We start from the raw sequence: 72,089 nt of genomic DNA on the forward strand, positions 1-72,089 counted from the left end.
GCTCAGCACTTGTAAAAGCAGACTCTTTATCTAGGTGTTTTGTTTAGGAATGTACACAGGACAATTTTGGCCTTAAGCTTTCCCCATGTTATTAAATATATGTGATGTAGCTTCTACCATTTGTCATCCATCCATTGGTCTGTCCGTCTAGCCAAATAAAATATTTTGGGGGGGGATGAGAAAAAATTCTAGCTCTCTCTTTGACCATATGCAATTTCCTTATTTTATATCCAGAACTCCTTTCAGTAATACTTCCAAAGATTTTTGAAGGGCATTTTCATGTTTACTTTCTTGTCTCATTCTCTGTTGTTTATGGCTCTAGGTCTATTGGTGTCTCTGAACCAAGTGATTCTGCCTGTCAGCTCTGTTCAAACCTAATGAGAATGCCTGAGAACATGATCTTCTGTGATCTTTGTTTTGTTTTATTCAAGACCTTGCTTATATCTATATATCTGTGACTTCTTTGTTCGTTGTGCAGTGCAGTGTTTTGGTCAACACGTTTCTTTCAACTCATCCAGGTAAATAGAGCCCTGTATTTTCACTATTAGTATGTAAATAATAGTACAGTGCTGTTCTTTATAGAGATGATTGTCCATAGACATTTTTAGCACTAGATGGCAATATTGGGTTAAATCACAATTTTGTTTCTTAAAGAACCCCAAACATACATATATGCCAAGATTGCAGTAGGTTTAAATGTAAATTGTTTTATTTACATGTAGCATGCATTGCTAAAGGGCTGTAATCATAAATCTGATGAGAAAGAAATTAATCAGGAGATATTTCACATTTCTTCAGGTTGGAGGAATGGCAGCAGATTTAAAACAAACAAAAGGAAGTATTTTTTCACATAACAGATAGACAACCTGTGGAACTCCTTGCCAGAGGATGTTGTGAAGGTCAAGACTATAACAGGGTTAAAAAAAGAACTAGATAAGTTCATGGAGGATAGGTCCATCAATGGCTATTAGCCAGGATGGGCAGGGACGGTGTCCCTACCCTCTGTTTGCCAGAAGCTGGGAATGGGTGACAGGAGATAGATCACTTGACGATTACCCGTTCCGTTCATTCCCTCTGGGACACCTGGTATTGGCCACTGTCGGAAGATAGGATACTGGGCTAGATGGACCTTTGGTCTGACGCAGTAAGGCCATTCTTATGTTCTTATGTTAACACATCATGATATGACTTTATTAGGTACAGATGATCCCTGTGCATCCCAGTTTCTTCAGTGGCACATACCAATTATATCCCCCATGTAAATTTGAGTTAATCTACTCTACATCTTATTCAGAAGTTCAATTAATTCAAAATATGGGGTTATCACTTTCCATTTATTCCACTTTTTGGTGACCTGCACCTGTTCTATGCATAAACTGAAATACTGGAGAGGAAAGTAGTTACTACATAGGTGAGTTGAACAGCAAGGGCCAGATCATCAGTGTGGCTGGGTGGATGCTCAAGTTTTAGTTAAAATGTTTTATTTTCTACTGAAACAATACAATTTTTCTGAAAATGTTTTTTTGAAAACGGAAATGTTTTGAATGTTCATTTTCAGTTTTTCTATGAAATACTGAAAGTTTTTTGTGAGAAATTTCAAATATTTAACAAAATATTTTCTTCACAAAATAATGGGCATATTTTCAGCCAGTTCTACCTTATTTCCCTCTACATTGGCTATAGGGGAGCTGGTCTGATGAGGTGGGGGAGAACTGGCTGTACCATTTCAAAGCCTCCCACTCCAGCATGTGCTCACACCAGAGCCCTGGGAAGAATGCTGGCCCACTCAGCTAGCATTCTTCCAGGGACTCTCACTTCTGCATGGCCCCCTCCTTTTCTGTGTGCACACAGACAGTGCAAGTTATGGTTTAAAACCACAATCTGGATCCAGATGTTCACATGAAAATCTCCTTCAAATATGCAAATTTGAAATCGGTTTAGTATCTTCTTGTTTTTTAGTGGGGGGGGGAGATGAAGAAGAGTGGGGGAGAGAGAGAAAATGAGTGAGCACGTGAGGTGGCAATAGTCAGAGGGTCATTAAAATGGGCCAAAGGACCATCAAAAATAATAAGGCCCAAAGATGAATCTCAGAATGTTAGCAGCCCTCAGGGGAGTATTAGAGAGGCCCACAAAGAACTGAGGGAATATCAAAGAGTATCATAAAGGCATGAGAAGAAACAGAAATGCAGGGGAGCAACAGAGAAAGCATGTGTTAGCTGGATAGGCAGTGACAAAAACTATCCACAACCCTAGACGTCTGCTGGGGAACAGCATAACTTGCAGTCTGTAGTAGCCTAAGCATCCGTACAGGGGTCGTCAAATGTCCGGGAGGGGTATGGCCAGTGGATCTGCAAACTGAGGACCCATGAACATTGGATCACAACATCAATGGGAGGGAGAAAGGGGGTTGTGAACAGGATATCTTTCCATGACCTTTCTCTGGGTTGGGAGTAGGCCTTCATCGCCCAGAATCAGTTTACCTGACCCTTTTCAGAGTAACAGCCATGTTAGTCTGTATCCGCAAAAAGAAAAGGAGTACTTGTGGCACCCACCTTAGAGACTAACAAATTTATTTGAGCATAAGCTTCCGTGAGCTATAGCTCACTTCACAAAAGCTTATACTCAAATAAATTCGTTAGTCTCTAAGGTGCCACAAGTACTCCTTTCCTTTTTACCTGACCCTGTTAGGCAGGCTTTTGTGGAGGACTGGTTTCAGGGCATAAGTTAATTAGCCAGCTCCTAAATTGTGGAAATTGATGTAGTTTCACTCAGATCAATGGAAATATGCCAGTTTATACTAGTTGAGGATTTGGACCAATAACTGTGTACCTCTGCTTTAGCAGTTCTCTCTTTAAACACAGTCCTTCAAGCTATGATAATAACTTGGAATCAGCCTTGCAGACATATACAGCTTTGTCAGTAGTTTCAACATGCTGTATTAGGGAGTTAATGAAAATCACATAAAACTGATCCAATGAACATATTAATAATGCATCTGGCAGGTATTCTAATGTGTGAACTAATTCAGAGTATTTCACTGTTGTTGTTTTTTAACTTGAGGCTGGTTATATTGGTGGTAATATTATGCTAGCTCCCCAGTAGTCACCTCTTCACAGATACAGGCAGTGAATTTTTCTGTCTCCATCAAGAATTTCTACTTTATAGCTCTATGGTCCAAGTGCTTTCTAGAGAGAGACAATACAATGGCAGCCCATGGAAGTCAATGATCTTATTACAGCAAGGATAGATCTAACTTGCTGGGCCAAATTCTGACTCAGTTACAGCACAAAAGTAAATAAAGTATAGGAAAGAGGCTTTCTTCAGCTGGGGGCACTATGTGTGTGTTGGAGAATGAAATCCTGACACTCCCCGCACACACACACCAACAGCATGGATGTAGTTCATGTTGCATCTTCACAGCTTGGCCACAGAACCCAGATATGGGGTTGTGATCAAGTCAGCTCACCCAGCTTGTGGACCACTGGCCATACCTTCATCTACTTATCTGTGTCCATGCCACACTCCCCTCTTTTTACCCTCTCATTAGGCTCCTGTGGAAGGGGCCACCATAGATGAAACACTGCGGTTTAGAGACCCTCTGAGTGGCTTCTCCATGGTCTGAATAACTTCCTATGCAATGGAAACAAAGGTTTCTGTTAGATTTTTGGGCCTTTCACACCTACAGTGAGATTTGATCTTTAGTATCCAGAGGTAACAGGTGTTATATTACTTAGCTAGTATCTCAGTACATTACCCTTGCTGATTCTGTGATATGCTGTATTTCCTAAGGGTCAGTTTCTGCTACCCTAAGTAGTGCCTTATTGCTTGTGTAGTTAGGGATTATTCAAGATGAGTAAGGGTAGTAGAATTAGGCCCTTAACTGTTAGTTTGCTCCTCCACAATCTTTACATAATTACTTCCAGTTCTTTAATGGGAAAAACAATACTTTTCAGTGAGCATGTCTAAAGCAAGATGGCAAGTAATGTTATATCCCATTGCATTATTCCTAAAAAATCTGACACCTTGATTGTTGGTGTCATAAGCAGTCTACAAAACTTACCTTGGTCAATGGCACAGAAATATAAAAATCTCCAAAAACATGTTTGTAGTTTTTGTGAAAGCATCAGCATAAACCCAACGGCAGTTTCACATGGAACGGAATGTTATTTCCATAGTAGAACAACCGTCACCTAATCTCATTATCAGGAAACCCGAGGAATGAAATAATTTCCTCTGTCCACCAGCTTGTCCAAGGACTCCCTCCGCATCAACACTGTGCAGTTTTGAACAGCTATTTATGGAAAGGGGAGCGGGAGTCTCAGCGGTGGCACAGTGTTTTATTACTGCTGTTCCATGGCCACATAATGTTCTGACTGCAAGTAACTCATTAACATCCGAGATTGATGCACTTAAAATAAATACACATAATATACTTTTGGCATGAAACACATCATACAGTCTCTGGGCGAGTACAAATACTCCTTTTTAATCAACCCGAGGCACAGTGGGGTGCTGCTTCACCTTTCCAATGGAGAAGGGAGCACAGTTAGCAAGCGTCTGCCTTCAAAGATGTGTTCAGTCTAGTTTGAGTCTCTTCACAGGATTTTGGCATTGGAGGATTTTTGGATTTTTTACTTAACAGGTGGTCTTAATTCACATTAGTATCTCCACTGAGCTGAAGCTGGTTAGCACTGCATGGAGCATACTTGTCTAGATTTCTGGAGGAGAGAAACCTCAGGAACTATACTTCAGTTTTTTGGATAGCTCTCTTATGGGAGGTCTGTGGTCCCCTACCTCAAAACTGGCACAGAGTAGAAATATCTGCAACCTAGTGAAGGCTGTGTATTAGTAAGGCCCATAATTTAAAAGCAAGCAAAGGCTCTGTATGAAATTAATCACTAGATGGCAGAATTGATTAAGCAATAAAGTTCTTTTAGTACCGGAAAGCGTATGCACAAAACCAGATGGTTTAAAGGACAGATATCAAGGAGCAGCTGGTGCTTGCTGATATGCCCCAAATACGGTACTTGGCCTACCTGCAGCACTTTGAACTAACAGAGGCCACTGTGTTGGTATATCATTTCCAGAAGCAGCCTTTCAGGGACTGAGCCCAGAGCATTAGTTAATGAGTATTGTTCGATGTTTTCTAGAAATGTGGCTTTGAAGGATTGTACTTCTGGAAATGCTGACCATTGTGCTGCTACCTGAATATAAGTTTTGAAGATAGATTAGATATATTCTATTAGTGTTTTTTCCCAAACACCACTGTGTTGAGAGATATCTGTTCTGAAGTGAACCCGTCCAGCCCATCTTTATTTGCAGAGATTCTGCTTTCATGATCAGTTTCTTAGGACATCAGAATATCTCTTATGGGCTGTGGTTTTTCAAATTATCCACCAGTTACAGTAAATACCAGGTCACTAGCAGTTTAGCATTTAATAGGCAAAGGAGATCTCTTTTATCTACCATCTCAGCTAACCTCAGTATCCTGAGGCAACAATCTTCCAATGTGGACAACAAATACTACTGGAAGTGCAATCTCATACTAACATGGTTCATTGACTATTCAGCCTTTTGTAGCAATAGCTGTTTCGGTTCAACATAACTTCTTACCGTAGTAATATTTTAATGCTTCCCAGTCAGATCTCCAGTACTCTAATCTGTGCTCAGTCTGCATATAGTTTTACTGCTTTTGTGTGCATAAATCACACTAAAAGTTACATAGCTAACTGTTTTACACATGCACTTACACGTGTAGTAAATGCATGTGCACAATAGATTCTCAAGACTGCCTAAGGAATTTGGATGCCCAGTTCTCATTATCCAGTTGCACATCCAAATCCCTGGCCTAGATGACTTTCAAAACCTCAGCCCAGATGTGTAAATATATGTAAACTTTTGCATATAGAAGTGCACACAGAGACTAGTGAAAATCTGACCGATGTTGTACAATTGACTTGACTTGATTTCAGCTGGACGCATAGGTGCCGACTCCTTGGGTGCTCCAGGGCTGGAGCACCCATCGAAAAAAATTAGTGGGTGCTTAGCAGCCACCAGCAGCCAAGCTCCCCCCTACCCCCAGAGCCTCCCCAACACCGGCAGCCCTGCTGATCAACTTCTCCCCCTCCCTCCTAGTGCCTCCCGGCTGCCGTAGATCAGCTGTTCCATGGTGTGCAGGAGGTGTAGGGAGGGAAGGGGAGGGGCGGGGATGGGGCACGCTTGGGGGAGGGGGTGGAAAGAGGTGGGGTGGGAAGAGATGTGGGGGTGGGGCCAGGGCCAGAGTGAGGGTGGGAAGAGGTAGGGTGGGGGTGGGGGTTTAGGGGAAGGCGTGGAGTGGGGAGGAGGGGGGATAGAGCACCCCCTAGGTAGAGAGGAAGTCAGTGCCTATGGCTGGACTGTGATAAGAATCCAAGTCTACTGCAACAGGATTCCGAGGTCCAGATCCACAAAGGTACTTAGGTGCCTATGTCTCAGGTGCCTAAATCACAGTTTGGTCCCCACTGAACGCTGTAGGTGCCTAGACTCACACAGCACCTAAGTTTTCAGGTTAAAAGTTACCTCAGTGCCTAAGTTTCTGTCTCTGAGCATGAGCAGGGCTGCCCCACTCTAGGCGCCCAGATGCCTCGCTTGCATCTAAGCCCCAGAGTGATTCATGCACTGAGAGAAGATGGTCATTCAGCTGCCTAAGACGCATACAGAGCCCTATCTGGCAAGTGGCCTCTGAGCATGCCTCCTGGAGCAGGTCCCATTCAAAATCTGGCCACAAGAGGTGGAGGTGCTGGTGGTGGTTGTGTCCGCCTCACAACTTTTAGCCCAGTGGTGAGAACACTTGCCTGGGATGTGCTAGGTTCAATTCTTCTCTCTCTGCCAGAGGGGGAGAAAGGAGTTGGATGGGGGTTTCCCACCTCTCAGGAGATTGTTTTAACTACTGGGCTAAAAGATATAAGGTGGGCACCATCTCCTCCACTTCCTCCAGCTGCTTTGTGTGGAGTGAAGCAGGCACCTCACTCATTCCTGCAAAAAACACCTGAGGTGCTTAAGCCACGTGACTGGTTCCTGTCCATGGATTGCTGAGCAGAGATAAGGTCCTCCCTGCAGCCTGAATTTAGGGGCCTATCTCTGTGACAGGGATGGGGCTTCGCACATACCCTTCTCATTGGCTTCTCCCATTGGCTAGCTTAGGTGGTTCCTTGCCTAGCATTCTGGCTTTTGTGGATGCACTTACCTCTGCCCATTCATTGTATAGGGAGCCTAGGCACCTAACTCAGGCTTTGATTTTCTAGGTGCCCAAAAGGTAGGTGCCACAACACTCAGTGTTGTGATGCCTTAAGTCCCTTCTTGGATCCCACCCTAAGACAATCAAGAGGTGATTTATTTATTTTTAAGATGACTAAAACAGCTGTATTTTGTGTAGATGTACTGATCAGAAAGAACTAATGTATGTTTATGTAAACAAACAGTAACTGAAAATTATGTTGGCTAACAAAAGCAGCATATGAGAAACATACTTTCAACAGAAAAATGCATCATCAGCATTTTCATTATTTTGTAACCACTGAAAATATATGGAATCATTCCAATGATTACAATTACATGATTATTTTCAATGTATATTTCTGGTGATTCCATTTTTCTGAACAACATTCCCCCTGAAGAATGGGGGGCTGAATAACTTTGATGCTTCATTTTGATTAGTCTTATTTAATATTTTTAGACACCATTCCTCCTTTCTATCTTTAGCCTACTGTTTGCTTTGATGTGGACTACTTTAATATCTGTTAACCGTAGGAGTGACAGTCTCATCAGCCTTACTAGCACAGACCAGGGATAGTTCAAATCGTATTAGTTCCTTCAGCTCTTTCCCAGCATCTCTTCTCCCCCATGGTGCTGTAAAAACTTGGAAAGAGACCTTTTTATCCTTTCTGGTTTGGAAAGTCTCAAAGCAGTACTTTACTAGAAAGAAGATACAAATTGATTTTTTTACAGCTTACTTTGACACTGTTTCTTTCTGTTATTTGTTGGTGTACACAGTGAGCTAGTACCTGATTCACCAGGAGGACTTCCAATGACACAATCGAAACTGTCAACACTTCTTTGGTCTATGAAGCCCAGTTTTTCTCTCTTTAATTATATTTCTGCTAGTTGTCTAGAGTTATCGATCACCAGCTGGTAGCTACATGTGCTCATGAGGTGCCTTGCTTGTCATATGAAATAATTGTTAGCTTGGTTAGTAAATAGAAAAAATTACAGTATGCAGGTGTCTTACAATCAGTTTCCAAAGGGGTAACTCAAGGTAGTGTTTTTTTATTCTAAATCTAAGGCAGTGAACCACAGCCTGTGTTCTAAAAGGAATTGAAGGCCTGTTTTTAATAATGTACATTCAATATAGATATATAAGCAGTTTTTTAAGATTTACACAGTATACATGCTAATGAGAGCTCATATTAATGGCTTGCTTTTGAAAAGTTTCTTTGCAATTTCTTCTTATTGTGTGATCCAGAACTTAAATTTAGCCAGAGCTGTCTGGAGCAGAGCTCCTGTAAATATTTTCAACTCCCTGGAGTTTTTATAGCACGTTGGGGAGTGGGAAGGGTATGGTGGGTTCTTGCAAATACTCTGTAAGAATTTAAGCCTTCTGTGATCTCTTTCTCTATAGATAAATCTAAAGCAAGTTAAGGTAATGATAACCTTGAATGAAAGAAGTTTGCGCACTAAAACAGAACTGGAGTGTGGTTGTAGTGGAAATCATCTTATATCACTTTCTATTAATGAGCTAACAAACCCTAAATATAAATCACCATCTAAATCTCAAATCATTTCAGATGTGAAATAATCAGAAAGTGAAACCTTCAAGACAAAAACAAGTAACAGTCTATTAAATACTTCTTTCTTACTACACTGTGAATAAAAATAGTAGACAATGTGACTACTTGGTAAGCATACTACAATGATGCCTCCAATTGGTTCAGATTTCTCTGAATCTGAAGATACCTGTTTATTGTCCAGTTATTGTCAAAGAATAGTGGAAATGTTAGGTCTGGAGGGGACACACAGAAAGTCAACTAGCCCACACTGCAGCAATGGGCCCCCATAAGTGTCTAAATTGTTGTGCTTGCTTTTGGCAGAATTTCAATATTTCTATACCATCTTCAGTAGGTGTTCTTGAAGAATTCAAGTGATTTTTATTACATATCTGGAACTGATTGAACTATTCTCAGCAAATTCTCTATTAGTTGAATTTACCTTCTGTTTCTGTTTGCAAGTTCTCCAAAGCAAGTTCTCGGTGTCAGTAATTTGTTGTTCCAATAATTTGACAAATGTCTTAAGCCTAAGGATTGATGAAGAACAGTTAATGACAGCATTGCTTCAAATGTGAAGTTTGAAATCTCAGCTGTTTTGATTGGACCCACATGAATGTTCCTTTTTTGAGCTGATAAACTCAACTCTGAGAATCAGCTTTGGGGTGAATACTCAAGATTACAAATTCAAAATCTCCTTTCAGAGAGTATTTTGCAATACTTCCTAAAAATTCCCTGTTTCAATGAATATCCCTGACAACTAACATAAAAGGGTTAGGTGAAGCAAATGTATTAAAAATGTGAACCCATGTTTACATATAACTGTAGTGTTCTCCCCTCCCATTCAGACGCTGTGTATGTTTTCTGGTTACCTTACCATTAAAAGGGTTTTACTCTTTAAATTGAATTTTTCTTGTAAGTATTAACCAAGTATTTTTGACATGCTTTGTATATCTGAATCTAATTATGGCAAACAACTGCATGGAGGGGATAGGAAAAAGAGGCAGAGAATGAGAAAGAGAGGTGTTTTGACCTTCAACAAGAAATACATTCAGATAAAAATGCACAGACTGTAAGAAAAAACTTCTAGCTAATCTTGAGATGTTTAGTATTCCCGTGAGTATTATAGTACATCTCAGTCTAGAGACACTAAACTACCAAACCATGCAGGTGGAAATTGAATGTGAGAATTACCCAAAGAATTCATTGCACTTAGTATCTCACAATCACGGGGGTTTCTGAGCTTAAACACCTTGAAATCAGTTACAGGATCCCAGTTGCCACAACTTACTGAATGGAGTTTATTTTCCACAAAGGCATAGACATAGTTTGCCTTCTATATTTGGGGAGTCAGCTCCAGTCAGGCCGATCGGGCTGCGCTTGAAGGAAGGGCAAATTCTGTGCCTGCCTGAGACTTGCAGTTTCATGCTTGCCCCCCAAACTATGCCCATGCACAAAGGGTGCAAGTTATATTCAATCCTCTCAAATTAATTTACAAAGTTACACAAAAGAAGATCCTTCTCAATGCTTCCATTATCATAAGCAAGAGGGATGTGGGATTTATAAAGCATTTGTTCACATTTCCGGCTATGTGCAGGGAAAGTAGGTGTGGACTTCCATGAAGGAGGTGTGGTCAAGGTCCAATCCCTTACCTAACCTGTTCCCTTCCAAAAAAAGAAAAACAAACCAACAACAGAGACAACAAAAAGAGAGCTACTTTCAGCTTGAATCTCCACTTTGTGGACTATGCATCTTTCACTACAGCATATATTAGCGCCACTATGGCATGATTCCTCCCTGGAGGACTCTGGATACCTGCAAGATGGACCACTGCCAAATCTGAGCCGTTTCTGATATGGATGTTCTACTCATGTCACAATGGTAATATGCATATATTGGATCATGAATGCTTTGTTTGATATTCAGGTGGATCACTGGGTTTTGAAACACTTTGTCCAGGATGAGTCATCTCTAAAGGGATCAAATGTTTATTACAGATATGAGTCCAATTTATTTTACTGTGTATCCATGCTCTGCATTTCCAGCCAAGTTCTGCTAATACCATCAGCTGCTGCTATCACTGCCGATCATTGAGACCTCTTACACCTGAGCCAATTGCTATAGTTACACACAACTTGCTGAGTAATGGATTATCAAAGCCTAAATGAGGGATTTTTACAGCATTTCCACAAACATTGATACTTTCACCAACACTCATGCACTGATTGCTGCTCACATTGCAAATCTGTGTGGAATTTTTGGTCTCATATGGGGTCAGTTTACACTTCCATGTTTGGAATACGTTTTGAACACTTTCTTTTCTGTGTTCTCTTTTTTATTTCAAGCAAGACTCTGAAGACATGAACCAGCTCTTCTTGAATGTCTGGAAAGTGACTAGCATATTATGGGTGTTTCCATTAGCAAATAATGAATGATAAGAAGAATAAGCCCATAGAGTCCAGTAGCTATATGGATATTTGTATAATAACAATAAAAGGACAAAAAACATGTAGGACAGAAGAGAGAAAAATAAAAGACCCTGATACTAGAGAATAAAATACATCAGTAGACTCGTGTATTTATATATTCTAACAATATAACTGCTTTACAAGCATATCATAGAATCATAGACTCATAGAATATCAGGGTTGGAAGGGACCTCAGGAGGTCATCTAGTCCAACCCCCTGCTCAAAAGCAGGACCCATACCCAATTAAATCATCCCAGCCACGGCTTTGTCAAGCCTGACCTTAAAAACATCTAAGGAAGGAGATTCCACCACCTCCCTAGGCAACGCATTCCAGTGTTTAGTGTATATCATTATATGTTTGTGATAAAAGATCATTGGCGCATTGCAGTGGGAGACCTGACTCGTTAGGTAGAGTGGGATTTGAACCTGGGTCTTGCATGTTGTGGATAAGTGTGCTAACCACTGGGCTATTAGGTAAATGGGGGAGATGGAAGAAAAGATTCCTCCTCCTGTCTTTTGTTTGGGACCTGATTGACATCTCTAAGGATATGTACTTTATCTGGTTCCACAGGTGAGGTAGGGTGGTGGAAAGGCTAATTTAAGAATCCTGCTAGGACTCAGGTATGAGCGAGGAGGTCAGGACTGAGTCTGCTTTGAGCATGCCCATTGTGTGAAATGTACACATCTATAGAATTAGCGAGCAGCTGAGCAGGGATTTTGAGGAGCTAAGGTACCTAAAGTCACAGTGAGATGCTCAAATCCCCTCCATGCACTGACATTTGGTACTGAAAGTTGCCATCCTTTTTTGATAGTAGGACTGTCAAGCAGAAAACAGCTGCAAAGTGTGTAAAGGGAAGAAAGAAAGAGTAAGGACTTATCTTCACTACTGAGAGATTGGCGAGTGTTGATTTAGCGGGTCTAATAAAGACCCACAGAATCGACAGCAGAGCGCTCTCCAGTCAACTCCGGTCCTCCAGCTCCCTGAGAAGAGTAAGGTAAGTCGACTGGAGAGCGTCTCCCATTGACGCAGAGCAGTGAAGACACGGTTGTAAGTCGACCTAAGCTACGTTGACTCCAGCTATGTTATTCACAAGACCTGGATAACACAGTCCCCTTCTACATATTGTGAATATTCCTCTTGACCTTGGATGTATTTCTGGAAGAATGTTACAGCCAATTTGCCAAGTAACAGCTGCTTTCATCTTAAGTATTCTAAAAAAAACTATAAAAAAGTAGGTCCTGACCAGCACACTGTAACAGAGATAATGGTGAGATACAAGATTTCCTGAATCTGTTAAACAGATACTTGTTTCATAAACTAAAACAGAGAGGAAAAAAGAGATGAAATATGGCAGCTTTACTAAATGTAATGAATATTGCCACTGGATAGCGTTAGAAAAGAATTCAGTATCTTCACAGGCGCTTTCAGTGTCATGGTCAAGTTTCAAAATAGGTACCTCAGCAACACTGGCAAAAACTGCAGATATCTATTAGTCATGTACACAGAATGATTGCATGCACAAAAAGGTACTTATCTTTGCATTGTGATTTGAGCACATAAATGTTGCGCTTGTGCATCCAATTAACTTATTTGTTGGAGAACCGCTTAACTAGCCACATTTATGAATTCTCAAAGTTTTAAGAGCTGCTGTCAGAAGGCTACAGGTAGGGCAACAACAACAACAATTTTTTTTTGAACTATGAACTCATGAATAAAAATCTATACATGTACTAACCCCAAATTTTCAAACCTGCATCGATATGTAGATACTTAAAAATGGCCTGATTTTCAGAGGTTGTGGCTAACCACAGGTCTTGAACATTTGAAAACCAGGCCTCTTACTCAGAAGGTTATATGTGGATGTAGATGCTTAACTTTAGGCACCCAAGATACAAAATGTGGGCCTAATTGTGTACACAAACTCACCCACAGCTCACCACAGTTTTAAAGATAAAAATCAGAAGCCCCCCCCCTTTTTAATGAAAGTGGGATAGCTAGATAGGATACCAGGATTATCTCTTATTCTTTTCGAAAAGAAGATCTTTAACCTGAGTAAGTATATAGTCAGAATTCAGAGTAACAGCCGTGTTAGTCTGTATTCGCAAAAAGAAAAGGAGTACTTGTGGCACCTTAGAGACTAACACATTTATTTGAGCATAAGCTTTCATGAGCTACAGCTCACTCATTGGATGCATATAGTCAGAAGGGGATTTACTTGTAATGTCTAACCTGGAGAACAGATGAAATAATAAATGGGTAACTTAGAATCTGATGACAGCCATACTAATATAACAAGAGAGACTGAAATGATGGGTCTGCTCTTTTAATTTATTAGCTATAGTTACTTAGGGCAAAATTCGCCTTTGAAAGAGTAAGGACAAATTTTGCCCTAAAACTGGATGTCTAGGTTGCTAGACAACAATGAGACTCTGCAAGAGGAGACTTTGCAACAACCTGAAGAAAACATAATAAATGTAAAGAACTTGGCTGAATGCTATGAAGTCTTGACTCCTTGAGGAGAATTGCATGATGAGAATACAAATCAGAGTGTGCGGTCTGACTGAAGCATAGTCTTCTGGGAGATCATAGGGTATCTTTACGTACCGCTTCTTCATCAATAACAGATGAGCTACTATTTCTGCTTACTTGTGATTTCCCTTTCCCCCAAAACGCAAGAAGGAGAAGTGGACTGTCTGAGAGAGGAGATAATTGGAAAAGTTTTTAGACTACACTAGAGCTACAACATGTGGTGAATTAGACGAGTTTGGTTTCATGTTTTTAGACAAGTATGCTGATATGTGTTGGTGCGTTTTATCTGACTATGGTATATATAAAAGGTTTCTAAAACATGAATGTTAACTATAAGGTAAACCTAATAATTTGGGGGCAAGATTGAATTGGACTGCTATTTAGATGAATAAATGAATGATCCCCTTTCTACTTAGGTTAACATGAACTAAAACCATCATCTCTGATAGTGATATTGAACACATCTGAGTTCTGACAGTCATCAGAGTAGGAGATATAATTTTTTGTGCCCACAAAGAGTGAATTTCATTCAGGTGTTTGAGTCATTCAGACTTTCAATAGCAATTATGACACCAGTTCTAAAACTATGTTTGCTGGGGGAAACAGACAATCCATTTTAGTTTTGACAATGGAATAAATATGCATGAAGCATTTGACCTAGCTAGTTCTGTGGCTTGATTTTCCAACAGCCCTAAAGCAAATCATTTAAACACTCAGATCTACTTAACTATAAATTTGTGAAGTAGAATAGGTGTTAAACAAAAATTCCCCAACATCCACTTCTTTTCGGACAGGTTTATATTTAAGGATCTTGGAAGCTTAGAGCCTATTGAAATAGGTGTTGAGGATGCGGTGTATATAGTTATATAAATGAAAGGAGCTTTGTCACTACGTCTTCTGTGGACTGCGCCTTCAACAGTTTTGGAGTTTTCCTGTGTTGTGCAGGGGCAGCTGTGAGAAAGCTGCCATTTTGTGAATCAGTTCAAACTCAGGATGTTATAAAGTGAATTCCTATGGTTCCTCTCTCCCAGGGAGATGATGATGACTACTACTAATTCAGTATTAGATTTTAGATTTGTTCTCTCTTCTCTGTTTTCTTTCATTTTAAATAAGTCACCTGGACTGAGAATAGGGCACAGATTTCCAAAACTTCAGGACTAGAACAGCTTCCTTTTGATAAATTTATCAACATAATCTACTCCAATTGGCCACTTTATACCACTATAAGTGCATCCACATTAGGATGCTGCAGCAATTTATCTGCTTTGGTTTCTGAATTGAGAAAGTAACATTAGTACAAAGACGGTGTATGTAGACCAGCTCTTAGGGGCCAGATTTGAAAAAGTGCTCAGCACTCAGCACCGGACAATGTTCTCCTTCCTTCTTAAATTCTTTGATTCTCAGTAGGAGCTCATGGGTGTGGAACACTCTCTTTAAAGGACAAGATAATCAGAATCATTTGCTTTCCCCACAGTAAGGAGACACAACTATGTAACAAGCAGGTGAAGGTCTTCAGAAGAAAGTGAGATTTTGCTACATGGGTAGACATGGGATAAGAAAACATAGCCCACCTTTTGATTTATAATAGGAGATCTTACCAGAGTGTATGTGTGTGCCTGGGAGGGAAGGAAGGGGCATGAAATAGCATTTAGGAACTTTGGTTCTAGGTAGGAGGACTCTGAATAATTTTAAAACAGAAGCAGAGTTTATATAGAAACCATGACAGCTTTTGAATTCAATGGGCTTTGACTCAGACTCTGTGTCCCTGTTATCCTAAATAACAAATGCTCAGGTTCATCCATGCGGAAAGTACTTGCCATGCTGTTGAATGCCCTGGGGATAGCTTAACATTCCGTTGAATTCAGCAGGTGTGGTGGACAGCCAAATGTTTAATGGCTAATGTAGATTTTAAATGCTTGGGGGCAGGGGGAGGGAGTCAATTATTTATTTATTTACTTGAGGGAATTTGAGGACTTGATGTTACTCAGAAATGGACTGAAAAAAATATGATTAAAACCACTAACAGAGGTTTTAAAAGCGAAAGATTAAGGCTGTTTTCCAATGCTTTTATTCCTCTGATGCTACTCCTTTCTTGACCAGCTCTATATCAACACAGTATAGAAGTACAAACATTTGAAATGTGACGGTACATATTTTCATGTGTTGTGTAGTGGTGACTGCATCAGCAGAAATACTTCAACCAGCTCCCTGTGTGTTAGCTCAGTGAACTGAAATACTTTATATTACAGAACTGAGACCTAGGTTCAGCTGTTGGTGTCTCAAGCTGAATCACGTGAATTGAAATTGGCTAATCCCATAGCAAGTTATCAAATTGCTGCAATGTTATTCTCTGGTTGCAGCAGATGGTGATTTTGTTCAGGGATGAGTAGAAAAGAGTAGAAACACGAGACTTCAGGCGGAAGTTAGACATGGTGATTCAATGGATTGTGCCGAACAAAAGTGAGGAAGTTCACAGCTGACATCACTAATATCTAGCCAGCTGTATACCTTTTAACTTTTTAATAGTAGCATCTACAATGTGAGAAGGAAAGAACACGAAATCATAATCCCATAGAGGCAGAGATTTAGAGAACTTTTGAGATAAGTGTTTTTATGTACTTCAGACTAACTCTGCATGATATTTATTCTTTTCACAGGGATGTCTATACTTCTAAATGCCATTGACTCTCAATTAGCTATTGATGCTGGATAACGGGAACATGTTAAGCACAAGATTGGTCCACTTTTTGATGATCACGGAAAGGTATAGACAAGGGAAAGTATATGGATGAATGAAAAAGCCAACAACATTAGAAAGCTAAGGGCCAGATCCTGAAATTCAGGGCAAACAGTCATTGTCTGGTCTGCTTGATAAGCAGACAGCAATTGATTAAGATTTGTTAGCCTTTCCAGTCTCATAGGCAGGGCTAATAGTCCTAGTCCTGAGGCTTATGCTCACAGACCAGAACATAGTGGTCTTGGTCTCACAGCCCCTCCTCTCAGTTGAAAGGGGAATGAAAAAGCCCCCCCCCCCCAAATATTTCACCACAAACAGAGCAGAAGGGCCTCCTTCAACTGCCTGGTGGGGAAGATGGTGAAGCAATATACTCTCCCAAAATCCACCCTGATACCCTAGGGGAAGAAGGGATTGAGCAGACGTACTGTAGTTCTCCCAAATCCCTTCCTCTCTGCTGCAGGATGGGGCTTGTAGTTTCCCCCAGACTTACGCTCGCATCCTAAGGGGCAGGACTGAAGAAACCTACCATCGAGGGATGGGTCAGGCTACCTGTTTTCTTCCCACTTCCTATGAGACCAAGGAAAGGGGACTCACCACTGCCTCATCTTTGCTGACATTCTGAAGGCCAGTTGAGGGAATTGGTTCACCAATCTTCTGTTCTTTGTCTATGCAGGCCCAGGGAGGGCTAGGGAATTTTTCTCCATCTCTGCATGTGTTTTGCCACATATTCTCTGAATTATATATTGAGTTATATAGTGAACTGGGTATGTGGCTGGTCCTTTGGGATCAGAAGAACCCTGAAATTGGTTTTAAATAACCACTCATCATTAAGTCTAGTGTCTGGGTGTTGAATCCAGAACTGGAGTACCTAGAAGGCTGCATTTCTTCTTGTTAGCCAGTGTGGTGAGACAAAAGTTTACTTTTTTTTTTTGGTTAGGTATATCTCGTGGAAAAATAATGCTCAGTGCTGGGGTGTGTCTGCCCTATTTCTTAGCAGTTTGTCCTGAATTTGGTATTCTCAGTTGTGACCCACTGAGGCACGGTGACACCCGGTGAAAAGTGAATGCATAGCCTGTGGCAGTGCCTGAAATGCCAAACTGGTGGAAGAACACCAGTGAGCCACACACAGCTGGGAGTACATAAATCTGGACTAGGTCAAGCTAGTAAAGTGCTGATCCTTGCTCACGTCAGCTGATGGGTGGCTAACTATTGAGAATACCAAATATCAGCTCATATTGGGCCTGATTTTCAAGCCTACCTGCCTACAGCTACAGACCTGAATTTGTGTTTTGATACCTAAATACCTTTTAGGCATTTAAGGGAGGATACTGCCACAGTTACGATTACTGGAGGTTCTGAAGCACAGAGTCTCCTGGATTAAACAAGAGAGAAGGCTGATACCATGGCACATTTTCGATGAGGGGTCTTTAACCTTGGCAATCATTGCAATCCCAGTTCTGTCGCATCTCAAATCAGTTGACTTTCAGGGCACTGCAGCGGGTTGCATGATGTCATGGTCAGATCAGGGTGATAGTTTGTAGGCTGGGATGGGATGATTTGGCAGCTACTAGTAGTTTGTATTTTTATCCTTTGGCAGTGTGTGTTTACAATTTTTGTAAGAGAAACTATATGGCTCTCAAACTATAAAAGGAATAAATAAATAAAAATGGTATTTAGGGGGCTAACTTTGGATTTAGATGCCTAATTTTAGGCAATTGGGTTCTTATTTGGCTATATTTGGATGATCAGCTATGGCCAATATTTGGCATATTCAGCAAATGTACTTTCTGGTGTGCCCCTCCCTAGATGGGTACACATGTCAGCTCCTTATTAGATTATTTAACAAAGGATTACCGGGCATCCATGAAAAGCAGCATGCATTTGGTTACCTATCAGCAGTTTGCATTAAAGAAGTATAATTTAATTTACCATCAGTTACCACACTTTAGAGTCTACCATACTGTAGAACTGGAATAGGAACTAGAGGCAATATCTCTGATATGGCTGTGTAGTAAATGCCAGTAGATGCAGAGTGCTTAACGGCAACCAGCATACCAGAGTTATTAGGACTACATTGTCTAAGAATGTTAGAGACCGCAATTTTAAAAAAAGTGACTAGTGATTTGGGGGACCTCAAATTTTGCATACCCAACTTGACAATTTAAAGGGCCCTGATTTTCAGAGGGTGAGTTGTCAGCATTTTCTGAAAATGAGGCCTCTTTAAGGTGTCTTAGGCTGAGTATCTCAAAACTCAGGCACCCAAAAACCACTAGTCAGTTTTAAAAAAATAGGCCAGAGAGCTCAATGAGTGGTAAAAAAGAATCCACTCATAGGTATAAATGTGACAGCTGTTATAGTCAAACCCTCATGATGGTTTGTAACTGCAGCAAGGATGAACACAGTCAGTATTTAGAGAGGATATAGAATCTCTCAGGATCAAAAATGTTTTAAAGACATTATGGAGAAAGGAAAAACATTTAATGAAGCCCACAGAATAGCATGAAACCTTGATATCAAACAACGACAATACTGAGTCCGCTGTCTTTAATGTCTTCTTTAATCCAATTTCTGTTTAAAAAATCTTCAAAGGGCCTTATATTTTTGTAAACTAAATCATTCCAGATTTCTCTCTAAATCATCCCAGTGCATTTTTGGATGCCATTCATAAGGAGAAACAAGAAGTGCACACATCAACTTTATCTTAATCCTTAACCTTACACATGACAGTGAAGAGCAAGCATCTCTGATGTTCTGCATCATATATTTAATTTCTAAGAACTTTAAATCTCATGGAAATGACAAAAGTAACTGACATATCTATAAAATAGGACATCAATCAGATTCTCCCTGCTTCTGAATCACAGTAAAAAGGGAACATTTTCAAATAGGAAACTGTCTTTTTTATTTATAGGTATTCAACTGGAAATAAGGTGATGGTAAAATGTTCTTTCCATATCTTTTTCACTGTAAGAAAATAGGGTTACAGATCAATTGATTTATCATCACACTCGATTAGGTGACTCTCCTACTATCTCTATTGTGACAGTAGGCAGGGACTCGTATAGATCTTTCATTAGAGAAGTCATTGAAAAGCTAAGGTTCACTGCATGCCTAAGTGGCTTGTAGCCGACCCATTGGGCCATTAACTAACCATTAATATTGTTTAACCTCAAACCTTACAGATGAAACAAATTATTGTCATGTTATCTGGACAAAATAACCTTAGCCACCTTAACAAGTATATAATTACGTGAATGTACTATCATCCAATTCCATTAAACTGTGGGGTTCATGTTCAGAACTATGAGAGGGGAGCTGAGTACACATCACCTCCAGGATTAACACTAATGGAATTTAGGTGCTTCAGTCACTGATATACTGTGTGGTACATGAACCCCCATGGGTCTGGGCTTGTCCAGCTATTGTCTACACAGAATAATGTCTTACAAGATTGTTTCATTTCTTGTCCAAATATTGTACCTAATCTGCTCTTATTTATTATTAGGCAATGTCTACGCTACAAAATAATGTCAACCTAAATTACATTGGCATACAGACGCTGCAGTTATTACACCGCTTGTATGTGTGCACACTACACGCTTGGTGCTAGCCGTGCACGTCCTCACTAGGAGCGCTTGTACTGATGCAGAATGCAGTGTATCCCCAATGGGTAGCTATCCCACAGTGCAACTCACCACTGTGCAGCGCAGGGTGTTTTGGGAAGTTTTTGCCATGCCTCATGGGGCCAAACCAAGTGGCATAAGGATGTCTGGGAGTATGGGTTCAACTTCCCATAATGCAGTGTTCTCCATTCCATAATTTCATTTGCATCCCATAATATGTCTCTCCTCTTTTCAAACTTGCATCTCTCTCCTCGCAATCTTCCATCTCTGCACTGTTGTCATGAGCATTGCAAACACAGGGCACCCAATCAGGCAGTATTTGTAGAGCTGCAAGAGGAGTTGTTGGGAACATGAGAATTCCTTGGAGGCTAGATTGCTGTGGGACATAGGAAGAAACAATTCAAGGCTTTTGGCGGCATTCACGGAGCAGCTTCAGATGGTGGAGCACCAGTTCTGGGCCCGAGAAACAAGCACTGACAGGTGGGATCACATTGTCATGCCCATCTGTCGGGACAGGCTGGACTGCACTGGAGTCAAAAACATGTCCTGGCTTGCTGCACAGCTGGATCCCCCGGTCATCTGTCCCCCATATTCCTCCTCCTCTCCCTTGCCCACCTCCTCCTCCTTGATGTTCACAGGGGGGCCTATGACTCAGGCTCCTCTGAAGTATCCACAGGGCTCTTGGGGGGGTGGGAATTGATTGCCATCCTCTCCACCAAGGATGGCATACAGCTATTTGTAGAGGTGACAGGTCTGTGGTTCCTCACCAAATTGATTGTGGTGTCCACTGCCTTCTGGTACACCCACTGCAGGTCCTTGGCTTTCGAGTGGCACTGCTGCTGGTCCTTGTTGTAGCCCTTCTCCTACGTGCCCTGAGCAATCTGTTCATAGATGTTGATGTTTCTACCGCTGGATCAGAGCTGTGTCTGCACAGCCTCTTCTCCCCACAGACCCAGCAGATCCACCACCTCCTGTGAACTCCAGGTGTCTGCAGTGTGTAGCCAGCATGGTCAACTGGGCAGTTGCACAAAACCAAGGAGAGCTGCTAGGCATGGTGACCAAGGAAAAGGAATTTAAAAAATGTGCAGGGCTTTAAAGGGGAGGGGTGGCTTCCTGTCTATCTGGCCCTTGGGCTGTGTAGCAGAGTTTACAACAGTGACCAGAGCAGTCACTGTGGGATATTGCGGGACAGCTCCTGGAGGCCAGTAACAGTCAATGTAAGTAACACAGTGTCTACACTGACTCTGTGTCAACCTAACTACATTGACCTTGACTCTACACCACTAGGGGAGGCGGTGTTATTAACTTGGCATAGCAGGGCAGTTATGTTGGCAAGAGTGAAATTTAAGTGTAGACACATCCACAGCTAGGTCAACATAAGATGCCTTGCATTGGCCTAACTGTGTAGTGTAGACCAGGCCTTCAATGTCTCTACATTTAAGACATTAGTTTTACTTATAAAATGGCCTTTCCCATCTCACCAAAGCACTTGAGCCTCAGCACAGGCATTTAGAATACAATAAGGATAAGCAGTAATTAATGGAGAAGGTTTTTAAAATTTTATGTTTAATATAATATTTTCAGATTCCCAAATTCTATATGTATATGACATAATGGGTTGCTTAAACGGCAGTAAACCAAGAGTATAGAAAAACTGAGGCATATGTTCTGAGAAATAAAACAAACATATGTCCATGTGTTTCCCTTGGAACAGAGCAAGCAAAATCGTGGTTATTATCAATGATATAAAGAAAATATGTTGCAAGCTTTATACAGAACATAATCTAAGCAGCAAATTTGGATTATTGCATTGCTGATATCCCAGCAGGTCAGCTATAATGAATGCACCAGTTCTCACACATAATTTTTTATATGATAACTTGCTTTCAAGTGAAGCAGTCAATAAACTCATTTGCAGGCACATTTCTCCACAGGAAAAAATAACCATAATACAAAATAGACTGTTTCTTTTGGATGTACAAGAAAACAGCAAATGCTGGGGAAAAAACAAACACATAAATTTAGTGGCAGATGTGCAAGAAGAAATAAGAACTGAACAGAATATGCAATTATTGCAAGATATAAATATGGTCCGCAGTTCCTATAAAAGAGTGGTCAGAATATTGCAAGAGGTGCTGTATAGTATGTATATAAGAAAGTGTAAATTATGTTTGCCAATCTATCAAGCAAGATGTAACCCTTTACTTCATAGCTTCATAGATTACAAGGCCAGAAGGGACCACTGTGATCATCTAGTCTGACTTCCTGCATAACACAGCCCATAGAACCTTCCCAAAATAATGACTAGAGAATGTCTTTTAGAAAACATCCAATCTTGATTTAAAAATTGTCAGTGATGGAGAATCACCACTACCCTTGTTAAATTTTTCCAATGATTAATTAACCTCACTATCAAAAATATACACCTTATTTCCAGTCTAAATTTGTCTAGGTTCAGCTTCCAGCCTTTGGATAGTTTTATACTTTTCTTTTCTAGATTGAAAAGCCCATTGTTCAATATTTGTTCTCCATGTAGATTCCTATAGACTGTAATCAAGTGACCCCTTAATATTTTCTTTATTAAGATAAATAGATTGAGCTCTTTGAGTCTGTCACTATAGGGCTTGTTTTCCAATCCTTTAATTATTCTTGTGGCTCTTCACTAAACCCGCTCCAATATATCAACATCTTGTGGGCACCAGAACTGGACACAGTACTCCTGCAGCAGTCGCATCAGTTCCAAATACAGAGGTAAAATAACCTCTTGTTTCCTACTCAAAGTTCCCCTGTTTATTCATCCCGGGATCACATTAGCTCTTTTGGCCACAGTGTCACATGAGCACATTGGGAGTTCATGTACAGCTGCTTATTCACCACAACCCCTAAATCCTTTTCAGAGTGACTGCTTCCCTAGATAAAGTCCCCCATCCTGTAAGTACAGCCAACATTCTTTGTTCCTAGATGTATATATTTAAATATAGCTAAAATACATATTGTTTACTTGCACTCAGTTAAAGCTTTACCATTTCCTGGGCTATACAAATTCAGTTCCAGGATATGATAGCTATCTGCAGCATATTTTAAGGAACAAAGAGGTTTGGATGTCTATCATGCAAGTCATCAATGTTGTAAAATCTTTTCAAGTCAAGCTGTTAGCCTTTTTAAAGGGCCAAGATTACCAGACCTAAGAAAGCAGGTTAGGTTTTTTTTGTTTTGCATGAAATACAATGTATATCTACATACCCTCCCGATTAAAGCTCTGTACAGGGGCATGTTATGAAAAGAGAGTTAATGTCTAGAGCCATACCTTTCAAATCAGTGGTGGGTAGGGTACTCTGATTGCGGGACACAAGACATTTTGCTGATGTTGACTGTCCGCAGGCATGGCCCCCACAGCTCCGAATGGTCGCAGTTCATCATTCTCCTGGAATTTCCACAAAGCTATATGAAGTGGAAAACATAGATGGAGACCAAAAGTAGAGCACATGGTGATTAAAAACACTATAATAGAGTGTTGTTTGTTTGTTGGATTGACTTTAAGCTGTCATGGTCATTGCTGGAACCTTATAATTAGGGGAAATCTCCAATAGAGCAGTTAAATTTGGCATAACAGGCTTTAAGATCTAGCTTGAAATCAGTCAACTAGTAATAGCAATGAATTGTGAATGAGATATTAGTTTGTTTTTACTTAGTATCAATATTTTCTTATAGTTTCTTGGTTCTAAATATAACATGCCAGTGATGTGGTGGAGCAGGTTCATGGGAACCCCCTGTTAAAATTCTGCCATCATACTAAATAGAATATTGGGATGATTTCCCTCCCTGCAAAGGAGTCACCCTCTACTTCCTCCAATACTGCTAAATTATCTCTACGACAGATTATTTTTATCCTTGGGGTTCCTAAAAAAACTCTAAAGAGCAATTGTTTTTCCTTTGAATTGCACTGTCATATGTTTTCAAAACAATTTACATTCAGATTTTCTTAGAAGGACTTCATCTTACTCTGCCCTACTTTGAATTGTGCCGGATGAACACTGTGGTATATTAGCAGTATGTTCAGCTTGGCTCCAGTTTAGCAAGGAATTGTAAGTAAATCGAGTTACTCACAGGCTTAAAGTGAGGCATATGCTTAAGTACCTTGTAAAATCAGGGCCAAAGTTGTAAGGAACAAAATACAAGCATTACTAGTAAGCTTGTTTGCTAATTGTTGTTTCCTCTCTCTCTTTTCGAAGACATGGTAAAATATTTGTATTTAAATGGGAATACAAATGAATATAAATTGCCCTTTTCCTGCACCAATCTGTATGCTAATACAAGCACCCCTTATATTGTACATACTGGTTTATCACAGGAAAAGGTTTGTAGGAGCCCCTTGATTAAACATTGGCAATATTGGCATGCTTAGTAAAAATGTAAAAAGAATGGTCACAAAACTTCCTGGATCATTTTTAAGCAGAGATAGTTGGAAAAAGTTTGAAATTTCAGTGAAAAGTGGGGAAAAATTATGATATATGTTTTAATGGACATTTATTTCAATTTTTTAATAATGTTGTTATTTTCCTTTTTCAAATAGAGAAGTCTTTTGGGCACTCAATTGTGAATTTAACATGGCTAATAAGGATAAGATTAGTCCAGAGATATTTAGTTTCATGGATCTGCAAATCAGATAGGTCAAAAATGGGAAGTAAGAAATTAATATCAGCTTCATTTCATCTCTCATTAAAGCTGATGTACTACCAGAAATTATAATTAAATAAGATTCCCACAGACTTTGATATACAACTTCTGATTCCCAAAGAAAACCCTTAAAGTCAACAGTGATACTTTCACAGAAGCTGGTCCATAAGCATCTCTTTCATTTGACTCTTCTTTTATAAAACCTTCCCCCAATATTTTGAACCAACATAATTTAAACAAGAAATGACAACAATTACATATGTAAAATCTGTAAACACTGATCTTGTCAAACTAAATTTGAACAACCTCCTTTGACTTTGTATCTGAGGGAGGATTTTGGTGCTAACTCTTGAGTGCTAGATTTGTATGTAGATCTTGGCTACAGCAGAGGTTCTGTTTAGACTAGAAGTTTGACAACCTGGAAAGTATTCAAAACATTTATTATTCCTCTGGTTCACTCATTTTAAGCACTGTTTTCCTGACCAGGGTGGACAGAGACAAACTGTTTAACCTGAATTAGCATAAACAATGACGTTAAATCAAATTTTTAAACTGTTCCATGGCTAGAGGCTCAGCAAAGATGGGGCCTAAAAATTGTGTAAAAAGGGATGTAGCCATAAAGCTCACTACTGGCTATACTTCTGAAGTTATGCCTTTTAAAGTATTATGTATTGGCAAAAAACAGATGAAGCTAACTGTGACATCTGCAGGAATTTCTCATTGAAGTGCTGGTGTCTCTGTTACCTGCTCTAATATACTCTCAAGAAGTGCTTCTGCTTGTCCTACAAGATAACGAAAGCATTAATGACTTCAATTAAGCAGAGTGAATGTCTGTGAGACATCTGTGTTATTTTTCCAGGTCAATAAGAATATGAACGAAAACTACAAAGATAGGAATTGAGTGGCAAATGGATATGATTTCTTGTGTAATTTCTGCTTTTTTAAATTAAAGGCATAAACAGAATTTACTCTTTTCTTTCATAAAATACAAAACCCCATCATTTTGAGGTAATCTCTCCTATACCTTCTCTTCCTTCATCCAACACTATAAAGAAATATTTCCTAGCAATAGGAATATGGAGTTAAGGCAGAAAGTGAACTGTTGTCAAGTGGGTCAGAAAACTGAACTCTATTTCGATGTACTTTTTTGTAATGTATTTGGCTGAGTATGTGATTTAAAGGTAAACAAGTGGACAAAGACCTGATCCTACAAAAAGAACCAAGCAGGTAGATTCATGTGCTCATGTGGAACCCTGCTGAAAACAGCAGAATTCTGTGAAGGCACAGGGATTTGCCTACATGGTTCTCTTTGAAAGAACAGGGCCTAAGACATTTATTGATTTTATTAATTTTTTTTAAATGTCTTAATTTTATTCAGCCCTCACAGAGTTACAGTATTACCTGGCTGATGTTACCCCAATCCTCCGTCCTCCAGTCCTCTCCCAAGAATCTCATTACATTTTGTATGATTAGTTGATATGCTTTTTCGGGAATTTATTTTTATCTGTTCTGAGTGGTGTCTTTTGGGTGCTATGTAAAATGGAGCATAGACATCCAGTCAGCCATCTGTCAGTTTCACCAGCTCAGCTGACCAATAGCTCCTTCGAGTGGCCGGACTGCAAAATGAGAATTAAAAGCCATTTTTTTTTTCAGAGAGTGGGGAACTAAAATGAGAAGGACAGTAAGATAGGACCTGAAAACATGGATATCCCTAATTATTTAATAATGTTAGCAACCTGGATATACGGGAATCTTCTTAGCTGGCTAGCATTTATTTCATAGTCGTATCAATAATGCTCATGAAATATATGAAGCTTAATAGTTTGCTTAACTTATTTGTAAATTCTATTATAAACTAATAATAAAATACTATAGGCAATACATTTTAATCCAAGTTTCTCAGACTATGGTAGAAAGGTTGATTTGACAAAGACTGCAGTTACCAAAGAGTTACAATCAGAGATGGGATTAGAACTCAGAACTCTCTAAGACCCAGTTTTGTGCTCAGACCACTGGAACATACTTCTCCTAGGCCCCAGTTCAGCAGTTTATCCTTTTTCAGCATAGCACGTAAGCACATGCTTAAGTTCCATTGCCTAAAATTACCTGAGTGCATTGCTGACTAAAGATGGACTTTTTGCTGAATTAAGGCCTTAAAGTTATTCTGTAGACATTCAGAAACAAACTATTTATCGTGTCTGAATGCTTGTTTCCTTTTTAAAAATATACCTTCAGTACCTATACTTTTCATACAAATATTTAGACATTTTCATAAGTAATGGTAAAACTATATAGTCATAAACTATATAATTAAAGCTTTTAAATACAAGTTACAGTGTAGGTTGTTACAAAATGTAATTTTTTGTAGTACTTTATAAACTGGGAATTTTCTTCCACTTGCTCCAGGTAAATTACTCTCTTCATATAAAGATCCATAAAGGAAGGAAGCCATACCCATCAAAAGCCCAGGAATTTGGGACGTCCATAGAAAAGTACATTCAAATGTGTATATATAAGAAATCACTGCACAAGGATACGTACCTAAGTACATTGTAGTGAGTACATCACGCACCAGGCAAAGCTCTAGCCAAAAAAGAATGCCTACTGTTTCTCTATCAAGGGCAGCACACTCAGAAGCCAGACAAAAGCAACCCAGGGAGGCTGACCACATGCATTCAGCAATAAAGGTTGCTATGCAACCTCTTGTGAGAGTTTGCCAGCAACAGATGGACTTTTTGAATAGAATTATTGCCCTTTGAATCCATATTTTAAATACTATCCAAGAATATTGCCTGATTCTCTATTAAATATTGTCATAATTAAAAATATACAATATAGAAACATAGGCGATTATTATTTACCTGCTATGCTAAGTTATAGCTATAAATCTATATAACCATGAAAACAATAATATCAGATGGAATTACTCTATTTTTTTTCTTCTTCTTGATTGAATCGCTGATGTCTAGAAACTCAGGTTGAATGTATGTGCTCGTGCACCGCTGAGGTCAAAGGGAGTTGCACCATTGCCTTAAATGGGCAAGGGGTCATCCAGTACATTCTTTACTGCTTTACCCTGATCTTGTATGCAAATGTTCAATGGACAGAGTGCTTCAATTTCAGCTACATTGGTACGTTATTTCTTCTTCAGCCACTGTAGCATGTGGCTTCTGAACATCTTATAAAAGGTGCTTTTCATTGTAATGTTAAAAACTACATAACAAGAAATGAATATTTCATGTAGGTTTGTAGGAGTATTTTATAAACATGTTCCTGACCACTTTAAAATGCTGAAAAAATTCTCTCAGTAACGATCCTACTTTTAGGACAGATTTAATCTATATTTGGTCATTTCTGATGGAGCAATAAATGGCCCAATTAATTAGTTCCCAAACAATGTCAATGCAAGACTATTCACCAGGTGAGGGCACAATTCTAACTTTAGATCTGCTGAACTGATTTGTGCACTATTCTCTTTTTGACTAGCATTTTGCTCTCTCTAGCTGAGTGGAATTCCAACTGACATCAACAGGAGGACGGGATTTTAGAGACAATATTCATCCTGTATATTATCAAGAACAAATCATGACAAACCAACCAAATTTCCTTCTTTGACAGGGTTACTGGCTTATTCGATAGGGGGAAGAAGTAGCTGTGATGTATCTTGATTTTAGTCAGGATTTTGACACTGTCCCTCATGACATCCTCATAAGCAAACTATGGAAACGTGGTTGAGATGACATTACTATAAGGTGGCTGTGCAACTGGTTGAAAGACCATAGTGAAAGAGTAGTTATCAGTGATTTACTGTCAAACTGAGATGACATATCTAGTAGGATCATACAGGGGTCAGTCCTAGGTCCAGTACTAGTCACTATCTTTATGAATGACTAAGATAGTGAAGTGGAGAGTATGTTTATAAAATTTGAATATGACACCAAGATGGGATGGATTGCAAGCACTCTGGAGGGCAGAATTAGAATTCAAAATGACCTTGACAAATTGGAGAATTTGTTTGAAATCAACAAGATAAATTCAATAAAGACAAGTGCAAAGTACTTCACTTAGGCAAGAAAAATCAAATATACAACTACAAAATGAAGAATAACTGGTGAGCTACTGCTAAAAAGGATCTTGGGGTTATAGTGGATCACAAATTGAATATGAGTCAACAATGTGATGCAGCTTCAGAAATGGTTAATATCATTTTGGGATGTAAAAAAAAAGGAGGAGTCCTTGTGGCACCTTAGAGACTAACAAATTTATTTGGGCATAAGCTTTCGTGGGCTAAAACCCACTTCCTCGGAGGCATGCAGTGGAAAATGCAGTAGGAAGATATATATACACAGAGAACATGAAAAAATGGGTGTTGCAATACCAACTGTAAGCAGACTCATCAATTAAGGTGGGCTATTATCAGCAGGAGAAAAAAAATTGTAGGGATAATCAGGATGGCCCATTTCAAACAGTTGACAAGAAGGTGTGAGTAACAGTAGGGGAAAAATTAGCATGGTGAAATAGTTTTTACTTTGTGTAATAACCCATCCGCTCCCAGTCTTTATTCAAGCCTAATTTAATGGTGTCCAGTTTGCAAATTAATTCCAATTCAGCAGTCTCTCACTGGAGTCTGTTTTTGAAGTTTTTTTGTTGTAATATTGTGACTTTTAGGTCTGTAATCGAGTGACCAGAGAGACTGAAGTGTTCTCCGACTGGTTTTTGAATGTTATAATTCTTGACGTCTGATTTGTGTCCATTTATTCTTTTACGTAGAGACTATCCAGTTTGACCAATGTACATGGCAGAGGGGCATTGCTGGCACATGATGGCGTAGATAGATAGATGTGCAGGTGAATGAGCCTCTGATGGTGTGGCTGATGTGATTAGGTCCTATGATGGTGTCCCTTGAATAGATATGTGGACAGAGTTGGCAATGGGCTTTGTTGCAAGGCTTTGTTGGGATGTGTTAACAGTAGTGTCGTATATAAAACACAAGAGGTAATTGTTCCTATATACTGGTGAGGCTTTAGCTGGAGTATTGTGTCCAGTTCTGGGTGTCACACTTTAGGAAAGATGTGAACAAATTGGAGAGAGTCCAAAGGAGAGGAACAAAAATGATAAAATGTTTAGAAATGAGGAATAACCAACGAGGTAAGGTTAAAGCTGTGCATGTTTAGTTTTGAGAAAAGAAGATTGAGGGGGAATCTGATAAGTTTTAGGATGGTGATCAATAGTTTTCCATATCCACTGAAGGTAGGGCAAGAAGTAATGGGTTTAACCTGCTGCAAGGGAAATTTAGATTAGATATGAAGAAGAGCTTTCTAACTAAAAGGTAGTTAAGCACTGAAATAGGCTTCTGAGGGAGGGTGTGAAATCCATATCATTGGAGGCTTTTAAAAACAGGTTGAACCAACACCTGTCAGGGATGGTCTAGGTTACGTGGTCCTGCCCCAATGTAGGAGGCTGGACTTGATGACTTCTGAAAGTTCCTTTCAGCCCTATATTTCTATGATTCTATGATTGTCTGACAGCTATTTAATATTGAATTAATCATGACTAGTCATCTCTCTTGTGAAACCATTACATAGTCAGTTAAAAGGAAGTTCCAAATACTATTATAGTTTTCCATTTCTGGTGCTGTTCTAACAATCTAGGTTTTTATATCATGACTATCACCAAGATGTGAAGAATGTGGGAGCTATCTTTATTATTTTTTAATATTGGGTGAACCTGTATTTGTTTTATAAGTGGGAGATGTCTATATGGAACATTACAGGTTAACTCAGCACTGGGGGCTCTGTAGGACTACAGAAAGTTAGTTAGTGGGTGTAGTTAACCACAGTCAACAATACCTGACACATAATACAGGTGACAAATTCCTCTGAAGGTTCACCCCCCACCATGCTCTGATCTGCTGGTGGGCTGGTAAGTCCAGTGGGGTAGGGTGAAAGCCCAGGCAGGAAATCTTAAACAAAGGACTTGGAAACTATTTAAAAAATCCGACTGATGAAGACAGGGAGAGAAAGAACCTGCAGAGAAACAGACTGTATCACAGTCCCAGATGCTGGGGCACCCAGGATAAATTAAACAAATGCTAAGCATAGGTTGTGACCGAAATAATTCCTGTATTCACACCCTACACGCTATTGTAATAATCTTTGTACAAAATACGCCTCGTGAGGTATCATTTGAAAACTAATAACTCACTGGTTAATATTATCATGTTGAAATGTATGTAGCAACATTATATGTAAAGTTATGAAATCTCCCTGTATGATGTTAGTAGAAAATATTCAAAACCACACAGCCCCACCTAAGCAAAAGTTGTTAATCAGTTCTATCATAAACAGAGGAATGTGTGTTTACTTCAATTTACATAAAAGTACTAAACAGGGTCCTCAAGACCATAGGGGGAGGAAATGGCAGGAGATAAAGCAAATTTGCATTTTAGCAAACACAGGTGGGAAGAATTGCCTGGAGTCTCCTTCACTACCAGACTCCATGTTGCAACCTTTCCTGTTTAAATAAACTTTGCTTTGAGGGATAATCTTCAGAAGAATTTACTTCAATGGTTCACTGGACTATAAAAGAAAGGGGCAGAGAACCCCAAGCTCGCTTGCTCTCTCTCTCTCTCTCTCTCTCTCTCTCTCTCTCTCTCTCTCTCTCTCTCTCTCTCTCTCTCTCACTCACTCACTCACTCACTCACTCTCTTTCACCGAAGGAGACAAAGGCACCAGCGCCCTTGGGAGAGACCCTGACCAAGGAAAGGGTCAGTCACTATCTTTCACCATTTTGCTGGAAGACTGTGGGTGAGAAAGCCCATCTTGAACAAACGCCTAGTACCAAAACTTGCTAGATTAAATTTTAGACTTAGGTGTATGTTTTCACTTTTATTTGTTTGTAACAATTTCTAGCTTTATCTCTTATACTGGAATTCACTTAAAATCCTAACTTCTTTTGTTAATAAACTTGTTTTATTTTTTGATCTAAACCAATCCGGTGCTATGTTTAAACTGAACTGTTTGGTAACGCCAGATAAAGTAACAAATTGTTGAAAATTGACTCTTTACAGGAGTAACAAACCTTTAATATCTGAACTGTCCGGGAAAGGGCTGGACAATGCAGAACACATCTTTTTTGGAAAATTCAGGACTGGGAATGCGTTGGGATCATCCTGTAAGAAATAAAAAGGCTGGTGGAAGCCAGAGTGTGGCTGGTGTGTTGCTGGCAGGCTAGTGGGGTCAGAGCTGCTGCACCAGGGCTGCAGCAATACACAGACAATCAGGGTGGGACCTGCATGCAGGTAGGCTGTTTGTGAGTGGCCCAGTTTGGGAGCTACAACAGCAAAGCCCTCACTGATCTAAATTGCATCCCAGAATGTGACAGAGGTAAGACAATATGCATAAAGTCTTTTGTTGTTTTAGTCTTTTTCTGTCTGCTTTTTAATTCCTATGGACAAATAAATATTCTTGTTTTGAAGTAGCCTCTTCTCCATCACTGCATTTTCATACTAGTTACATGTTCCCAGAAAAGCATGTAGCAGGGTCTAAACTTAGCTGGCTTTGCTGAGACAATGCAATTGGTGAATGGGGTGATCCAGTAAAAGAGTGGAAGCGAATCACAGTAGAAAGGGTACCCCTGCAGAGAATGACAGAGGGATCAAAGGCAGAACTCACCCCTGAACCCTAACACATGGTATCTGAGCACCTTTTAGACTTTTAAAAGCGTATTCATAGAAATGATGGTATTTAGCTCTCCTTCCTCCAGCCTGCAAGGATTTGACAAATCTATTCTTTCTTTCTTTTTCTTTCTTTCTTTCTTTCTTTCTTTCTTTCTTTCTTTCTTTCTTTCTTTCTTTCTTTCTTTCTTTCTTTCTTTCTTTCTTTCTTTCTTTCTTTCTTTCTTCAGGGAAGACTGAGTGAGTTTTGCATTTTGTTCTGAAGGCACTAAAGTTCATGGCCATTCTGATCTCTTGTGGAGGTGCGTGTTAGACTGGTTGTCCACTTACTGAGAAAGCTCTGAGTCCTGTTCATATATGAATCTCACATTTGAGATCGTTCCAGATGAGTGTATCTGACATGGCAGATCATGATTATGATCTGCAGCTGTCTCCCCTCTCAGGATTAGGGCTGCCCCCTCCTGATGAGGTAAATGGCCATAGGTCTGGGCTCCAGCCCCCTGGGTGCGGGCAGAGCAGGAAAAATAGTCTATAGCTCACAGCCTCATGGCTGGAGCAATCAATAGCAGTTTGAGCTTTGGCCCCCTGGTGGGGCAGAGCACAGAAACAGTCCATAGCATGGCCTTCTGGCCACGGGTGAGTGAGCTGTCAACTCCATGGTTGGTGTTAGCAGCAAGCAGTAGGGGGACCTGGGCTCATCCTACTCCACCAGGCCCCAACCCGGGCCCTAACAGTGGTGGTGATTTCAGTACCTAAAAGCAATGAACAATCCAGGAGAAAATTTGGCTATCAACAATCTTAAAAACCTGAGGGCAAATTTCTTCAAAGGAAGGTGATGCTATGGAAGCACTGAGTTCTTCAAAGTGCTGCTTTTTCCCCACTAAAATCACTTCGGTATTTCCTGGACTCAGCTTCATCCCTTCATCCAGATGCTGATCTTATCCATCCTCTTGGAGATCTAGGGGACAGTGCTATTGCCTCTGATGTGAAAGAGATGTAGAACTGGGTAGCATCAGCATGTTCTTGACATTTTAGTCCATTTTATCTCACAATTTTCCATAGGGGCTTCAGATGGATATTGAGTAAAATACCAGAGCGTATGGATCCAGGATGGGTACCTGTTTATCATGATTCTTTGAGTGCAGCCTCAGAAGAAGAGGAACACTTTCAGTCATCTCAGTTTAAGTCCTCTAACCCCTGCTACATCTTAAAGACAAGACAGCAGCATTCCATGAGTGACCACATCAAGTGCTGTAGAGGAATCCAGTAATGTATTGTTTCCACTTCTGGACCTGAAGTCTGATCAGAAGGACTCCAGGATACTGGCAGTATATAAATGAAGTTACAGGTGACCTTGGTTAGTTTCTCAGTTTGTTTGTTTAAAAATAAGAGGTTAGATACTGAGTGGAGAGATCAGTTACACTAAGTAATGCTTTTGTAAGCATTGGCTAGAGTTTACGATGCTTCTGGGGTGGGGGTGGGGAGTAGATTTCTCAGTTATTAAGAATATGCCCATTACCTGAGACTAGAATAGGTTAGGGTTTGCTTCACATAGCATGTCTTACACTCAAGTTACCTTGACTTACTTTATTAAATATTGTTTCTGTAGTGGCTGTATAGACACACTGACTAGCTGTGATGTTTTGGGGATCACCCAGAGCAGTGAGGGGTTTTGCCACTGCCTACTTTGTAACTTTGGGTGCCTTAATTCTATGGTGCTATGGTTCAGAGCGAACTCTCCTCCTGGCTTCCATCAGGCTAGTTACTCCCTTCAGGGTGATGTCAACAGCCCTTCATGTCCACAGTGTTCCCAAGTCCATCTACCCCAACTTCTTAGCTATCAGACACTTTGGACTTTTCCCCTGTGGTTCATCACCCCCCAAAGGAGTGAAATCTGGTCCCAGTTATCAATTCACTTTGGCACATGCACTCCTCAAAGTCTGCACACTGGAGACCTGCTTTGGATAAAAATAAACAAAATGTTTATCTAATAGAAAAATCACAGATTCAAAGATGGAAATAGTAAGGAAAAGCAAGCACGTGCAAGTTACACCAAAAATAAACATGAAGATGCAACTTCAGGCTTTACATGTCTATATTAGCTAAATTCCTTTTTCTAATATAAGCTACCTATTGCCTCTGAACAGTTTCCTAGTGTACCCCCATCAAAGAGGAGATCCAGCATTTCATGGACGGAACAGTGCCTATATGCTCACCCTCAGTTTGTGAATGAGCTTCACCTCAAACCCATTTTCTTTTAAAGGTTTACAGGTTCTTGGGTTTTTTTTGCTTTTTCTCATGGTGATTCATGGTGGGGAAAATTCTCTCCTCTCTTAGCTTTCCAAGACTGGGTTTTTCTTTTCAGTTTCAAGTTGCTTCAGTGTTTAACCACTAACTATAAGGGTCCACCATGGTCTTTTCCTGCCTGGACATAGCTGGGCACTTGAAGTTACTTGTTTATGAACAACTGGCTTGAGAGGATCCCCTCCATGCTGTGAGGTGTACTTGAAATTGTGGTACCAGTCATGTGCGTACTATTCTATATACAGAAATACATAGATTCATAACCACAGTCTGTATACATATCTCATAATGACCAAGTTCAGAATATTACAAGCTTTCATAAAAAATCTTACTTAGCATATTTTATACACAATAACATTGTATGCAATGAGTTGATTCAAGTGCTTATTCTTTGGGGTTCAGACCTCCTGTTTCTCCCTTGGGGTGTCTGGACTCTGATTGGTTTCAGAGTAACAGCCGTGTTAGTCTGTATTTGCAAAAAGAAAAGGAGTACTTGTGGCACCTTAGAGACTAACCAATTTATTTGAGCATGAGCTTTCGTGAGCTACAGCTCACTTCATCGGAGCTGTAGCTCACGAAAGCTCATGCTCAAATAAATTGGTTAGTCTCTAAGGTGCCACAAGTACTCCTTTTCTTTTTGGACTCTGATTGCTACTCACATGTCATATGTCTCACAAAGCTTCGAGTTTCTGCTCTGATGAGAGACAGAATGTTTGCCAAGACTTCTTAACTCATTTTGAAAAGTGACAAGGATCTTTTCCCACCACTTGGACTATCAGCCACCTGAGATGGACAGACAGAAAAGCACATTCAGCACCATATCTGAAAAATGATACGTATAGATCCTGCCTGCGCTGGCCAGGGAACATGTTTCACTAAGAAATGTGTTTTCAATTAGATAGGTGCTACAGTGGCTTTCGTGAGCCGTGTATATGGAGCTCAAGCTCCCGTCCACGCCACTCCAAGTACTAGACTCCCCACGTGCAATGTTAACGTGTAGGTCCTTCAAAAATAGGGGCTTTAATTCTTCCCCACAATACAGTGTTTTAAAAAACCAGATCATTAGAATTTCACCTACTGTGCATATGTAGTAACTATTTGAAAACATTTTACTAAGCACTGCTTGTTATCATAACAGTCATGACTATGCATTGACATGGTACAGCATGTCAAAGAGCCACATATTAACGCTGTATTATGCACTGACATTCTACATTTGAATAACTCCAAAAGAAGGGTTGATAAGATGTATCGTGTCAAATGAAAGGCTCAATATTATGCCTTGACATAACACATCGTAACAGTTCTGAAGGAGGGGAGCCATTAAGATGGATCACATCAATGCACAGTATGGAGCCGTTAGCACTAGGATTTTTGACATGATCTATCTTAATAGCTCTATAGCCATATTGAAATGACACATTATATCATGTTAGAGATCTATGTATTAGCAGCTGAATGACCTGTATTTCAAAGCAAGCCACAGGGAAGTGAATGCTATATCGAACACATATGAGGTTGGTGTGTTTATTTTTGGCAAGGGAAGACACAGACCTTGAGACTGGTGTTAACAATCCACCATGCTTTATTTTTCCATTCTCCAAACACACATACGCACAATTTCCTGTTAAGGATATCTCCACAAGGCAATTTACTAGATTCTGAAATAGTCTAAGTAGCACTTCCATAATGGTCAGATAGCTGGTTTGCCATCACTACTGTTTGTCAACTGTTCATAACTGTCTCATTGCTTCCTTGTGCTCCCTACCATCTGATTGGTGCCACCCACTGTCTCGCATTTTAAACTTAGAGTGTAAACTTTTTGAGGTAAGGACTGGCTGTTATCTTTTGTTCGGTGTCTAGCACAGTGAGACCCTTCCCCCTTTAGGCACTACCATAATAAAAATAATAAATAATAATTACAACACAAGTGAGGGCTTTCAAAACCAAATGTGCTTATATTCTGAGACTACAGGTAGAAGTTGCAATGCTACCACCAGAAGTGCTTGACTAGCTCATGACTGGAGATACCACAAAGCATTCTCTAAGTGCCAGAGTACGAATGTAAATGGGCATTTCTAAGCCCAAAGCAGACAATGAGTCAGTTTACCCATTTCTAATGTTAAAAAAGTCACCTTGTCTCTTATGCAAAAGTCCTATAGAATGTAATAGAAACTGATCACCTTTCTATAGGTTTATTTGCAACTCCACCTTCAGAATTTACAGGAGGATTATATTCCTGCTATACAAGTCTATAGGATGATTAAAAATACCTATGGAAAAGATATTTTCTATCCAATCCTATAGATTTTAGAGTAATTTTTATTACAATCTGACTTAATTTCATTCCTAATAATTTGATAGGACTTTTCAATAAGTAAAAATACTCAAAAAGAGAATGAAGTGCAATAAAACTATATAGTAACATTAAAGCAAGCAAAAGCAAAGGAGTATAGAGTCAAAGTTGTCAACTACAATTTTCCCCTTGTGCCTAGAAGTTACTGGGGGTTCACATCCCTGAGATATTGTGTACTAGTTCAGTAGCCATGTTTGCTGGTTTATAGAAATGATGGTAAGCAACTCAGTCATCAGCATGTAGGTAGGGCCAAATCCTGTTCCCAATTACAGTGTATATCTGAAGTAACTCCAGTGAATCTGAACTAGATTTACCAAAGTTGGAATGGGAAAGCATAGAATACACCACCCCAACCCAGTTTGACCCCAGGCAGCCCAGGGGAAGGAGGGCATCTAGTGTTGTGATTTGCCAATTCAGATAGCATAGGGAATGCATTAAATCAGGGTATCATTGATAGTCAGGGCAAGCCCCCCATTCCCAGCCAATGCCACATAGTCTGGGGGCCTTAATGGTCCCCATGTGGTCTTCTCTAGCAGACATAGTTGCCACTTCCCATCACTGCAAACTCCTTGTCATTGGCTGCCACTGACAGACTCTGCTAGGATTTACAACTGCCAACTTAGCGGTGAATGTGGGCCTCTGACTGAGACAGTTTGCTAAAGAAACTATGTATTAAATCAGTGATGATTTCTGAATCATGGAATAGGGCCTCTGGAAATGACCCTAAGCAGTGACCTAAGCAGTTGTACCATGGACAATTTACATTTGGTGCTTTGATTGCTCAAAGAAAACTTCATGGTGAAACAAACTAGTCAAAGCAATTTTCCTTTCAAGTCATGCAGTCCTAGATCTTCAGTGAATGAGTAATTAACTAAAGATAGAACAGCCTTAATAGTCCAAAATTGTATTTAACAGCCAATACAAAAAAAATAAAAATAAAAAAAAATGGCCCAGACACATCCACGCTGCAATTCCCCGGCAGTCAATAGAGACATACCAGAAATAAATAACCTAGTAAGTCTCCAGCCAAAGCTAGATTCCCAGTAGTTATCCTTTGTAAGCTCATGTTATGCTTTCCCACTTGTGGGGAAAAAAAAGTCTCACTGAAAGAGAAGTATCTCCTAGGTTTGATCTTAGTATCCTCGTTTGCATCTCTACCCCAGTTAAGCATGCAAGAATCAACATAACATTGAGCACTAAAGGATTAAATCTGTGCTTCCAGAATCCAGGGCAGGCACATCTTAATTTAAGTCATATTTAGTTTGAACACTTCACCTACAGGTGCTGTCAGTCTAAAGACAGACATCTGTAGCATCCCACTGCTATATTATGCACTTAAATTCTTTCAGGAATTTTACTGGTGACTAACTTGGATGATTTTTAACATGGATGCTGAACAACCCAAATTCCATTAGGTACTACTGCATATTTACCAACAAAAGTAGGTATTTATTGTCATATCAGCAAAGTAAAGCAGACTGCTTGGAATTTTTGACACAAGTAACCATAATTGTTATGTCATCCTTATTTTGTAATTTCAAGTATGTACTGATAATTATTTCTTTTAATCACATGAGGTCAAATTTATTCCTGGTGCAACTGAATTGTTTTCAGCCAAGTTGCACTAGGGATGAATTTGCCCCATGACTTCTGTTTTTAGAAAAAGCATCCCCTTGCTGCCAAATAATTTAAGGCAAATACTATGTCTTATTGGGTCAGTAAGAGTGTACATATTTCTAGGGCTCTGGAAATCAAGGTGCGACCCACAGGAATGCTGGTAAAAGACTGAATTTTATTATATGGGTTTGGATTACAAAATGTTAATACTTCAGTCATATGACAAAGGTTAGTATGCACTGACTGCAGTGGCTGTTACAACACGCGTCTCCCTGGGAATCTCAAAGCTCTTAATGAAAGCACTGATTTGATTGACTGATAAAGACTTACAGAAATATCTTCCAATGAAGGCACATGTCGGGGCTAAAGTGAGTGAGATTCTGATCACAGCTACACAAGTGTAATACCATTCTAGTCAATGGAGTTACACTATATCATCCAATGAAGTGAGCTGTAGCTCACGAAAGCTTATGCTCAAATAAATTGGTTAGTCTCTAAGGTGCCACAAGTATTCCTTTTCTTTTTTGCCAATACAGACTAACACGGCTGCTACTCTGAAAACTATATTTACAGCATATCACTGAGAGCAGAATTTAGCCCAGAGCTTTGCACCAAACTGATCAGAATTCTTATCTACCTATTGTTCAATTAATTCAAACATTTCCTTTTTCACCTTTTAAGGGGAGTATCTTGATCAGTGATACTTGACATACCTGTGTCTAATCCTAGTGCCTGTCATGTGGGGTGACATAGGAAGCTCAAACCGAATGCCACTCAGAAGAACACTCCTCAACCTACCTGATATATATAGTAGGGGCCATAGTTACTATCTAACCTGACCTCCTGTACAGAGGCCCTAGAACTCCCCAAAATAATTCCTTTTGAACAAGAGCAGATCTTTAAAAAAATGTATCTGTGACTTTGCACCCCATAATACTTTATGGAAATATGCTTATGAAAGTAAATATGACATAACTGGAATATGTTTTATGCTACATATGCCATGTAACATATCTCTGCAAAGGATATACTCATACTCTTTTGGATATATTCATCCTATTTGTATGCATGTATCATTTTTGTATTCGAAGTTATGAATATTGGCAATGTACTTGTTTAATTTTAAGTAGCCTCAGTGAAGCAGTTGATCAGCTTCCTGAGAAAAGACTATTCTCAGTAAGTGCCCAATCAAGCAACACTTAAGCTAACAATGAACTTGAAGACGCCAATCTACATCTGAGCTTTCCTGGGAATGTGGCCTGGCTGGTAAAGAACTGAGTAATGCATGGACATGTGACTTGCCCATGTGACTCCAAAACTCCATCTTGGAGCTGGATTATGGATAGGAGAGAGGAGGAGGTCTCCACGCACAAGAGAAAGTCTATTTAAGCCCCTAGGAGACCCCTCCATTTTGTCTTCAGCTGGCTTAAGAGATAGCCTCTCCACCCCAAAGGATACCTGAAAGAAACTGGAACAAAGGACAGTAACTGCAGGGGTGTGAGTGATTGCTGGACCCATACTAGAAGGAGCCTAGTCTGTAAAAGAAGCTTATTAAAATATCTCTGAGGGTGAGGTTTTATCTGTATTCAGTTTTCTTACTGTATTAAGTATAGACTTGCGTGTTTTGTTTTATTTTGTTTGGTAATTCACTTTATTCTGTTTGTTATTACTTGGAACTACTTAAATCCTACTTTTTGTATTTAATAAAATCACTTTTTAGTTATTAATTAACCCAGAGTATGTATTAATACCTGGAGGGGCAAACAGCTGTGCATATCTCTCTATCAGCGTTATAGAAGGCGAACAATTTATGAGTTTACCCTGTATAAGCTTTATACAGCGTAAAATGGATTTATTTGGGGTTTGGACCCTATTGGGAGCTGGGTACCTGAGTGTTGGAGACAGGAGCACTTCTTAAGCTGTTTTCAGTTAAGCCTGCAGTTTGTGGGACATAGTTCAGACCTGGGTCTGTGTTTGTAGCAGGCTAAGGTGTCTGGCACAATCAGGCAGGGTATTGAAGTCTCAAGCTGCCAGAGAAAATGGGCTCAGAGGTAATCTCAGCACATCAGTTGGAAGTTCCCAAGGGATTTCTGTGATCCAGCCCATCACAGTATCTTGATTTCAAAATTGTCAGTGATGAGAATTTACCATTACACTTTGTAAATAATGAGGATTCAATGCAAGGGCTGAGCAAATGGATCTCCTCTGCTGGGATCCCTCCCTACCCTTATAAAGCAATCAGTAAGGCCTCACTCCCTCCTAGTATCCAGCAATGAGAAGAAGGAGGAGATATTCTGCTGACTGGAATCATAAAGAGACACAAAATATTCCATGTGACTTTCTGACTAGAGTTGGATGAAATATTCCCACAAATAACTTGTTTGATAAATTAACCCCCTTTTTGTTTATCAATAATCCACACAGAGTCTGCTTGTTATATGAAATCATTTGACTACGCAAACTTATTTTATATTATGGATTGTGCATAAAAATACTTCAACTATATTTCTAATTAGTCAGTAGTTGGTTTTCCCGGTATGAATTTGGTCATCAAATTCTCATGGTATTGTTTCTGCTCTTTTGATAAGAAGTTGAAAACTTTTACAGATAGAAGGAAATCAAAGAGATTTCAAGATGGCCACATAAATATTTCCAACACTAACCACCATGTGACATATTCACTTTTTACACACTTTTCTATAAGACAAAAATGGTGTGTAGAAATGTTCCTAGGAAATAAACAAAAACAACTGTGAATACCATGAGCACAAAGTTGTGGGTTTTATTTGAAAAAAAATGCTTTTTTTCTTCTTCTTCTTCTTCTTCTTCTTTTTTTTTTTTGCAGTATTTGCCTACCTACAGTCTTGAAATCACTTTGCAATGTTTTCATCATGAAGTTGCTTGCCTCTGTAAAGGTAGTAGGTTGTCATCATGACGCAATGTTATGCTGCAAATGTTGTGACCCAGTGTCAGAACGTTGTCCTGTGATTGTTTTGTGATTGTCTGCAACTCCCTTCAGTGACGAAATAGCCCTCCACCTCTTCAAACATAGACAATCAGTGGACTTAAGTAAAACTGTTGAATGTGGGAGAACTGCTGAATGTGGGAGAACTGCTATCTTCTATGCTTCCACCTGTAACACCAACACCTTTTGGGTGGGTTGTCAGCAGTGGGGATCCAACCTGAAACTTCTATAGCTTTTAATACTTGAGCCACTACTGCCTGAGATAAATAACCCAGCTCTGTTAGCCAAAGCTTATAGCAGGCTTATCAATCTCTAGCTGGCCTAGCCACCACTAGCACAGGACAGAGTGCCATACCAAGTAGGCATGTCTTACACAAACTAAGTACAATCACCAACTCTGTGTAACTATTTGTATTTTATTTTAGTGTCAGAAGTATATGTGAAGAGAGTGAAATTAATGATTTTGTTAGTTACATTTTGCACTCTAAATCTTCTCTTTTCCTAATGAATAGCCCTGAAATATGCTCCACAGCAACCACACAGATTGTACTTTTCTATATCCTAGGAATGACTTGTCTAATTTCCAAAAAACTGTTATCTGAACCAAGGTGAAGTGCCAGCTTTTATCTCAATTTCTTGACAGCTGTTTAAAAGGAAGAGTGGCACTAGCCAGCTTCATGAGGTTTGCTAACAGCATCAGGATTAATTGCAACTCATTGCTAAAAATCAATGAAATACATCTCACTAAATCTGACTGATCCACAGGTACACTACAGAGAGTGCACTATCCTGGCCTTATTCAGTTACACAGTTAGAACCCAGAAATGAGCATAAATGAGAACATCCTTCAAAGCTTTGAAAACAAAGGGCTGGCTTCACAAAGTGCAAGCTGAGGGGTGTGTGCTAAGCTCCCCTCCCCTCCCATCTTGTTGGAGATAGGTGCCCATGGGCTGTACGGAGGTGTCTCCCTCTGCTTGGGATTCTCAGCTGCAAACCCTCTTTTGGTGTTAGGCGACTATGCTGTTATAACAGGAAATTGGGGTGTGGAGGAAGGAGTTTGCTCCTAGGGGACATGGTCTCAGCAAAGGGCAAGAGCAGCGATCAGAGTCCTATACCCTATGATTCCCCCAAGTTGTATTCACACTCAACAAGGCATAAGCACTTGCTTAGCTGTAGGCAGGGATCTGTGCACACCAGGATGACTCTGTTAAATACGGTAATGAGACAGTTATCGGGTTTCACCCAAAAGAAAGTAAGGAGGACAAAGGGCAGGAAGAGCTAGTGACGGTCAGTGAGAAGAAAAGGAGGCAGAAAAGAGGAGCAGGATATCACTGTGATGAAGGCTGCACTTTAAGACAGCTCAAGTCACTTCTGAGTAAAGCTGCCCAGGAACTGAAAAAAGTCAGTGTGAGGGGAATAACCTGCGCTGCCCTCTATCTTTATGGCAAAAATTAGTACACGTGGAATATGCAGTTTATCTGTAGGGAGAACAGGATGTGAGATTTGGGGGGGAGGGGAACAAGTCCACTTAAGAACTACTTCAGATCCTGAATTGAGCTGAGCTCCCACAACTCCCACTGAAGTCAAGGAGAGCTGAGATCACTCTGCACATGGCAAGAATTGGGTTCCCTTGTATCCCCCATGCATGGGGATAAGCATATGTACAAGGGTAAGTGCTTGCAGCATCAGGCCCCCTGTGTTCATAAATAATGTTAAACTGAGCAATTATTTTCTTAGCATTTGCTAAAAGCGCTTCAAAATATCACTAGTATTGCTTAACAAAGCCATTTGTGTAATGAATATAAAGTACTTGTGGGAACAACATATTCTTTACTTAAAACTAGTAAAAAAATCCTGTAAATTATTGTTTTCTAATATACAGAGATCCATAAAAATAGCTATTAGCTCTGGAATTAAAATGGAATGTGGTGTTTATTAAATAAAGAAATACAACAATATTACTTTTAAGTACCATATATTCATTTCCATGGTTAAGAATTAGCACATGTATTGTAATAAGAAGCTCTCAATGTGGAATCAGAGACTGCCAGCATGGGTGCAATAAACTTTTCAGAATGGTTCATACGATTATACTAATTAGAGATAATCTAATTTGAACAATTTTTATCTTCTAGAAAAAGTAATATGATGTCACTCTATGGGAAGAGTCACTACCCCGGCTCTGGGGATACACTAAAAAAACCACACACGTTATGTGCAATATTAAAAAGTAGGGTTGATCCATGAGACAGTCTTAGATCTACTCTTCTTCTCTCAAAAGATCCACCATATAGATTGTTAAGCCCCCATAATTATCTCCCCTATTTGTGACAAGCATAGACTAATCAGTCTCTGAGGGAGTTTTCCTGCAGATCATTGAGAAGTGTGTATATGCTTCACATTGCTTATCAAGCTATTTTGTACGCAGTATCACATAAGAGCTGACAAAAGTTCATTACCCACATCTAGACTAGAATTACTCCAAGTTAAGAAAAAAGACTCACTTTAAAAAAAAATAATGATCTTGAATTGAAACAAAGAAGGTCTTCGCTAAGAAAAGAACAAGTCTAGGTTCTAGCTGACTTTAATCCCATATTAAAAGATTAGAAAAAACATCTGAAGAAATCAGAGATAGTCTAATTGAGGTTCTCGCCTTTAATCCTGCTAGTAGACTCCCCCTTGGATACCAAGATCTGTCAGTGTAGAGTCTTGGGAATTCTCCAAGGAAAAATAAACCATGAAAAATGGACATACAACATATTTTCTTATATTTAAAAAGGGAGAGAAATGTAAGGAAGGAGACAGAGAAACCAAAAAACAGAGTTGGTGATATCAAAACATAGTTCATCCCAAGAAAGAGACAGAATGATGTATAATAGAAACTGAAAATGAGGAAGAAGATTAGAACTATTACGGTGATATGGAAGTTATTCGCTAACACCTAAAATTCTGACCTCATCATAAAGGCAAAGCAATGGGTCTGATCCTGCTTTCTTTACTTACCTCAAACTCCCATTTATGTCAATATTTTTTTCAGACCACAGTATTTTCGTAATCTTTATGCAATATGTGTGTTTAAAAAGCAAAGCCTATGTCAGAATGTTATGCATCATAAATACTTTTAATATGACATTTTATTACAATGCTGTAGTGCAGCATTACACATATAGGTAGCAAAATAAGGAAGGTAAATATTTATTTTCTCTGATTTATATCATGCACATAAGTAGAAAAAATGGATATTAAATTCTATAGTGAGGATTAATATAATTTATTGGATCAGATTCTAGTTTGTTTAAATTGGTTTTAATCCAGAGCAACTCCACTGAGAGTCAAAACCCAAATTTTCTCACTTTTACCAGAAAGCATAAATGTTTTAAAATGGTGACGGACAATCAAATGAACATGCAGGAGATGCAGCCACACCAGTGTCAATGAAGCAACAGCAATGTAAATCTGGAGTAACTGAGATCACAATAAACCCATTTATTTTAAATGCAGTGTTAAAAGATACTGGAGAGAATCCAAATACTTGCATCTCAGGCTTGCATGTTTGACTCACCACCATTTAAAAACATTTGTTCTTTCTGGTAAAAGTCATTTTTTCACATATGAAACACTTTATTTTTCTAATAATAGGCTTAAACATAGTTTGCTATAAAGTTACAGTGTAGTGTGTAGTGAACATATGGAGATTAATTGTGTTGTAACTAGCTATTGTGTATTTTGATAAGGCAAAACTAACAATACCTGGGTAGCAGTTCATATTTAATATTGTGTGGATTAAGCTTTCCCAAAGGAAAAACATAAATGACTTTTTATTTTAGAAATATGACTTCATGCTGTAGATTTGTATAAAAGCAAAAAGAGCACAAATATAGCAGACAATGACAGAAGAAAATAGGTATTAGAAATGAGAAAGCTCATCAAAGGGTGTTTCTATATAAAACCAAGGTAAAGACACAAGTGGATAAGATAAACATAAAAGAGGTTCACAACTGTTACTTTTATTGCCTGGAAAACTGGTATGATTCATGTTTCTAAATTATGTAAAGATATATAGACAATGAAAATATGAGCTTCTTAAGTATAAATGTGTTTGTCTTCAAAATGTTATATATACATATAATGAAGGGTTAATTCACTGTGTGTTTGGAAAGTTTTCTTTTATTTCCATCATAAATAAACTCAGATATGAAAAAGTCATTTTGAAAATTGTAATATGCAATTTAATATTTTATTAACAATGTTTTAGAAAAAGATTCATATGTTTCAGTAATCTGGGTTATGAGGCACTGCAAAATGTAGTAGGAATCATTCTGTAATGCAGCAAATTCCTCCAGCTTGACATAAATAGTGGGAACAAATTAAAACAATCTAATATGCTTAGTATTTCCAAATTCATGAAAATTAAAAAAAAAACCTTTTAGAGTGCCAAATCCTATGCTCCTGCCACTGCCAAACTTGACTGGCTTCAATGGGAACTTTGCCTGTGTGAGGAGTGTGGGATAGTTATACAGGAAAGAACAACAGCTACAGAGGACATGCCTGCAAGGTCCTGAGCACCTTCTAAGAAGGGCTGAGTGCCCTTAATTTGTACTGAATTATATGTGAGCTAAAAGTACTCAGCAACCATTGAGTTGCATAGGAGTTGAGAGTGCTCAGGAGCACATATAAGAGTCTCAGCATCTTGATGGATCAAGACCCCAATTTTATAGTGTTTTTCACAACCAACAATGCTTCAAGGCAAGAACGTACACTAAGAGTTTTACATAATATTGTTAACTATACATAAGGATTTGTACTTCTCAGTTTTAATGAGCTCATTCCCCCTGCCTCCTCCAAGAGCTATTTCTCTCTAGGGTGGACCTCCTCACAGTTATCCATGTGTATGGGTTTTAATCTGCTTCTACTGAGGCCAATGGCAAAACAACCCTAGTAATCCTCAAATTGGACTGGGCCCACATTTCTCTCCAGACAGTATTATTGCAATGTGCTTTTCATGGGGCTGCCCTTGAGGAACACTCAGAAGCTACAGCTAGTGTAGAATGTGAATGTTTGACTGTTGGGCAGCATCAGGGATGTCTAAAAAACCAGTTAGTGTGCGGCAAACTGGTGTACTGTAGATCCATACCCTGGCTTGCTGTGCACTAAATCACCATGTAGACAAGCTCTGAATCATAAACTCAGTTTATACTATTTTTAGCATGGCCAACCCCAAGCATTCAAAAATCATGAGATTTTGAAAAGTATCAATTGGGGATTGTGACATTACGCTCCATATTCTTTATGGAGATATGCTTATAATATGGATATGACATAACTGAGATGTACTTTATGCAGGACGACTCATGTCATTGGAAAGGTTATGAGTTACTGAATGTGTTTATCCAATTTGTATGCATGTATCATTTTTGTATCTGAAGCTGGGAATATTGACCATGTCTCTGTATTTCAAATTTGCTACGTTGGAGGAGGCCAAACAATGTTAGTGGCTTATTGAAGAAATGCACACAAGCATAAGGATTACCCCAGGAACTGTGTGCAATAGAAACCTCTCAGAGATAACTCTTCACAATGGGAATTGTTTGACCCAGGTCAGATAGCTCTATACAGTGGGAACTGTTTGACCCAGGTCACAGCAAAAAAGCTTTCCAGCAAGGGGGGGTGGGGTGAAGGGGATATAAAAGTGGGACAATGACAGCATGAGGGAACCTCACTCTCCCTACAACAGCACACCTGAAATCACCTGACTGAACTGTGGGAAGTGATGGTCCCAGGCTGGAAGGATTTTTAGCCTGTGTAAGAAAACCTGGAAAAGCCAAGGCAACTTGTGCCTTAAGAATCTGCCAGCCTGTTTATCACTCAGGGTGAGAATCTGCTGATTTGTATCCTACCTATCTAGCGTGTTAAGCTCAGTTTGTGGCTTTTGTTTATTTACTGAGGTAATCTATCTTGTTCTGTTTGCTATCCCTTTAACCACTTAAAATCTACCTTTCGTAGTTAATAAACTTATTTTATTTATTATTAAACCCAGTTCATGTAATTTCTAACTGGGGCGGGGGGCAAGAAGTCGTGCACATCTCTCTTCATATTGAGGAAGAGGGCGGATTTTTATGAACTTGCGCTGTGCAGATTTTTCTATACAGTGCAAACCAGTATTATTTTGGGTTTATCTCCCAAAAGTGGTGTGCGCATGAGTGCTGGGGAAGTCCTCTCACACAGAGCTGACTTCAGTCTATGTCTGCAGCTGGGTGTGACCCTACCTGTGTGTGTGTGTGCTGCAAGAGGCCGGAGAACCTAATTCAGCAAAGCAGGGAGAGACTGGTTGAGCAGGAGAGGCTCAGTGAAATCCCAGTACATCAGGTGGCATCCTAGAAAGGGAGTCCAACCCATCACAGGGGTTCTTTTTATTTGTATTCTGTCTCTGAGGGTAAGTCTACACTACAAACCTAAGTCAACTTATATTAGGTCAACTTACAGCCACTGCTGTAACATATTTGATTAAACTATTAAAATTGAAGGGTCAAGTTCTGCTCTTACATAAATGCATGTAACTTCAGAGGGAGTCAGTGTACCTGTTTTATTGGTGAACTCTCTATGTATGATTACCTTTGGCTGTGTAAATTATTGGATTATGTCACACCTTGCTAAACAAGGACGAAACTCTTATAGTATGGCAAGATAGATTTAAGTATCCTCCCAGTGATGTGCCAAATCATGATAATCCACGAACTTATTCTCCTGCTAATGCTCTTCAAATTTTGCATGGTGCCTTCTCTAAATGCTCATAAAATTAAAAAGAAAAGGAGTACTTGTGGCACCTTAGAGACTAACCAATTTATTTGAGCATAAGCTTTCGTGAGCTACAGCTCACTTCATCGGATGCATACTGTGGAAAATACAGACGATGTTTTTATACACACAAACCATGAAAAAATGGGTGTTTATCACTACAAAAGGTTTTCTCTCTCCCCACCTCACTCTCCTGCTGGTAATAGCTTATCTAAAGTGACCACTCTCCTTACAATGTGTATGATAATCAAGGTGGGCCATTTCCAGCACAAATCCATGTTTTCTCCCCACCCTCCCCAACAAATCCACTTTCCTGTTAGTAATAGCTTATCTAAAGTGACCACTCGCCTTAAAATGTGTATGATAATCAAGGTGGGCCATTTCCAGCACAAATCCAGGGTTTAACAAGAACGTCTGAGGAACGGGGGGGGGGGGGGGGGGGGGGAGGAAAAAGCAAGGGGAAATAGGTTACCTTGCATAATGACTTAGCCACTCCCAGTCTCTATTCAAGCCTAAGTTAATTGTATCCAATTTGCAAATGAATTCCAATTCAGCCGTCTCTCGCTGAAGTCTGGTTTTGAAGTTTTTCTGTTGTAATATCGCAACTTTCATGTCTGTAATCGCATGACCAGAGAGATTGAAGTGTTCTCCGACTGGTTTATGAATGTCAAGAATTATAACATCTGATTTGTGTCCATTTATTCTTTTACGTAGAGCCTGTCCAGTTTGGCCAATGTATATGGCAGAGGAGCATTGCTTAAACATGATGGCATATATCACATTGGTTGATGTGCAGGTGAATGAGCCTCTGATAGTGTGGCTGATGTTATTAGGCCCTGTGGTGGTGTCCCCTGAATAGATATGTGGGCACAGTTGGCAACGGGCTTTGTTGCAAGGATAGGTTCCTGTTGTGTGGTATGTGGTTGCTGGTGAGTATTCGCTTCAGGTTGGGGGCTGTCTGTAGGCAAGGACTGGCCTGTCTCCCAAGATTTGTGAGAGTGATGGGTCGTCCTTCAGGATAGGTTGTAGATCCTTGATAATGCGTTGGAGAGGTTTTAGTTGGGGGCTGAAGGTAACGGCTACTGGCGTTCTGTTATTTTCTTTGTTAGGCCTGTCCTATAGTAGGTGACTTCTGGGTACTCTTCTGGCTCTGTCAATCTGTTTCTTCACTTCCGCAGGTGGGTATTGTAGTTGTAAGAATGCTTGATAGAGATCTTATAGGTGTTTGTCTCTGTCTGAGGGGTTGGAGCAAATGCGGTTGTATCGCAGAGCTTGGCTGTAGACAATGGATCGTGTGGTGTGGTCAGGGTGAAAGCTGGAGGCATGTAGGTAGGAATAGCGGTCAGTAGGTTTCCGGTATAGGGTGGTGTTTATGTGACCATCGTTTATTAGCACTGTAGTGTCCAGGAAGTGGATCTCTTGTGTGGACTGGACCAGGCTGTGGTTGAACCTACAAGATCTCTATCAAGAATTCTTACAACTACCTCCCCCCCCCCCCCCCCGTTCCTCAGACGTTCTTGTTAAACCCTGGATTTGTGCTGGAAATGGCCCACCTTGATTATCATACACATTGTGAAGACAGTGGTCACTTTAGATAAGCTATTACCAGCAGGAGAGTGGGGGGGGGGGAAACCTTTTGTAGTGATAAACACCCATTTTTTCATGGTCTGTATGTATAAAACATTCTCACTGCATTTTCCACTGCATGCATCCGATGAAGTGAGCTGTCGCTCACGAAAGCTTATGCTCAAATAAATTGGTTAGTCTCTAAGGTGCCACAAGTCCTCCTTTTCTTTTTGCGAATACAGACTAACACGGCTGTTACTCTGAAACCTGTCATAAAATTAAAGTGCATAATCCTGAGGTCAAGTACATACAGATCATTTTCAGTAGTTACAACTTTATTCATATTTTGTGATTTAAAAGATATTTTGTTATGTAATTAAAAGGTTTCAAACATTTCATCATGTACTCACTGATAAATTGGACTGCTTGCACTGTGTCTATATATCTAATTATACACAATCATTCATACACACACACACACACACACACGTGTATATATATATATATATAGAGAGAGAGAGAGCGCGCCAGATAGGGGGGATGCTGGAACAATTTGTAGAGTGGGGGTGCTAAGACCCATTGAACCAAACTGTAAACCCTGTATATGATAAAAAGAAAAGGAGTACTAGTGGCACCTTAGAGACTAACCAATTTATTTGAGCGTAAGCTTTAGTGAACTGTAGCTCACGAAAGCTTATGCTCAAATAAATTGGTTAGTCTCTAAGGTGCCACAAGTACTCCTTTTCTTTTTGCGAATACAGACTAACACGGCTGCTACTCTGAAACCTGTATATGATGGAATTAGAGTGGGAAATTAAAACTGGTGAAGTCTAAAACTAAAATCTCCTAGATCTATCTTTTTGTTTTTCTGATGATTGAAAAGACTGACTGATTAACCTGGTTCACATATTTTGAACCTTAAATTAAACTTGAGTAGTATTCAGATACATATGCCTTTATTCATTCCATGTCCATCTAGCCACTTGTTAAATTATTAGTGTGTATCAGGAGAGGAGAGTAAAATTCAGCTCAGCATCTCCAACTTCTCCCCACCAGAACCAATCCATCTGTAACAGTGGTGACTTACTTTTCATAAGCAGAATCTAGTTCCTTCTTAATGCTAATGAATTTTTAGAGGCGACCTGTTTGATTTCAGAGATAAGACTTAAACCTGGAAGAAAAAAAAAAGAGACATAAGAGTCCTTAAAAGCTTTATCAGTTGAGAAGCTAACAATATTCTCTTCTTATCTCACAAGCTTGAAAGTCAGATAACGATTGTGTTCTCCAGTGATATGATTTCTGGAGATCTGATATGCTCTTTCCAGTTGGCTCAGATCCTCCTCTCTTCTATGTCAAGTAGTAAATGGAAGCTTAGAGTGTGAAAAAAATAAGAAAACCTTGGCAGATACCTTTGTTAAATATTTTATAAAGATGTCAGTGTTATTCATGTGCCTGTTTTCTTTCTTCCGTAAATTACTAAAATTAAGTGCAGCTGTCTTAAAGAGAGACTTTCAGACAGTAGAAAACTTTTAAATATAAATTTTAATTAATTGAATTTCACATATATCTCATACTTTTTCTTGCCATGTTTGCTAATTATCAAAGCTATCTGTATTTAAACCAAAGCTTCTTTCCCTCCCAACCCATTCTCGGTTCTCTTTTGATCACATAGTGAAGCCATGACTCTCTGTGTGTGATACCACAATCATCCCCATTGTCCCTGATGTTACAAATGCACTATTATGATTCCCCTGCTGCTTTGCTCACAGGCCAACTTAAATAGGACAGACTCCCAATTGCAGTTTAAAAATTGTGTGTGTGTGTCGGGGGGGTTGTTTATTTCACAATTTACCAACTTCCTCTTCTTTTTGTGCGTGCTAGAAAGAAGCACCACCTCCTGCCGCTGATGTCACTGAGCTCCTTCTGCAACAGCACATGGAATCTACTTCCTCTTGTTGCAGCTATCACTAAAGGTGCATGCAAGTGATCATTGTGTACCCCTAAAGAATCCCTGATAAAGAAATTTCAAGGCACAGGGAATGAGTGAGAGAAATATGGATTGGATGAATGGACTATAAGGTGGATAGAAAGCTGGCTAGATTGTCGGGCTCAATGAGTAGTGATCAATGGCTTGATGTCTAGTTGGCAGCCGGTATCAAGTGGAGTACCCCAAGGATTGGTCTTGGGGCCGGTTTTGTTCAACATCTTTATTGATCTGGATGATGGGATGAATTGCACCCTCAGCAAATTTGCAGATGACACTAAGTTGCGGGGAGAGGTAGATATGCTGGAGGCTTGGGATAGGGTCCAGAGTGACCTTGACAAATTGGAGGATTGGGCCAAAAGAAATCTGATGAGGTTCAACAAAGACAAGTGCAGAGTCCTGCACTTAGGAAGGAAGAATCCCATGCACCACTCCAGGCTGGGAACCGACTGGCTAAGCAGCAGTTCTGCAGAAAAGGACCTGGGGAGTACAGTGGATGAGAAGCTGGATATGAGTCAGCAGTGTGCCCTTGTTGCCAAGAAGGCCTATGGCATATTGGGCTGCATTAGTAGGAGCATTGCCAGCAGATCGAGGGAAGTGATTATTCCCCTCTATTCAGCACTGGTGAGGCCACACCTGGAGTATTGTGTCCAGTTTTGGTCCTCCCACTACAGAAGGGATGTGGAAAAATTGGAGAGAGTCCAGCGGAGGGCAACGAAAATGATTAGGAGGCTGGGGCACATGAATTACAAGGAGAGGCTGAGGAAACTGGGCTTATTTAGTCTGCAGAAGAGAAGAGTGAGGGGGGATTTGATAGCAGCCTTCAACTACCTGAAGGGGGGTTCCAAAGAGGATGGAGCTAGGCTGTTCTCAGTGGTGGCAGATGACAGAACAAGAAGCAATGGTCTCAAGTTGCAGTGGGGGAGGTCTAGGTTGGATATTAGGAAAAATGTTTTCACTAGGAGGGTGGTGAAGCACTGGAATGGGTTACCTAGAGAGCTGATGGAATCTCCATCCTTTAAGGTCAGGCTTGACAAAGCCCTGGTTGGGATGATTTAGTTGGTGTTGGTCCTGTTTTGAGAAGAGGGTGGGACTAGATGATCTCCTGAGGTCTCTTCCAACCCTAATATTCTATGATTCTATGATTTCAAGTCAATTATTAACATGGGAATGACTATTCTAATGAGATGTTATGATGTTTGCATGTGATATGGCACTGGGTAAGATAAGCATCTGAGCATGCACAGTATATCAAATAGATGTTTCCAAAAGATTCAACAAACGGAGACTGAGCTGCACTGGTGTACTTTATAGTCTGAATTTTGCCAGCATAGACACATCACTAGATAGGAGAGCATAGAGGAAGGTGGTCATCAGAAATGTCAGAAGAGGAATCAATGGAGTCTTTTCCCTTTTTCAGCTTGAGTGCCTTGCTTTAGATTTAAAAGCAGTAATGGGTAAATTCCAAGATGATATGGGGTTTTGTTCAAATATTTGCCCCAAAGGTGAATTTTCATCTAACACTGTCTAAAATTATCCTATATCCAGCTGAAATGAGTGAGTGCACACAGACATTAATAATAATTAATAATAAAAAGGATAGGATTTTGTTTGAGATTTTGCCAAAGTCTCACTTCTGTTTTAATTCCCATTCATACTTGTAAGGCGTGGGTATCTAAACTATGGTAGGCATACATAAGTAAACCAGTACTTTGTATACTAGAAAAAATGGAAGAAAGTCAAGTTTTGTCAATTGCAGTGGTTTTGTTTGTTTGTTTTTGAGGAAGAAGTCAGGAGAAGGACTGTATCAGTTACTTTAATTTCCCGTGTCACTTCGTCTCCTTGAGCATTGAGGTAACAATCTCTCTACCCATGGAAAAGTGGATTTAGATTTAATAAGAGCTTATACACACTGCTCCTGGCAAAGCAGGGTTGACTTGAGGGAAGGTCACCTACATACAGTAGTGTTTCCAAACCCTGTTGGTCTGGAGAGATCAGAATGAGGTTGGAATTTGATTTGGATTCCTCGCTAAACTGCAGAGCCAGCATTTCAGATACATTATGAGCTCTGAGATTAATCTAGTTGTCTATCACATACTTGTTGAAGTGCCTACTGCTTCTGTTTATCCCACTCTTAATTATTTAAAGTTTATTGCTCTCATTTTTAACAGAATTTTGTGCAGACTGAGACAAATGCATACAATAGCAAGTTTATCAATTTAATTGTCTATTTGATAAATATTGTCTTCCGCAAATTATAAACAATAACACAATAAATGAAATAAAATGTGCCATGTTCCAAATGAGTTTGTTTCATTTTATCCTTCATCCTACCAAAAAGAGTTTCATCCCATGAATAGTCACTTTGCTACCTCATTTATATACTATTTACCATTTATATAAGTGACTTTATGTCATTATCTGCACACCCTGCAAAGTGTTCCAGTGTTTAAATAGTACTGTGGGTAGAATAACTAAGGCAACCATAGCCTTTCTTTGTGTAGCTACGTTTCTCATATCTTTGGTGTTCCCGTCAGTAGAGATGGCAGAAGATGTACTTAAAGGTGCATAGAGATGATCATGATAATTTGCAGTGTGACATGAACTCTTATTTTAAATACTGTACATATTGAGATTGTACTTGCCAGCAGATTTTAGGGTGACATAAGGACCCAGAAGAGCCTAAAGCTAAGGTTTACATGCTTTGTTCATGTACATTGAATGGTATGAATACTAATACATTTATAGACAACACACACCCACATAAATATTTGATCTATATGCTGCGGTCTATAGAAATACCACTGTGTAAAATGTCTTTCATCAAGTACCTTGCTTATTGATGTCCTATGTGTTACACAAATTGTGCTGCAGGTTTTCAGAACTGTGTGGATGTGAGAAGAGCAAAAAAAAAAAATGAGGCATCTTCTAAGGTATCTTCTACTGCCTCTCACCTTCTATAGATAGTGCACTTCTCCCTCCATCACCATGCTAAGTGTTTTCATTGATGCCCTCCACATATCTCTTCAGCATGGTTTGTAAGAAGAGGCTTCACAAAGCCTGGTAGTTTGCTCAGCATTCCCTATTGTGCCTTCCTGACTGAGAAGTGAACATTTCTGTACTCTGGTTGCTCTGCCCAAATTCCTGAAAATCAACATCCTGTCTTTTCCAGGCCAAATGGTATGAAAACTCGTAGAGAAGGAAGTGAAACAATAAGGGCAAATAAGAAATGCAGTGAAAAATATTTGTATCCCCATTAGTTATAAATGTAGTGACAACTGTCCCCTTTCATTTATTAGAGATGGTTCTACTATACTGTACTACTGTAAATACTTTCTAAAGGCTAAGATGTACCCTAATTAGGGGGACTGCATAACCGCCTCATCCCATTGGTAGCCCTCCATGAGCTCTCTGCTCTGAGGACTGAATAGGCTGTGTCATCTTCTTTTACTCCTGTAACCTCCTCCTCTCCAGAATTTCTGCCTCTAGTACATCCAAAATGCAGCCGCTAAAATCACCTTCCTCTCATGCTACTCTGACCTTCCCTTTTCACAATCCTGTCATTGGATTGTCCTCATCTTTCATATTAAGCTCAAGCACATGTAAATATTTTGCAGCAATGCTAAAGTAGAATGCAGGCTGCACCTGTAACACCTTTAGCTTAGTGGTTCCTTTGAGCTAAAAGCTTAGTTTATAAGCACTTTTAAACTAGCGTGGGGGTAGTTGCATCATTTAGAAATAAATTTAATCTAATAGTGTCATTAAGCTAAAATCTTATTTCAGGGATGCTATCTAGCTTCTAAACATATATCTGAAGGATTCACTTAACCTACTTTCTTAACCTAGTGGTGCCATTAAGCTAAAAGCTTAGTTCAGAGTTACCTTTAAGATGAAAGCTGAGACTAGGGGCATGGTTAATTTGAAATCAGATCTTAGAGGTGTTGCTAATTTAAAAATCTAGGTTAGAGACACCCTTAGAAAATTGAATGATTAATTAGCCATGCCTTTACCATAAAATCCTTAAACTGTAAAATCCTTATGCTTTTAAACTAATATGGTCAGTCTAGCAGCACCTTTAAGCTAGAATCCTGAGTTGTCCCCTTAAGTTAAAATGCTTAGATTAGTGTCTGAAACTGCCCCACACCTTTGATTTCACAAACTCAGAGTGTTCCAAATCCTGGTCCTTCCAAACCTTGATCACCAAATTCTCAGGGCATCCCAAATCTGGGCTATCTGAAGTCCATGGTGTCCCAAACTCAGTCCATCCCATATTCAGTTATGGACACTACAGTTAAATCCTTGATCACCATTGATTGTATTTAAATGTTCATAACTTTGAAATAACTTAAATGATGAGAGAGCTCTCTCCCTTCGATTTAATTAATCCACCTCAATAAGAGGTGGAAGCTATGTCAACGGGAGAGTGTCTCCTGCCAACATAGTGCAGTGTAGACACCTCATTAAGTTGATGTAAGTTACGTTGCTTGGGGGAGTGGGTTTTTTACACCCCTGAGCAACATAACTTACGCCGACTTAAGCGGTAGTGTGGACAAGGCCTAAGTCTCAAGTGAAAACTAAAGAGAATTAGTTCCTTAACTTTAAAACTGTGACTATGAAAACTTGGGAATTTTGTATAATACAGAGTAGAAATTTTCTATCCATTTTCCCAGAGAACCCCAGAAGCAGAGCGATCTATTGAGTGTTCCTCTCAGTTGCTTTTGCATGGCTTACACCATCACAGAATTGATTCAGGATTAAATCTTGCTCCCACAGAAGTTGGGAGTTTTGCCATTGACATCAGGGGTGGGTTATTAGCAGGACTTCTTCCTTGACACACACTTAGTATATTCTCTTGTTGGCTGGCTGCATCGCTTTTTTTTTTCTATTATAACGCTACCTTCTATCTCTTGGTCACCAATATCATGCCTCAAATTGCACTATCTCCAAATTTCAAAACTTTAGTAAATTGTCACTTACAATGTCTCTTTGAGCAGTGTACATCTGAGGTGTAACTTACACCATCATTTATGTCACCAAAGGATTTAGTCATTTTTTCTGTTTATCATACCTTGATAATGATGGTTATCAGTTCTCACTGATTTAATCTTCCTTTCTTTCTTGCGGTATACACAGTTACATTGGGGACCTTATTTAAATGATTTCAATTACCCTTATTAACACTTTGGTTTAGCAGGGAGGATGCAGGCACTTAGGACCTGATCCAAAGCACACTGAAGTTAACAGAAAGACTTACATTGACTTCAGTTGGGGTTTGGATTAAGGGCCTCAGATACCATGGTGAGGAATATGATATATAGATGCACTCACTGATTTAAAGCCAGCCTCCACCATTCCATATGAACTAAATTAATATTGTAATTGTTCAATTGGCCCTAAGTTTTTGAATGGCTAAATTGTGTGACTCTATGAAAATGGAATATTTTTTCTATTTTCTTTCAACTGAATTGCAGGACAATCTTTGTCCTAGCCAAGTTCATATGTGATAATAATGTAATGCCACGTATTAAGTCCTGCATCAATCCATACTCAGGCAGAAGCAAAACCCTAGAAGCTACCTATACCTAAAAGGAATCATAGAAATTAGGACTAAGCAGATAATGTTATAGCAATTATAAAAAAAAAACATCTGATGAAGTGAGCTGTAGCTCACGAAAGCTCATGCTCAAATAAATTGGTTAGTCTCTAAGGTGCCACAAGTACTCCTTTTCTTTTTGCGAATACAGACTAACACGGCTGTTCCTCTGAAACCAGCAATTATAGTGAATCCAGATTAGAATAAATGAAGATAAGTTTGGAAATCATTTTGGAATTGCAGTGGTCTAACATCTGGAGATCTGTTCTAAGTTTTCCAAGACCAGTTAAACAGAAAGGAGCTATATAAACAGATGAATGAAAACCAAACATTGTCATCCCAGGGAGGAGAATGAACAACCTACAGTAAATAAGATAATTGCAACGATGACTGAAGATTCTCTTCCTATATATTATGAGAAAGTAAATAGATCAATAATTTTTGAGCTTGCATTGTTAATGTTTTGCATACGTTATTGAAAAATAGTAGTGCCAAGTTTTAGTAATATGTGCTTTAAAATCTCCCAAGAATTGTCAAACAATTGACATTTACAATGGAAAGGACACAGGACTTACTTTTTCTAGATATCTATCAGTAGTGTGTGCAGCTGATCAGAGTTTTGTCTTGCAAAAATCTTTGGATAGTGATCTCTGTAAGCTGCTTGGAATTTGAGAAAGCTTGTTCCTTGGGGAAAGACTGGACTGACAAGTTGGAAAGGTGAGACTATAATTATGTGAAAGTTTAAGGCTTGTTCCAAGGTCAAGAACCTGATGTGATTGCTTGTCTCAATCAGACAGACAGTTTTTAAAGTACATGTGTTCTTTGTTTTCCTTTAGCAGGTTTTCCATGTGTATTCATTATCTTTGCACCATTTCTGCCATTCCGCTTTTATTGCCTCCTTTATTTTTCCAAATCATCATTGTTCTATATTTTTTATTCCCATTAAATTAAAACTTCCTAGGATTATTTTAGGGTTATTTTATTGTCTCTTTATTTTATTTTACTTTTTTGATCATTTCAAGCCTGATTCTGATCTCACTTAAGCTGATATAAAATCAGTGTATAATTCCACTAAATTCAACTAAGTTACTCCTGTATGAGATAAAAATCAAATATAAAACTGGTAAAAATAAATGCCATTAAAAGACCTTAGAGATCATGATTTCCTCATCAAGTTACTTGCAGTAAAGTAGGCAATTTTGGTAGATTTTTCCTAACAGGGCATGACATACTAACAGTACCTGTAGATGCAACTAGTTCCAATGCACACTTTGAAACTATACTCTGATGTGTGACTAGTACTACAATGCCAGGTGCTAATGGGCAGAGGTGTCTACACTACCTCACTTCATTCTTGCTGTGTCCCTGAATTATTTTAAGTTGTTCTTATTCAAAATGATGGGTTATCTTGCAAATATCTGTGTCTTTACCATCACACTGAGAAGTGGATAAAAATCAAGTATTTTCACAATGCCAGTTTTGTTACTTCAGCTTCACACCAATGTAACTAAGAGCAGCTCTCTTATTTTACATAGAGAGTAAGTTAACTTTCATATTATAAAGAGGTTTCTATTTTAACAGATATGCCCACAGAAACGGATGGATGTATTGTTTATGAATAATGAGGCCTGTCCTGGTCTTCTTCTCATCTATATCAGCATAGATCATAAGTAACTCCACCAAAAGTCAGTAGAGTTATACTATATAAGTGACAGGTTTCAGAGTAGCAGCCGTGTTAGTCTGTATTCGCAAAAAGAAAAGGAGTACTTGTGGCACCTTAGAGACTAACCAATTTATTTGAGCATAAGCTTTTGTGAGCTACAGCTCACTTCATCAGATGCATAAAGTGGAAAATGCAGTGAGGATGTTTTATACACACAGACCATGAAAAAATGGGTGTTTATCACTTAAAAAGGTTTTCTCTCCCCCCACCCCACTCTCCTGCTGGTAATAGCTTATCTAAAGTGATCACTCTCCTTACAATGTGTATGATAATCAAGGCGGGCCATTTCCAGCACAAATCCAGGGTTTAACAAGAACGTCTGAGGAGTTCTTTTTCAGGGAGTTTCTTGAGCAAATTCTGTAGTTTCTTTTGGTAACCCTCAGTGGGATCAGAGGGTAATGGCTTGTAGAAAGTGGTGTTGGAGAGCTGCCTAGCAGCCTCTTGTTCATATTCTGACCTATTCATGATGACAACAGCACCTCCTTTGTCAGCCTTTTTGATTATGATGTCAGAGTTGTTTCTGAGGCTGTGGATGGCATTGTGTTCTGCATGGCTGAGGTTGTGGGGCAAGTGATGCTGCTTTTCCACAATTTCAGCCACGTCGGCGGAAGCACTCTATGTAGAAGTCCAGTCTGCTGTCTCGGCCTTCAGGAGGAGTCCACCTAGAATCCCTCTTTTGGTAGTGTTGGTAGGGAGGTCTCTGTGGATTAGTATGTTGTTCAGAGGAGTGTTGGAAATATTCCTTGAGTTGGTGACATTGAAAATAGGATTCTAGGTCACCACAGAATTGTATCATGTTCATGGGGGTGGAGGGGCAGAAGGAGAGGCCCTGAGATAGGACAGCTTCTTCTGCTGGGCTAAGAGTATAGTTGGATAGATTAATAATATTGCTGGGTGGGTTGAGGGAACCATTGCTGTGGCCCCTTGTGGCATGCAGTAGTTTAGAAAGTTTAGTGTCCTTTTTCTTTTGTTTAGAAGCAAAGTGTGTGTTGTAAATGGCTTGTCTAGATTGACAGAGCCAGAAGAGTACCCAGAAGTCACCTACTACAGGACAGGCCTAACAAAGAAAATAACAGAACGCCACTAGCCATCACCTTCAGCCCCCAACTAAAACCTCTCCAACGCATTATCAAGGATCTACAACCTATCCTGAAGGACGACCCATCACTCTCACAAATCTTGGGAGACAGGCCAGTCCTTGCCTACAGACAGCCCCCCAACCTGAAGCAAATACGCACCAGCAACTACATACCACACAACAGAACCACTAACCCAGGAACTTATCCTTGCAACAAAGCCCGTTGCCAACTGTGCCCACATATCTATTCAGGGGACACCATCACAGGGTCTAATAACATCAGCCACACTATCAGAGGCTCGTTCACCTGCACATCCACCAATGTGATATATGCCATCATGTTTAAGCAATGCCACTCTGCCATGTACATTGGTCAAACTGGACAGTCTCTACGTAAAAGAACAAATGGACACAAATCAGATGTCAAGAATTATAACATTCATAAACCAGTCGGAGAACACTTCAATCTCTCTGGTCACGCGATTACAGACATGAAAGTTGCGATATTACAACAGAAAAACTTCAAAACCAGACTCCAGCGAGAGACAGCTGAATTGAAATTCATTTGCAAATTGCATACAATTAACTTAGGCTTGAATAGAGACTGGGAGTGGCTAAGTCATTATGCAAGGTAACCTATTTCCCCTTGTTTTTTCCTCCCCCCCCCACTGTTCCTCAGACGTTCTTGTTAAACCCTGGATTTGTGCTGGAAATGGCCCACCTTGATTATCATACACATTGTAAGGAGAGTGATCACTTTAGATAAGCTATTACCAGCAGGAGAGTGGAGTGGGGGGAGAGAAAACCTTTTGTAGTGATAAACACCCATTTTTTCATGGTCTGTATGTATAAAACATTCTCACTGCATTTTCCACTGCATACATCCGATGAAGTGAGCTGTAGCTCACGAAAGCTCATGCTCAAATAAATTGGTTAGTCTCTAAGGTGCCACAAGTCCTCCTTTTTTTTTATTATATAAGTGAGTGCTGACAGTTGATGAGAGTTGGGTTTCTAAGTGCCTAAATTCCTTATGAAAATGAGATTTAGGCTCCTAAATCAGTTTAGGCATTTCAACGTTGAGTGCAGTAATGCCTAAATACCTTAAAAAGTCTAGGTCTTTGTCTTTATGATTACTTCGTTACATGCAGATATTGTTTGTCATCAAACACCGAAATACATCTAATAAAATCATCTGAATATATATTCCTTTCTGAGTTGCCCTCATTTTGATGCCTCAGTATTTGTGGATGCTACTGTCTTTTCCATAAGCTTGCAGTAAGCAAAGACCCTTGCTATTTGTGTACTTAATGTACACAGTATACTTAGTTTAAACAAGAACTACAATAACATAATTTATCTCTATTAATGAGACAGAGAGGTCATCTTGAAATGGCTTGAGTTCTTTCAAATAGAAATAAAATAACTAATTCTTCTGCTTGCTCAGGTTTAGCCACAATACTGGAAAGCCTTTGTACAATTTTTAGCAAGAACCAAATATCAAGGAATCTGTAATAAGCCCATAATTTGAGAATTTAAACGTTTGGTGTAATTTAATCTATGGCTCTACAATAATGCATTTTTAAACCCTAACAGGTCTGATGTAACTTTACATTAATGCTGTGATACCAGAGATTTTTAGAGATTGTCTTTTAACATATTACCAGGGAGACCAAATATTATCCAACTCCAATTTTCCTTGAATGTAGGAGAAATTGGAGGTAAGTAGCTATGGTTATTTGTTGGGACAGTCTTGTCAAGGAGGGTTTGCAAAGTTACAATTACAAGAATAAGAATAATTTATTTTATGTCCATTTCCTCTTTTTGTTAATTGCCATTGTCATTGTCACATGAATGACTTTCAGTCATACGATTTGCCATAGCAACAATGAAGACATGAGAATTACAGTGCTTCATATTATATGTTATGCAGAAGATAATAATCAACAGTTCTTTTTACTTTCCCAGCATTCTGTAATTATCTTAACTAGCCAGGGTTTCATGTTATCTTCCCATGACCCTCTAGACACTCTGTGAGAAAGCTCTGGAATGATCAGTTCATATGAATAAACTCAGGACACCTCCAAGCCCAGGTAGGTACAGAGGCCATTAAAGAAATAAGGTAGTTTGTTACTTGAGCCAATATTAGCTTTCGTAAGAGAAACCCTTCTGTTACCTAAATTTCCTGAAGTACCATTTTCCAGAAGAATTACTCCTAGGGCTGGTGTCCAGCTATATTATCTGGAATACTTGTATATGGGGAGGATGTTTTACAGATACTCATTGGTTACTAGTATTTATCAGCTGCCAGAATACTGAAATGGTTATAGTATTGCATTAAAGTAAAATTATCTTTCATAGACCGGTAGTGCATTTATAAGTATGAAAACCAAAGCTAAAATAGGATAGCTAAAATGGAAAATCTATTTTCATGGTGATTATTGTAAACAAAATGGAAACAGTTACACACCTAATTCATTATTCCAACCATCTCAAAACTATGATCTTCTGGTCTTCCTTAGATGCCTTATTTATCTCTCACTCACAGTTTCCACGATATGCATCTGAGGAAGTGAGCTGTAGCTCACGAAAGCTTATGCTCTAATAAATTGGTTAGTCTCTAAGGTGCCACAAGTCCTCCTAGTCTTTATGCAGTTACTATGTTACAGTAATGTCCTTGTGTCTTAACACAAATTAACGCTTACTTTGAAACAATCAGCCTATCTTTGTTACAACAAGGAAGTTGTGCACAAAATGAGATGTTGTATACAGGTGAGGACTAAGCAGAAAATGTTGTAGCAATTTGCTGAACATGGAGGCTTATTGAGGATGCAGTCCTGAATAATACACACTAGCTTTGCTCTTCCCCCTTTAGTCTGTGTAGAGAAGCTATGAATCATTCATGGTCTCCCAGCTGAGAAGGGCTTCAAAGGGGATGATTCTGATTGGATGTCCTGTGTGAATTGCCATGCTGCAGAATCCCCTATACCCCCAGCACTGGAGGGTTGAGGAAGCACTTTCATCTGGGCCTCCAAAGTTTTTAGGGTCACAGTTCACCAGGAGATAACGATGTAGATGTACATTCAGAATTAGCTGCAGAGATACCTGTGTAGTGCGGTGTGGAAAAATGAGCCAGTTAGATCCCTAGTGGATGCTGTGAATCAATTACTGTATTCTGAATACAAGGTTGGCTGCAGGGGATAAACAGATGTCAGAGCATTTTTCCCTAATAAGACCCTAGTAATAGAAGAGCACTGTCAGCTTCGTTTTACATTAAAAATCTCATTTCCTCTTTATATGACCAATTTTATTAGGCCTCTAAACAAAGATATTTTATGTAACTGTTAGCCATATAATGAGAATACTAGCATTATTTTTTTTCTTTTTTAACCAAGACTAAAAGAAGAAGCAGAAACTAGTCTCACTAAAGTTAGTAATAAAGTGATGTAATTTAGACATCTTACTGATTTATTTTTTCCAGTGAAATGGTGTACTGAATGGACTGTAGCTGCCTTTCATACCAAATTGCAATCATCAAGATTCTGGAACAACATTCTTAGAACAATAATTGATGATTAATTTTCTGTGTTCCTTTCATTTTTGTGCACTCTTACCAGCTCATTTCCATGATTTTCAGAGTTTGGTATAAAGAACTGTGATCAGAAACAAGCATCAATTAACTTTTCTAGTTAATTAAACTTTTAATTTGGGAAATTGTCAGGGATACAATCTTTTATGATGCTGTGAAATTAAAAATCAGAGCATTCACTGACTTTTGGAAACCTGCCCTTCCTAGTTTCTGGATTTTCAGAGTCAAGCAGATAGAGGTGTGCCATTATCAATTTTCTTGCCCTCTCAAATAATCTGAAGAATACAATAGTCATTGCAGGTAAATTGCAAGTATTGTACTAGTGAGCTTCCGCCTTTGGATATCAAGCAATACATTGTCCTGATGCTGAGATCTTTGAAATCACTTGTTATTGCCCTGATATCAATTGGTTACATTTGGTGTAAGTCAGAGCAGAATTTGGCCCTTTGTTGATATTTGTTTTAAATAAAATTTCCACTCCACTTGTATCCCAGAAGGATGTTAAAACAGCAGCTACTAAGGTTAGTCATTTTTAAATGAGCTAGTCCGTATAACTTGCATACAAGAGTTTTAAAAGAGCTCGTTGGACTATTAATGTTGAACACTGGGGAAGTTCCAGAAGACGAGAACAAAGCTAACGTACTAATATTTACAAAGGGTAAACCAGGATGACCTGGGTAATTATAGACCTGTCAGTCTGACTTTAATCATGTGCAATATATTGGAGCAGCTGATATAAGACATGATTAATATAGAATTAAAAGAGGGTATATAATTATTGCCAATAAACATGGGTATATGGAAAATAGATCCCATCAAACTAACTTGTTATCTTTCTTTCATGAGACAAGTTTGGCTGATACAAATAATAATGTTGCTGTCATACACTTACTTCTGTAAGGTATTTGACTTTGTAGCACATGAGGTTTTGATTAAAAACTAGAAAGATATAAAATTAACATGGCACATATTAAATGGATTAAAAACTGTCTAACTGATAGGTCTCAAAATGTAATTGTAAATGGACAATCATCATGTGTTTCTAGTAGGGTCTCTGAGGGATTGATTCTTGTGATTACACTATTTAACATTTTTATTGATACCTGGAGGAAAACATAAAATCATCACTGATAAAGTTTGCAGATGTCACAAAAATTGGGAGAGTAATAAATAATGAAGAAAGCAGGTCACTCATTCAGAAAGATTTAGATTGCATGGTAAACCGGGAACAAGCACACAATATGCCTTTTAATGTGGATAAATGTAAATGTGTACTAACACAGTTCATAGAATCATAGAAATGTAGGACTGGAAGGGACATTGAGAAAAAAACAGTTACTTACTTTCTCGTAACTGTTGTTCTTCGAGATGTGTGTTCACGTCCATTCCACATTAGGTGTGCACACGCCGCGTGCACGAGTGTCGGAAACTTTTTCCCTTAGCGGCTCCCGTGGGGCCGGCAGGCCCCCCGAGTGGTGCCACTGCACCCCACATATATACCCCCGCCAGCCCGACCCCCTCCAGTTCCTTCTTGCCGGCGACTCCGACAGAGGGGTAGGAGGGTGGGTGGTGGAATGGACGTGAACAACACATCTCGAAGAACAACAGTTACGAGAAAGTAAGTAACCGTTTTTTCTTCTTCGAGTGCTTGTTCACGTCCATTCCACATTAGGTGAATCACAAGCTTATCTCTGGAGGAGGGTAGGAGTCATGGAACAACTGTTCAGAGGACTGCTCTGCCAACTGCCACATCCTCTCTGGCCTGCTGGTTGACTGCATAGTGGGTTGTGAAGGTGTGCACCGAGGACCAGGTGGCTGCTCTGCAGATCTCCTGGATCGGGACCTGGGCCAGGAATGCCATGGAAGTCGCCTGCACCCTGGTCGAGTGGGCCGTGACTGCCGGGGCCGGAACACCTGCGAGCTCATAGCGCGCCTGGGTGCATCTTGTAATCCAAGACGAAATCCGCTGCACCGACACTGGGAGGCCTTTTAACCTCTCGGCCACAGCCACAAACAGCTGCACAGATTTGCGAAAGGGCTTGGTGCGCTCCAAATAGAATGCCAGCGCTCGATGCACATCCAAGGTGTGCAAGCTGCGGTGACTCGGGTCCATATGGGGTTTCGGGAAGAACACTGGCAGACAAATGTCCTGGCCCAGATGGAATTGGGACACCATCTTAGGGAGGAACTTGGGGTGTGGCCGGAGCTGCAACTTGTCCTTGTGAAATACTGTGTATGGCGGCTCAGAGCTGAGGGCACTCAGTTCGGACACCCTTCTGGACGAGGTAATGGCAATCAGAAACCCCACCTTCCAGGAAAGGTGGAGGAGAGAACAGGTAGTGAGGGGCTCGAAAGGGGGTCCAAAGAGTTTAAAAAGGACCTGGTTAAAGTTCCATGGAGGAACTGGGGGGCAGGAGTACAGGAACACCCTCTCCAACCCTTTAAGGAACCACCCCACCATTGGCTGGGAAAACACCGAGCCCTCCGAGAACCCCAGATGGAAGGCGGAGATGGCCGCCAGGTGCACTCTGAGTGAGCCCTTGCTGCTTGAGGTGCAGGAGGTACTCCAGAATGGCCTGCACCAGGGCCTGGTCCAGCCGCACGTGTCGGGGTTCACACCAACACGAGAACCTTTTCCACTTGGCCAGATAGGCCGCCTTGGTAGAGGGCTTTCTACTGCCAAGCAGAATCTGCTGCACAGGAAGGGAGCACTGGCTGTCCAGGGCATTTAGCCACAGAGCCTCCACGCCATCAGGTGCAGTGACTGTAGGTCAGGGTGGAGAAGCCGCCTGCCATCCTGTGTAATGAGGTCCTGGTGTAGGGGCAGGACTACTGGGGCCTCCATCGACAGTTCTAGGAGTGATGTGTACTATTGTTGGCGGGCCAAGGCTGGGGCGATGAAGATCACCGCCGCCCTATCCCTGCGCACCTTGACCAGGACCTTGTGCACCAAGGGGAGCGGGAGGAAGGCATACATCAAGCCCCCTCTCCACGGGATTACAAACGCATCTGCGAGTGAGCCCGGGCTGCGGCCCTGGAATGAGCAGAACCGCGGGCACTGGGTGTTGGCCCTGGTGGCAAACAGATCTACCCGGGGAAACCCCCACCTGCGGAAGAGCGAAAGCATGACGTCTGCCCTGAGCATCCACTCGTGCATGTGATACGACCTGCTAAGGGAGATAGGGTGCCTCGAGATGAATCGCATCCCAGAAGGTCCCAGAGGAAGAGATCCTTGTGACAGAGTGGCGAGGAATGAGCCCCGCCCTGCTTGTTTATATAAAACGTGGCAGTAGTGTTTATATAAAACATGGCAGTAGTGTTGTCTGTCAGAACTGTCATGCTGTGACCACTCAGAGTGGCGTGAAAGGTCTGGCAAGCGAGACGAACTGCCCTGAGCTCCTTCACATTGATATGGAGTGACCACTCTGCTCCGGACCACAACCCCTGCGTCATGAGGTTCCCCAGGTGAGCCCCCCATCCGTGGTCTGATGCGTCCGTCACCAGCGTCAGGTCCGGAAGTGGGGCAGCAAAGGGGATGCCTTCTCAAACCACAGGCTGGGACTGCCACCACAGCAGGGAGTCCAGCACATTGCTTGGGGCTGTCACTACCAAGTCCAGGGGGCCCCTGCCTGGGCGGTACACCCGAGCGAGCCATGCCTGCAGAGTCCTGAATCTCAGTCTGGCATGCCTGACCACGTGCGTGCATACTGCCATGTGGCCCAGCAGCCACAGGCAGCACCTGGCCATTGTTGTTGGAAACTGGCGCAGGGAGGCCACTGCTTGTTGGATAGCCTGGAATCGGGATACCGGAAGGCTTGCCCTGGCCGGCACCGCATCCAGAACTGCCCCTATGAATTCCACTCTCTGCGTGGGTACGAGTATGGACTTGGGGACGTTGACCGGGAGCCCCAGCTTACGGAACAATCTCAGGGCCATCTCCACATGGCCCTGCACCTCAGCCTCGGATTGGCCCACCAGGAGCCAGTCTTCGAGGTATGGGTAGACCTGGATTCTCTGCCTCCGTAAGAAGGCTGCCACCACCGCCATGCACTTCGAGAACCCCCTTGGGACCGCGGCAAGACCGAACAGGAGAACCGCAAACTGATAATGTTCTTGGCCCACGGTGAAGCATAGGAACCGCCGATGTGCTGGGAAAATGGCGATATGGAAGTATTCGTCCTTCATGTCGAGGGCGGCATACCAGTCCCCCGGATCCAGGGAAGGGATGATGGTGCCCAGAGAGACCATGCGGAACCGGGTCTTGACCAGGAATTTATTGAGCCTGTGCAGGTCTAGGATTGGGCGAAGGCCCCCTTTGGCCTTGGGGATGAGGAAGTACCGGGAGTAGAACCTTTTTCCCTTTAGGCTGTGAGGCACTGCCTGTACCGCCCCGCCCATAGCAGCGTGCGGACTTCCTCCTCTAGGAGATGCTCGTGAGAGGGGTCCCTGAAGAGGGACGGGAAAGGGGGGCTGGAGGGGGGGAGGGAGGCGAACTGCAGCGAGTACCTGTTCCGCACCGTGCATAAGACCCAACGGTCCGACGTAATGGTGGACCACACACGGGAGAAACAGGACAGGTGGTTCAGGAAACAAAGGGACTGATCCAGTGGCTGGTCTGGTATGCTGTCCTTGAGTGCACCTTCAAAAGCCTGGTTTAGTGCCTGGCTGGGGTTTGTGCTGGCCTTGGTTCTGGCCCGGCACATTATTGTTATTATTGTTGTTGCGCCATTGCCTGTTATCCCTGCCTTGCCTATGGTAAGGCTTATGCCTATGGCGAGGCTGGCACTGGCAATGAGGGGGAGGCTGCAGCTTAAAGGGCTTCCTCTGGGTCGCCGGGGTGTGCATACCCAGCGACTTGAGCGTAGCACGCGAGTCCTTGAGGCTATGTAGCCTTGCGTCTGTCTGGTCCGAGAAGAGCCCGTACCCTTCGAAGGGGAGGTCCTGGAGCATATTCTGGACCTTGGGGGGCAGGCCTGACTCCTGAGCCACGCCAAGTGCCTCATGACCACCCCTGACGCGATTGTTCTAGCCGCCGCGTCTGTCGAATCCAGGGAGGCCTGGAGAGAGGTCTTGGCTACTGCCTTGCCCTCGTCCACCAGGGCCATGAACTCCTGTTGGGAACCTTGCGGGAGGTTGTCCTTAAACTTCCCCAGCCCCACCCAGGAGTTGAAATTGTGCCTGTTGAGGATGGCCTGCTGGTTAGCAATCCTCAACTGAAGGCCCCCAGATGAGTACACCTTTCTACCAAAAAGGTCCAGGCATTTCGCCTCCTTGACCTTAGGGGCTGGGGCCTGCTGCCCATGGCGCTCCCTTTCGTTCACCGCCGAAACCACTAGGGAGCATGGACTCAGGTGGCAGAATAGGAACTCATAGCCCTTAGATGGGGCAAAGTATTTACGCTCCACTCCTTTAGCTGTTGGAGCGCTGGAGGCCGGGGTCTGCCATATAGTCTTATAGTTGGACTGAATGGTCTTAATGAGCGGGAGCGCTATTCTGGATGGACCTTCGGGGCTCAAAATGTCCATCATGGGGTCCTCCTGCTCAACCGTCTCTTCGGCCTGCAACCCCAAATTTTGGCAACTCTGCGCAGCAGTTCCTGGTGGGCTCTATGGTCTATTGGCGGAGGGCCTGATACCTCTGTACCCACCACCACCTTATCGCGGAAAGACGAGGAGGTTAGCTGCTGCTCGACCCCCTCTGGTTGGTCCTCCTGCTCCCCATCTCCCGTGGTAGGGGTCCCCAGCTCAGGCCGGGGCGGGAGTCCATGGGACGGCACCAGGCTCAGTGCCGGACTCTCCGGTCTATGCTGGGGGGATGCTGGAGGCCTGGATACTGTTGCCTCTCACACTGTCTGGCGTCGGTGCGGGAACTGGGACCGTTGCACGAGTAACTTGCCCTGGACGGGGCCCCTTGGAACTCCTGATAGGCCCAGGGGGTCCAGAAGGGCCAATGGCCATTGAGGTTGCCAGCTCCCCTGAGGGTCCCTGCTGTCTGGGCCCCGGTGCAGGTAGCTATAGCGGCAGGAGCCGGCGCTGGACTGCGGCGACGCAGATCGTGATGGCCATGGTGGTGCGAACGATCTGCGCCGGTGGGAGAACGAGCAGCTCCTGGCTGAGCGGGATCGGAAGTGGTACTGGTACCCCTGGGACCGGGACCGGAATCTGGCCTGGGACTGGGACCGGTGCCAGCGTTCCCTGGACCAGGACCGTCTGCGGGAGACCTCTGGTGAGGGCCATCTCAACTCCTCCTGGTGCTGGTCTCTGGGTGGTGCCGGAGAGCGGTGTGCCCTTTCTGGTGCTTCTTCGCATCGACGCGCTGCCGGTGCCGCAACCTCCTTCTGGGCTGCTGGCAAGTGCGAGTCTGAGGAGTCATAGCTCGACCGGGACCAACTCCAGGAGTGGTGCCGGGACGGTGTCTTTGAGTGGCACACCATTGCCGGCTTACCCCTCGAGGGCACCCAAGGCATGGGTGCCGGAGGGTTCTCCCCATATGGGAGGGGGCTTGTCGCCGACAGCTCGATGAGGTCCTTTGCAGCCTCAAAGGTGCCAGGCATAGAGGGCTGATCCGTTATGCCCTCGAGCCCATCGTCCGCACTGAGCTCACTTAGGTCTGGGCTCAGTGGGGCTTGTGCCACCGGGACTACCTGTGTCAACGCAGGTACCGCGGCCTTCCCGCTCTTATCGGCGCTCGGGGCCTTGGGAGGCACCGGCCTCCTGTGTGGGGAACAACCACGCCTTCCTTTAGGCTGCACCAGGGGCCGCACCGGGGAGGATGATCAGTGCCGGGGCCTAGCCTGGAGCTCCAGGGCCGACAGTGTACGGTGCTTCGCCGGTGCCAGGTCTCCCGACAGCTCCAGGGCACTACACACCGAGAAAGCCTGAGCCAGCGTCGGGTGCTCCGGGCCCGGCGGCTGCAATGCAGCCTCCATCAACAGTTGCTTTAGGCGAAAGTCTCTTCCCTTCCTTGTCCTTGGCTTGAACGCCTTGTAAATCCTACACCTTTCAGTTTGATGTCCATCCCCCAGGCAACGTAGACACGAGTCGTGGGGGTCACCAACTGGCATAGGTTTGCGGCACGTGGCACAAACCTTGAAGCCATGGGCCTGCGGCATGCCCCGGGGCCAGTGCTGGAGGCCTCCAAGCACCTAATTACGTAAGTGTTCACAATCTATATGTAAATGAACTGATAACAGCTACTCTAAAGGCTAAGGGACTGCTCTTCTACAAGAGAGAGAGAAAGAGGTTGTTCCAACACCTAAGAAGGAACTGGAGGGGGTCGGGCCAGCTGGGGTATATATGTGGGGCTCAGTGGTGCCACTCGGGGGGCCTGCCAGGAGCCGCTAAGGGAAAAAGTTTCCGATGCTCTTGCACGCGGCATGCGTACACCTAATGTGGAATAGACGTGAACACGCACTCGAAGAAGAATCATCAAGTCCAACACCCAGTGCTGAGGCAAGACCAATGAAACCTGGATCATCCCTGACAGGTGTTTGTCCAACCTGTTCTTAAAATCTTCCAGTGATGGAGTTTCCACAACCTCCTTTGGAAGCTTATTCCAAAGCTAAAAGAAAAGGAGGACTTGTGGCACCTTAGAGACTAACCAATTTATTAGAGCATAAGCTTTCGTGAGCTACAGCTCACTTCCTCAGATGCATATCGTGGAAACTGCAGCAGGCTTTATATACACACAGAGAATATGAACCAATACCTCCTCCCACCCCACTGTCCTGCTGGTAATAGCTTATCTAAAGTGATTTCCAGCACAAATCCAGGTTTTCTCACCCTCCACCCCCCCACACAAATTCACTCTCCTGCTGGTGATAGCCCATCCAAAGTGACAACTCTTTACACAATGTGCATGACAATCAAGCTGGGCTATTTCCTGCATAAATCCAGGTTCTCACATCCCCCCCACCCCCATACACACACAAACTCACTCTCCTGCTGATAATAGCTCATCCAAACTGACCACTCTTCAAGTTAAAATCCAAGTTAAACCAGAACATCTGGGGGG

The sequence above is a fragment of the Lepidochelys kempii genome, chromosome 1, assembly GCF_965140265.1.
Source record: "Lepidochelys kempii isolate rLepKem1 chromosome 1, rLepKem1.hap2, whole genome shotgun sequence".
NCBI classification, from domain to species: domain Eukaryota; kingdom Metazoa; phylum Chordata; order Testudines; family Cheloniidae; genus Lepidochelys; species Lepidochelys kempii.